This window comes from Rhododendron vialii, chromosome 3a, assembly GCF_030253575.1.
Source record: "Rhododendron vialii isolate Sample 1 chromosome 3a, ASM3025357v1".
Lineage (NCBI taxonomy): Eukaryota > Viridiplantae > Streptophyta > Magnoliopsida > Ericales > Ericaceae > Rhododendron > Rhododendron vialii.
The window spans coordinates 2,678,339-2,750,427 of record NC_080559.1 but is presented as its reverse complement, the minus strand read 5'-3'; the positions used below and the strand labels follow the sequence as shown (position 1 = coordinate 2,750,427).

The 72,089-nt window shown below is 37.8% G+C and overlaps 2 protein-coding genes and 1 long non-coding RNA gene across 3 annotated transcripts; 1 reads left to right on the top strand and 2 right to left on the bottom strand.

The window, feature by feature from the left end:
- Positions 1-39,149: 39,149 nt before the first annotated feature.
- On the top strand, positions 39,150-44,858 carry LOC131319033 (uncharacterized). The gene is made up of 3 exons (XR_009197870.1): positions 39,150-39,200; positions 39,321-39,860; positions 44,727-44,858. It is a non-coding gene; the product is annotated as an uncharacterized LOC131319033 (long non-coding RNA).
- On the bottom strand, positions 39,478-47,056 carry LOC131319032 (uncharacterized). The gene is made up of 3 exons (XM_058349132.1): positions 46,785-47,056; positions 44,727-44,816; positions 39,478-39,859 (listed from the first exon to the last, which is right to left on the bottom strand). Exons 1-3 carry the CDS (start codon positions 46,906-46,908, stop codon positions 39,660-39,662), a joined length of 414 nt encoding a protein of 137 aa, XP_058205115.1. The 5' UTR covers positions 46,909-47,056; the 3' UTR covers positions 39,478-39,659.
- A 10,059-nt stretch (positions 47,057-57,115) lies between these two features.
- On the bottom strand, positions 57,116-58,919 carry LOC131319382 (disease resistance RPP13-like protein 4). Its single transcript, XM_058349610.1, has 2 exons — positions 57,238-58,919; positions 57,116-57,143 (listed from the first exon to the last, which is right to left on the bottom strand). The coding sequence occupies exons 1-2, from the start codon at positions 58,917-58,919 to the stop codon at positions 57,116-57,118; spliced, it is 1,710 nt and encodes a 569-aa protein (XP_058205593.1).
- Positions 58,920-72,089: the final 13,170 nt, after the last annotated feature.

Genomic DNA, 72,089 nt, shown 5'->3' with positions numbered 1-72,089 from the left:
TAAAATGCTTCACATTCCCACTGAGAGGTTGTGGGCTCAATCAATCCTTCTGACTTGAGTTGTTGGAGCTCTTAAAGAGCAAGCTGGTAGTGTTCTGGGTTCATTCCATGACGGGTAGCTTTGGTGGTGTTGATGTCTTCATTTTTCTTAAAAGGAAGAGAAATGATCGAAGAAATCTGAATTTTTCCAAAGTGGGTTGGAGCATTTGGTGAGGAATTGGGAATGAGACTCAGCACAGGAAGTTTGGATTATGGCTTCTTTAATGGAGGAGAAATTTTCTATGGAAAATAGATTTGGTTGGGTGGTCCAGGGTAACATGTAATTTTTGTATTTTAAACCTTTTTTGGGTCAGAAAACTTTGCTGAGATTTTGGAGAATATCAAAGCCTAACAATAAATCTTTTCCTAGGAGATCAGAACCATAGACTTGTGTGTTTTATGGTGTATCCTGGGAAAAGTTGAATGGCAATAGGCTTACTGATCAAATGGTAATAGGTCATGGGTTTGGACCAGGGAATGAAAAATTTGTAGTAGGACAACATGAGACTCAATATCTGGAGAAAAAAGTAGGATGTCATCAATGTAGACAATGGCTGAGGATAGGATGGAAGCAAATACCCGAATCATGGCCTTTTGAAATAAAGATGGGGTTGTTTTCAATCCAAAAGGCATGACTGGCCACTGGAAGTGGTGATCTGGAATGCAAAAACCAGTTTTGGGGCGATCATCTGGATGGATGTCCAGCTGCCAAAAACCTGCTTTTAAGTCAAACTTTGAGAAAATTTGAGCTTTAGGCAAGTTTGCAAAAAGAACACTTCTCCGAGGAAGAGGGAATTTGTTATCCTGCAAAAAAAATGACTAAAAGGCTGGTAGTTGATAACCAGACGAAACTTTCCTCTTATCTGCTCGGTTCTTTTGTTCACATAAAATGCTTCACATTCCCACTGAGAGGTTGTGGGCTCAATCAATCCTTCTGACTTGAGTTGTTGGAGCTCTTAAAGAGCAAGCTGGTAGTGTTCTGGGTTCATTCCATGACGGGTAGCTTTGGTGGTGTTGATGTCTTCATTTTTCTTAAAAGGAAGAGAAATGATCGAAGAAATCTGAATTTTTCCAAAGTGGGTTGGAGCATTTGGTGAGGAATTGGGAATGAGACTCAGCACAGGAAGTTTGGATTATGGCTTCTTTAATGGAGGAGAAATTTTCTATGGAAAATAGATTTGGTTGGGTGGTCCAGGGTAACATGTAATTTTTGTATTTTAAACCTTTTTTGGGTCAGAAAACTTTGCTGAGATTTTGGAGAATATCAAAGCCTAACAATAAATCTTTTCCTAGGAGATCAGAACCATAGACTTGTGTGTTTTATGGTGTATCCTGGGAAAAGTTGAATGGCAATAGGCTTACTGATCAAATGGTAATAGGTCATGGGTTTGGACCAGGGAATGAAAAATTTGTAGTAGGACAACATGAGACTCAATATCTGGAGAAAAAAGTAGGATGTCATCAATGTAGACAATGGCTGAGGATAGGATGGAAGCAAATACCCGAATCATGGCCTTTTGAAATAAAGATGGGGTTGTTTTCAATCCAAAAGGCATGACTGGCCACTGGAAGTGGTGATCTGGAATGCAAAAACCAGTTTTGGGGCGATCATCTGGATGGATGTCCAGCTGCCAAAAACCTGCTTTTAAGTCAAACTTTGAGAAAATTTGAGCTTTAGGCAAGTTTGCAAAAAGAACACTTCTCCGAGGAAGAGGGAATTTGTTATCCTGCAAAAAAAATGACTAAAAGGCTGGTAGTTGATAACCAGACGAAACTTTCCTCTTATCTGCTCGGTTCTTTTGTTCACATAAAATGCTTCACATTCCCACTGAGAGGTTGTGGGCTCAATCAATCCTTCTGACTTGAGTTGTTGGAGCTCTTAAAGAGCAAGCTGGTAGTGTTCTGGGTTCATTCCATGACGGGTAGCTTTGGTGGTGTTGATGTCTTCATTTTTCTTAAAAGGAAGAGAAATGATCGAAGAAATCTGAATTTTTCCAAAGTGGGTTGGAGCATTTGGTGAGGAATTGGGAATGAGACTCAGCACAGGAAGTTTGGATTATGGCTTCTTTAATGGAGGAGAAATTTTCTATGGAAAATAGATTTGGTTGGGTGGTCCAGGGTAACATGTAATTTTTGTATTTTAAACCTTTTTTGGGTCAGAAAACTTTGCTGAGATTTTGGAGAATATCAAAGCCTAACAATAAATCTTTTCCTAGGAGATCAGAACCATAGACTTGTGTGTTTTATGGTGTATCCTGGGAAAAGTTGAATGGCAATAGGCTTACTGATCAAATGGTAATAGGTCATGGGTTTGGACCAGGGAATGAAAAATTTGTAGTAGGACAACATGAGACTCAATATCTGGAGAAAAAAGTAGGATGTCATCAATGTAGACAATGGCTGAGGATAGGATGGAAGCAAATACCCGAATCATGGCCTTTTGAAATAAAGATGGGGTTGTTTTCAATCCAAAAGGCATGACTGGCCACTGGAAGTGGTGATCTGGAATGCAAAAACCAGTTTTGGGGCGATCATCTGGATGGATGTCCAGCTGCCAAAAACCTGCTTTTAAGTCAAACTTTGAGAAAATTTGAGCTTTAGGCAAGTTTGCAAAAAGAACACTTCTCCGAGGAAGAGGGAATTTGTTATCCTGCAAAAAAAATGACTAAAAGGCTGGTAGTTGATAACCAGACGAAACTTTCCTCTTATCTGCTCGGTTCTTTTGTTCACATAAAATGCTTCACATTCCCACTGAGAGGTTGTGGGCTCAATCAATCCTTCTGACTTGAGTTGTTGGAGCTCTTAAAGAGCAAGCTGGTAGTGTTCTGGGTTCATTCCATGACGGGTAGCTTTGGTGGTGTTGATGTCTTCATTTTTCTTAAAAGGAAGAGAAATGATCGAAGAAATCTGAATTTTTCCAAAGTGGGTTGGAGCATTTGGTGAGGAATTGGGAATGAGACTCAGCACAGGAAGTTTGGATTATGGCTTCTTTAATGGAGGAGAAATTTTCTATGGAAAATAGATTTGGTTGGGTGGTCCAGGGTAACATGTAATTTTTGTATTTTAAACCTTTTTTGGGTCAGAAAACTTTGCTGAGATTTTGGAGAATATCAAAGCCTAACAATAAATCTTTTCCTAGGAGATCAGAACCATAGACTTGTGTGTTTTATGGTGTATCCTGGGAAAAGTTGAATGGCAATAGGCTTACTGATCAAATGGTAATAGGTCATGGGTTTGGACCAGGGAATGAAAAATTTGTAGTAGGACAACATGAGACTCAATATCTGGAGAAAAAAGTAGGATGTCATCAATGTAGACAATGGCTGAGGATAGGATGGAAGCAAATACCCGAATCATGGCCTTTTGAAATAAAGATGGGGTTGTTTTCAATCCAAAAGGCATGACTGGCCACTGGAAGTGGTGATCTGGAATGCAAAAACCAGTTTTGGGGCGATCATCTGGATGGATGTCCAGCTGCCAAAAACCTGCTTTTAAGTCAAACTTTGAGAAAATTTGAGCTTTAGGCAAGTTTGCAAAAAGAACACTTCTCCGAGGAAGAGGGAATTTGTTATCCTGCAAAAAAAATGATTAAAAGGCTGGTAGTTGATAACCAGACGAAACTTTCCTCTTATCTGCTCGGTTCTTTTGTTCACATAAAATGCTTCACATTCCCACTGAGAGGTTGTGGGCTCAATCAATCCTTCTGACTTGAGTTGTTGGAGCTCTTAAAGAGCAAGCTGGTAGTGTTCTGGGTTCATTCCATGACGGGTAGCTTTGGTGGTGTTGATGTCTTCATTTTTCTTAAAAGGAAGAGAAATGAAGAAATCTGAATTTTTCCAAAGTGGGTTGGAGCATTTGGTGAGGAATTGGGAATGAGACTCAGCACAGGAAGTTTGGATTATGGCTTCTTTAATGGAGGAGAAATTTTCTATGGAAAATAGATTTGGTTGGGTGGTCCAGGGTAACATGTAATTTTTGTATTTTAAACCTTTTTTGGGTCAGAAAACTTTGCTGAGATTTTGGAGAATATCAAAGCCTAACAATAAATCTTTTCCTAGGAGATCAGAACCATAGACTTGTGTGTTTTATGGTGTATCCTGGGAAAAGTTGAATGGCAATAGGCTTACTGATCAAATGGTAATAGGTCATGGGTTTGGACCAGGGAATGAAAAATTTGTAGTAGGACAACATGAGACTCAATATCTGGAGAAAAAAGTAGGATGTCATCAATGTAGACAATGGCTGAGGATAGGATGGAAGCAAATACCCGAATCATGGCCTTTTGAAATAAAGATGGGGTTGTTTTCAATCCAAAAGGCATGACTGACCACTGGAAGTGGTGATCTGGAATGCAAAAACCAGTTTTGGGGCGATCATCTGGATGGATGTCCAGCTGCCAAAAACCTGCTTTTAAGTCAAACTTTGAGAAAATTTGAGCTTTAGGCAAGTTTGCAAAAAGAACACTTCTCCGAGGAAGAGGGAATTTGTTATCCTGCAAAAAAAATGATTAAAAGGCTGGTAGTTGATAACCAGACGAAACTTTCCTCTTATCTGCTCGGTTCTTTTGTTCACATAAAATGCTTCACATTCCCACTGAGAGGTTGTGGGCTCAATCAATCCTTCTGACTTGAGTTGTTGGAGCTCTTAAAGAGCAAGCTGGTAGTGTTCTGGGTTCATTCCATGACGGGTAGCTTTGGTGGTGTTGATGTCTTCATTTTTCTTAAAAGGAAGAGAAATGAAGAAATCTGAATTTTTCCAAAGTGGGTTGGAGCATTTGGTGAGGAATTGGGAATGAGACTCAGCACAGGAAGTTTGGATTATGGCTTCTTTAATGGAGGAGAAATTTTCTATGGAAAATAGATTTGGTTGGGTGGTCCAGGGTAACATGTAATTTTTGTATTTTAAACCTTTTTTGGGTCAGAAAACTTTGCTGAGATTTTGGAGAATATCAAAGCCTAACAATAAATCTTTTCCTAGGAGATCAGAACCATAGACTTGTGTGTTTTATGGTGTATCCTGGGAAAAGTTGAATGGCAATAGGCTTACTGATCAAATGGTAATAGGTCATGGGTTTGGACCAGGGAATGAAAAATTTGTAGTAGGACAACATGAGACTCAATATCTGGAGAAAAAAGTAGGATGTCATCAATGTAGACAATGGCTGAGGATAGGATGGAAGCAAATACCCGAATCATGGCCTTTTGAAATAAAGATGGGGTTGTTTTCAATCCAAAAGGCATGACTGGCCACTGGAAGTGGTGATCTGGAATGCAAAAACCAGTTTTGGGGCGATCATCTGGATGGATGTCCAGCTGCCAAAAACCTGCTTTTAAGTCAAACTTTGAGAAAATTTGAGCTTTAGGCAAGTTTGCAAAAAGAACACTTCTCCGAGGAAGAGGGAATTTGTTATCCTGCAAAAAAAATGATTAAAAGGCTGGTAGTTGATAACCAGACGAAACTTTCCTCTTATCTGCTCGGTTCTTTTGTTCACATAAAATGCTTCACATTCCCACTGAGAGGTTGTGGGCTCAATCAATCCTTCTGACTTGAGTTGTTGGAGCTCTTAAAGAGCAAGCTGGTAGTGTTCTGGGTTCATTCCATGACGGGTAGCTTTGGTGGTGTTGATGTCTTCATTTTTCTTAAAAGGAAGAGAAATGAAGAAATCTGAATTTTTCCAAAGTGGGTTGGAGCATTTGGTGAGGAATTGGGAATGAGACTCAGCACAGGAAGTTTGGATTATGGCTTCTTTAATGGAGGAGAAATTTTCTATGGAAAATAGATTTGGTTGGGTGGTCCAGGGTAACATGTAATTTTTGTATTTTAAACCTTTTTTGGGTCAGAAAACTTTGCTGAGATTTTGGAGAATATCAAAGCCTAACAATAAATCTTTTCCTAGGAGATCAGAACCATAGACTTGTGTGTTTTATGGTGTATCCTGGGAAAAGTTGAATGGCAATAGGCTTACTGATCAAATGGTAATAGGTCATGGGTTTGGACCAGGGAATGAAAAATTTGTAGTAGGACAACATGAGACTCAATATCTGGAGAAAAAAGTAGGATGTCATCAATGTAGACAATGGCTGAGGATAGGATGGAAGCAAATACCCGAATCATGGCCTTTTGAAATAAAGATGGGGTTGTTTTCAATCCAAAAGGCATGACTGGCCACTGGAAGTGGTGATCTGGAATGCAAAAACCAGTTTTGGGGCGATCATCTGGATGGATGTCCAGCTGCCAAAAACCTGCTTTTAAGTCAAACTTTGAGAAAATTTGAGCTTTAGGCAAGTTTGCAAAAAGAACACTTCTCCGAGGAAGAGGGAATTTGTTATCCTGCAAAAAAAATGATTAAAAGGCTGGTAGTTGATAACCAGACGAAACTTTCCTCTTATCTGCTCGGTTCTTTTGTTCACATAAAATGCTTCACATTCCCACTGAGAGGTTGTGGGCTCAATCAATCCTTCTGACTTGAGTTGTTGGAGCTCTTAAAGAGCAAGCTGGTAGTGTTCTGGGTTCATTCCATGACGGGTAGCTTTGGTGGTGTTGATGTCTTCATTTTTCTTAAAAGGAAGAGAAATGAAGAAATCTGAATTTTTCCAAAGTGGGTTGGAGCATTTGGTGAGGAATTGGGAATGAGACTCAGCACAGGAAGTTTGGATTATGGCTTCTTTAATGGAGGAGAAATTTTCTATGGAAAATAGATTTGGTTGGGTGGTCCAGGGTAACATGTAATTTTTGTATTTTAAACCTTTTTTGGGTCAGAAAACTTTGCTGAGATTTTGGAGAATATCAAAGCCTAACAATAAATCTTTTCCTAGGAGATCAGAACCATAGACTTGTGTGTTTTATGGTGTATCCTGGGAAAAGTTGAATGGCAATAGGCTTACTGATCAAATGGTAATAGGTCATGGGTTTGGACCAGGGAATGAAAAATTTGTAGTAGGACAACATGAGACTCAATATCTGGAGAAAAAAGTAGGATGTCATCAATGTAGACAATGGCTGAGGATAGGATGGAAGCAAATACCCGAATCATGGCCTTTTGAAATAAAGATGGGGTTGTTTTCAATCCAAAAGGCATGACTGACCACTGGAAGTGGTGATCTGGAATGCAAAAACCAGTTTTGGGGCGATCATCTGGATGGATGTCCAGCTGCCAAAAACCTGCTTTTAAGTCAAACTTTGAGAAAATTTGAGCTTTAGGCAAGTTTGCAAAAAGAACACTTCTCCGAGGAAGAGGGAATTTGTTATCCTGCAAAAAAAATGATTAAAAGGCTGGTAGTTGATAACCAGACGAAACTTTCCTCTTATCTGCTCGGTTCTTTTGTTCACATAAAATGCTTCACATTCCCACTGAGAGGTTGTGGGCTCAATCAATCCTTCTGACTTGAGTTGTTGGAGCTCTTAAAGAGCAAGCTGGTAGTGTTCTGGGTTCATTCCATGACGGGTAGCTTTGGTGGTGTTGATGTCTTCATTTTTCTTAAAAGGAAGAGAAATGAAGAAATCTGAATTTTTCCAAAGTGGGTTGGAGCATTTGGTGAGGAATTGGGAATGAGACTCAGCACAGGAAGTTTGGATTATGGCTTCTTTAATGGAGGAGAAATTTTCTATGGAAAATAGATTTGGTTGGGTGGTCCAGGGTAACATGTAATTTTTGTATTTTAAACCTTTTTTGGGTCAGAAAACTTTGCTGAGATTTTGGAGAATATCAAAGCCTAACAATAAATCTTTTCCTAGGAGATCAGAACCATAGACTTGTGTGTTTTATGGTGTATCCTGGGAAAAGTTGAATGGCAATAGGCTTACTGATCAAATGGTAATAGGTCATGGGTTTGGACCAGGGAATGAAAAATTTGTAGTAGGACAACATGAGACTCAATATCTGGAGAAAAAAGTAGGATGTCATCAATGTAGACAATGGCTGAGGATAGGATGGAAGCAAATACCCGAATCATGGCCTTTTGAAATAAAGATGGGGTTGTTTTCAATCCAAAAGGCATGACTGACCACTGGAAGTGGTGATCTGGAATGCAAAAACCAGTTTTGGGGCGATCATCTGGATGGATGTCCAGCTGCCAAAAACCTGCTTTTAAGTCAAACTTTGAGAAAATTTGAGCTTTAGGCAAGTTTGCAAAAAGAACACTTCTCCGAGGAAGAGGGAATTTGTTATCCTGCAAAAAAAATGATTAAAAGGCTGGTAGTTGATAACCAGACGAAACTTTCCTCTTATCTGCTCGGTTCTTTTGTTCACATAAAATGCTTCACATTCCCACTGAGAGGTTGTGGGCTCAATCAATCCTTCTGACTTGAGTTGTTGGAGCTCTTAAAGAGCAAGCTGGTAGTGTTCTGGGTTCATTCCATGACGGGTAGCTTTGGTGGTGTTGATGTCTTCATTTTTCTTAAAAGGAAGAGAAATGAAGAAATCTGAATTTTTCCAAAGTGGGTTGGAGCATTTGGTGAGGAATTGGGAATGAGACTCAGCACAGGAAGTTTGGATTATGGCTTCTTTAATGGAGGAGAAATTTTCTATGGAAAATAGATTTGGTTGGGTGGTCCAGGGTAACATGTAATTTTTGTATTTTAAACCTTTTTTGGGTCAGAAAACTTTGCTGAGATTTTGGAGAATATCAAAGCCTAACAATAAATCTTTTCCTAGGAGATCAGAACCATAGACTTGTGTGTTTTATGGTGTATCCTGGGAAAAGTTGAATGGCAATAGGCTTACTGATCAAATGGTAATAGGTCATGGGTTTGGACCAGGGAATGAAAAATTTGTAGTAGGACAACATGAGACTCAATATCTGGAGAAAAAAGTAGGATGTCATCAATGTAGACAATGGCTGAGGATAGGATGGAAGCAAATACCCGAATCATGGCCTTTTGAAATAAAGATGGGGTTGTTTTCAATCCAAAAGGCATGACTGACCACTGGAAGTGGTGATCTGGAATGCAAAAACCAGTTTTGGGGCGATCATCTGGATGGATGTCCAGCTGCCAAAAACCTGCTTTTAAGTCAAACTTTGAGAAAATTTGAGCTTTAGGCAAGTTTGCAAAAAGAACACTTCTCCGAGGAAGAGGGAATTTGTTATCCTGCAAAAAAAATGATTAAAAGGCTGGTAGTTGATAACCAGACGAAACTTTCCTCTTATCTGCTCGGTTCTTTTGTTCACATAAAATGCTTCACATTCCCACTGAGAGGTTGTGGGCTCAATCAATCCTTCTGACTTGAGTTGTTGGAGCTCTTAAAGAGCAAGCTGGTAGTGTTCTGGGTTCATTCCATGACGGGTAGCTTTGGTGGTGTTGATGTCTTCATTTTTCTTAAAAGGAAGAGAAATGAAGAAATCTGAATTTTTCCAAAGTGGGTTGGAGCATTTGGTGAGGAATTGGGAATGAGACTCAGCACAGGAAGTTTGGATTATGGCTTCTTTAATGGAGGAGAAATTTTCTATGGAAAATAGATTTGGTTGGGTGGTCCAGGGTAACATGTAATTTTTGTATTTTAAACCTTTTTTGGGTCAGAAAACTTTGCTGAGATTTTGGAGAATATCAAAGCCTAACAATAAATCTTTTCCTAGGAGATCAGAACCATAGACTTGTGTGTTTTATGGTGTATCCTGGGAAAAGTTGAATGGCAATAGGCTTACTGATCAAATGGTAATAGGTCATGGGTTTGGACCAGGGAATGAAAAATTTGTAGTAGGACAACATGAGACTCAATATCTGGAGAAAAAAGTAGGATGTCATCAATGTAGACAATGGCTGAGGATAGGATGGAAGCAAATACCCGAATCATGGCCTTTTGAAATAAAGATGGGGTTGTTTTCAATCCAAAAGGCATGACTGACCACTGGAAGTGGTGATCTGGAATGCAAAAACCAGTTTTGGGGCGATCATCTGGATGGATGTCCAGCTGCCAAAAACCTGCTTTTAAGTCAAACTTTGAGAAAATTTGAGCTTTAGGCAAGTTTGCAAAAAGAACACTTCTCCGAGGAAGAGGGAATTTGTTATCCTGCAAAAAAAATGATTAAAAGGCTGGTAGTTGATAACCAGACGAAACTTTCCTCTTATCTGCTCGGTTCTTTTGTTCACATAAAATGCTTCACATTCCCACTGAGAGGTTGTGGGCTCAATCAATCCTTCTGACTTGAGTTGTTGGAGCTCTTAAAGAGCAAGCTGGTAGTGTTCTGGGTTCATTCCATGACGGGTAGCTTTGGTGGTGTTGATGTCTTCATTTTTCTTAAAAGGAAGAGAAATGAAGAAATCTGAATTTTTCCAAAGTGGGTTGGAGCATTTGGTGAGGAATTGGGAATGAGACTCAGCACAGGAAGTTTGGATTATGGCTTCTTTAATGGAGGAGAAATTTTCTATGGAAAATAGATTTGGTTGGGTGGTCCAGGGTAACATGTAATTTTTGTATTTTAAACCTTTTTTGGGTCAGAAAACTTTGCTGAGATTTTGGAGAATATCAAAGCCTAACAATAAATCTTTTCCTAGGAGATCAGAACCATAGACTTGTGTGTTTTATGGTGTATCCTGGGAAAAGTTGAATGGCAATAGGCTTACTGATCAAATGGTAATAGGTCATGGGTTTGGACCAGGGAATGAAAAATTTGTAGTAGGACAACATGAGACTCAATATCTGGAGAAAAAAGTAGGATGTCATCAATGTAGACAATGGCTGAGGATAGGATGGAAGCAAATACCCGAATCATGGCCTTTTGAAATAAAGATGGGGTTGTTTTCAATCCAAAAGGCATGACTGACCACTGGAAGTGGTGATCTGGAATGCAAAAACCAGTTTTGGGGCGATCATCTGGATGGATGTCCAGCTGCCAAAAACCTGCTTTTAAGTCAAACTTTGAGAAAATTTGAGCTTTAGGCAAGTTTGCAAAAAGAACACTTCTCCGAGGAAGAGGGAATTTGTTATCCTGCAAAAAAAATGATTAAAAGGCTGGTAGTTGATAACCAGACGAAACTTTCCTCTTATCTGCTCGGTTCTTTTGTTCACATAAAATGCTTCACATTCCCACTGAGAGGTTGTGGGCTCAATCAATCCTTCTGACTTGAGTTGTTGGAGCTCTTAAAGAGCAAGCTGGTAGTGTTCTGGGTTCATTCCATGACGGGTAGCTTTGGTGGTGTTGATGTCTTCATTTTTCTTAAAAGGAAGAGAAATGAAGAAATCTGAATTTTTCCAAAGTGGGTTGGAGCATTTGGTGAGGAATTGGGAATGAGACTCAGCACAGGAAGTTTGGATTATGGCTTCTTTAATGGAGGAGAAATTTTCTATGGAAAATAGATTTGGTTGGGTGGTCCAGGGTAACATGTAATTTTTGTATTTTAAACCTTTTTTGGGTCAGAAAACTTTGCTGAGATTTTGGAGAATATCAAAGCCTAACAATAAATCTTTTCCTAGGAGATCAGAACCATAGACTTGGTGTTTTATGGTGTATCCTGGGAAAAGTTGAATGGTAATAGGCTTACTGATCAAAGTGATGACAAAAGTTTCTCCATTGGCTGCTGTAAAGGGTCTGAAACACGATTGCCAAATGGACCTGGGAAGGATTGCTGGGTTGAGAATAGAGGCTGCTGCACCAGTATCAAAGAAAGCGATGACTAGTATGGGTTTCTCATATTTTTCAAGCAAGATTTTGACCTTAGCTAAAGGTTGAAGCAGCATGATGTTGGAGATCTCAATTGTTTGGACTTCATAGGGAAATGAGTCAGGATCATCAGAAAAGTCACCTGATTCTGATGAATCGTCTGAATCATCAAAGGTAAATGCTAGGACTGCTTCATCTGTTGCTTCATTGTTGATAGAAAAAAGAGATTCGACATCAGCATCTTCAAGATCATCATCACAGAAAGCCAAAGAGCTTACCATTTTGTCTCTTGCTGCCTTATTTGGACACTGTTTTGCATAGTGCTATTTCTTTCCACATATGTAGCAGCGATCAGACTTTCGCTGCCCTCTGAACTTCTTCTTTTTGAAAAATTTTCATTTTTTCCGGCGTGGGAACTTGCCAGATTTTGGAAACTTTGAAAATTTGCCAGGAGATTGGAACTTCCATTTCTGAAAGTGTTTGAACTTCCGGTATGAAGGGCGGCAAGTGCACTTCTTGTCTTTGCACTTTATGGATAAGTCTGGCCGGTCACATGCTTTGCCAAGAAGTTTTTCCTGTTCTTCAAGAGTTCTGAGGAATTTCTGGTGATTGCACAATTTTTCCAAGGCAATCAAAGAGTGCTGGTAAATACCACCAAGAGATGTTGCATTCAGCGTCAATCCTTTTGTCTGAAGTAATCTTGTTGTCTCATTTCCCAATGGTTCAGGAAGGGAATTGAGAAAGGCTTACTTGAGATTGACATCATCCATGCCATTGAGAAGATAAAATCTCTGAGACATACGATCATAATGAATCTTGAGATCTTTTCTTTTGAATGAACAACACTTCATGCTGAGATATTCCTCTCGAACAAACTCTTTTGTATTGTTGTGGTCACCAAGAAACTCAGTATGCAGAACTGAGATGAATTGATCAAGAGTTGGCAGCTGTTTAAGTTGTAGCTGTCGGTACTCACCCAGAGCTAAGTACCATTGACGGAGACGGCCAAAGAATTTCGCTATACATTTAGTAATGATGATACTAAGTGTAGCATTGGAAGAGAGCATAGCAGCAGTGCACCAAGCATGAATCTCATAAAGTTTATCCAACCATTTTGATGGGGGAATATTATCAAAGGAGAAACCTTGGGTATGGATATTGAAATGTGAGAAGGAATCAAAGGTTAGGATTTCTGGAGGTGGAGGTGTATCAAACTCAGGACCTTCTTCAATAATAGGATCATCAACATGTTCCTCTGGAGTATTTTCTGGATTCGTCATGAAAACATGAGGAATGGGCATCGAGTCAATGGATTCAGTATCCGATTCAGACTCAATGGTTGGTTGAGGAGATGGGGCTTCTGGTATAGTGGCTAAGGTATGTAGGAGAGTGGAGATTGGATTTTTGGAAGGGTTAGAAGTTGGTTGAACCATTAACTGGGGTGACTTTGAATTTGGGTCAGATGGTTTGGAAGAAGTAGAGGTAGTTGAAGTAGATGTAGATGGTGGAGACGGAAATTGTTGGAGGCTGGAGAGGTTTTATCTAGGGCTTTGGGAAAGAAAGTTTTGGTGGAGATGGTCTTTTTGGTGGAGGAAGAAAAGCTGATGAGCTTCCAAAGATATTGGACTCACCAAATCCTAAAGTAGGATTTATAGGTAAGGGTTAAGACATTTGAGAATACCCAGAAAAACATTCTTGAGAGGAAGAAGAGAACATGTCAAATGGGCTTTTTTGCTGAGAATACTGCTGAGCCTAAAGTGAGTGAAGCTAGTTTTTTAGGTGCTTCATTTCAGCATCCTTTTGAGAAAAAGCTGCTGAAAATGCTTGGTTGGCATATGCCATCTGGAGAAGTTCCTGGTGAACATTTTGAATTTTCTGCTGCAAATCTCTTATAAGAAGTTCCAAAGTTGATAACTTCTTATGGACAACATTCTCCCAATTTTGCTTGGAGTTAGCAATTCTCTGAAGAATTTTGTTCTGAGCTGGAGAATTTGCTAACTGCCAATTTATTGCTGCTTCTGCTGCTGAAATTGCTTTGGTACTACCATCAGGGAGAATGGTAGTAGAGTCGCCGATGGGTCGTCCTTTCTTGGGAATTATGAAATTCCAAAGGAGGAAAATCTGCTTCAGTCCAGGAAGAAGATGAGGTAAACATAAAGCATTCACTCGGTTGAGCAGAAGAACCATCCTCAGAGGGAGGTTGATGAGGAGGTGGAGATTTACACGGAGTGGGAGGTGACGAAAGACATACGGAACATGGACATGGATATTCAAATTCCTCATCATCTTCTAGAAGACTGTCTTCTAGATACTCATCACAGTCACGTGCATCAAAATAACAATGACATGTTTCTGGATTTTTGAAATAGAAGACTGGGAGGCCACTGGAATCAAAATATTTAATTGAAGGGCCAGGCCTAGAACCATCTACAAACATGTTAATTCTTGAGAGAAAAATGACAGGATGGGGTGGAGGATGAGGCAGAGGTTTCTTTTGGGAAAGAAACCTCCACTGTACCATTAGGTTTTGAAATGAAAGTTGGATTTGAGGATTGGACAGGTATGGGCTTGTTTTGATTTTTCTCATAAGCTGTAACCCAAGATTCTGGGAGAAGCTTGAGAAGCTCAGGACGGAAAATTTGTCGTGGAACATGGACACAGGAAGCTTGGTGAGGTGCGTTGACAGTTAGGAAAAGGGCTTCATCAGTGGAGGACGGTAAGGACATGTCAAAGGCATAGTTTTGAAGACGATAGGTCATTTAGTAGTGAAGGGTTGCTGCATATGTGGTGAAAATTTGGGAGGCACCACCAATTTGAACTTGGACCTTTAAGGCGGATAGCAGATGAGGATCTGCTAATGGTATGTTGAAATTGGGGTAGAAGGTAAAAATCACAATTCCAGCATTTAAAGTGGTTTGGACTGTAGCAATACATGCGTGCTAGTACTGGATAAACCTGGTGTCTACCAGAGCAAGTCTGGAAGTCACAGGTAAACCTTTCCTGCCATGAAAAGTAACAGCAAGTCGAATTGCACCAAAATGAAGATGGATAAATCCTTGTTATTGCCAAAGGCGAGGCAAATCAACCGGGATTTTCAAAGGTAAAAGTTGTTCAGCTTCTGTAACTGCTATGAAGCATTGATCAAACTTAGAGGCTTGAACATATTCTTTTACGGACGTTGGGCGTTTTGTGGAGAAAAGTTGGGTGACGGTCTTTTTTTACAGAAGTTTGTGGTTTGACAAAAGCATTATAGGGATTTAGAAAAGGGAGATCAGTAAGAGGAACCTTACTATCATCAGGAAGGTATTCAAACTCATACAAGTACTCAAGGTTAGAAGAAGAGGTGGAGGAATTTCTACTGGTGGAGGATAGTGAAGGGACTAAGGATGACGTAGCAGAGGAGTGGGTGGAAAAAAGATGATTCATTTCTTAAAGTAAAATTCTGGGTTCTTCTTTTTCCTCGTACAACAAGTTTTCTCTTTTTCTTTTTATTTCTTTTTTATTTCTTCAACCAATTTTGATTAATAAAATTTGTATACTAGGGTAGATAAACCGAGACACACCGCTCAATAGCCAAAAGTCTCAAGGTACTTTAACCCACCGATACAAAATTCTTTTAACCAAAATAGTTGATGAAGTTTCTGATGTGAAGGATCCTGTGAAGGCAACCACAGAGTATACGCTTCAAGTTTTTCTTTTAGAAAAGATTTGAAGTAGTTTTGGAAAAGAAGTTTCCAGAAGAGGGTTTAAACTAGAATGGAAGACATGGCTCTGATACCAAGTTTACAGACACGAAGTGGGTACAAACACTAAGTAGGTTAGGATCGTAGAGAGAACAAAACAAGAAATTATAAGAACACAAGAGACTGAAATATTCTTGCAAACACTGACTGGCTTTCTAACTTGGTCCTTTACAATAGAGGAAGCCCTCCTTTTATAGGCGTAAGGAGGAGACGCTTACATCACTGATTACCTGCACAAACAGTATAAACATATAATTGGTTTACCACCAATTATATTCGTTATAGACCAAAGTCTTCTACATACATAACTGCATACCTCTTCTCTTAACACCTGTTACTTGATCGACGGAAGAAACAATCCACATAATATTTACCTAATATAAGGAATACGCCATAAACTAACCACTCGACGGGTGAATAACCCTTAAAACTTTATTACAGTTTTAATGACGTAATCAGGTTTAAGTCACTTATACCTACTTTATTAAGGGGAACAAAGATTACCTTTCATCTCTTCAATTTTACCCTTGTCAATTGTCATCCAATCGATGGGTAAAAGAGAATCACAGTTATGGAACAAACACCTGCATGGGGTCCTCCTCCCTCGTGTAGTTGCAGTCTTGCAGTCTCACTTTTCGAGAAATTTTTCAATGCCGGGTGGGTACCACATGATATCCGTTCGGCGCATCCAGACCGTCCAAAAGTGTTTTGGATAGTCCGGATTTTAAAAAACTTTTTTCCGGAGAAAAGTAAATTTCTTTTCCTAATTTTTTTTTTAAATTAAAACCGTTCAAAACAGTTTTAAACGGTTTGGATGTATGAGCGGGCATCAAGTGAACTATACCAACCCGGCATTGAAAAACTGCTTGGAATGTGTAATGACAAGAGTAAATTGGTTTTGTTTGGTTGAGATTTTAGTTTTGGTAGTAGATGGAGAGAGAAATAGAGTAATAATTAAAGATAAGGATAATGATTGGAGGGAAATATAGAGAGATGAGAAAGTAATAATTGAAAAAATAAGATAATAATTGAAAAAAAAAATAGGGTAATGATTGAAAATAAAACTCAAACTAAAACTCAAACTAAAACACAAAAAATAATTTTGTGTGGTTGAGGGGAAATTATAAGTGTAGGGTGTACGCTGAAAAATCTGCCCCCGTCTTCTTTTTTGTTTCAGTTGTTCACGGGCCAATTGGCTTGGCTCTATGAAAGCAAGGTAGTGGTACGATGAGACATTTATTAAATTATTGCTCCCTTTTCTATTTTCTGGGTACTCTTCTGTCTCCGGCTTAAAATGGTTTTTTAAGAGCGTCTCTTAGAGCATCTTCAATTCATCCAAAATAGAGGATGGATGTAACACATTGAGGGGAAATTTTGTAATTTATTTCATTTTTTCTTCACTTTTTGTACTTTTTTGGGAGAACTTTTGAGGGACACACCGTCTTTTTTAGAGTTTGGAGGAATTTTGTACTCCAAATTTACTTTTGATCCTCCATTTTTAGAGTACCAAATTTACTTTTTGGAGGACCAAACTCTAAAAAGGACGGTGGGTCCCTCAAAAATTCTCCCAAAAAGTACAAAAAAATGAAGAAAAAATGAAATAAATTACAAAATCTCCCCTCAATGTGTCACATCCATTCTCTATTTTGGAGAAATAGAGGTGGATTGGAGATGCTCTAATCCATCTCTAAAACTTCAAATTGAAAAATAAATGTGATATATTGAAGAAATATTTTATAATTTATTCTCACTATATGGGAGAAATTTAAGAGAAACACGTCGTACTTTTTAGATATTTGGGTCTCCAAATTACCTTTGGTTCTCCAAATATGGAGACCCAAATCTAAAAAGTAAGCTGGGTCCCTCCTATATTCTTTCATAAAGTGCTAAAAGTGAAAATAAATTATAAAATCTCCTTCCAATATGTCAAATAAATTATAAAATCTCCTTCCAATATGTCACATACATTCTCCATTTTGGGGCTTTAGAGCATCCACAGTGGAATAATCAAAAGTTGTCACATCATTTTTTGATTATCCATTTAAGGGGTTGCTAAGGTTAGTAATGTAGAGGTTCACAATAGTACAATCAAAATTGAATAACCAAAACTTGTCACATCACATTTTTAACTTATAAAAATCTAAAAATTGTGATATAGAAAACAATTTTTTTAAAACAGTTTTCAAACTAATAAAAATAGGTTATTAGAAAAAGAGAAAATAATTTTTTGAAAACTTTGATTAAAAAACAGTTTTCGAGAAAAAGTTGAAAAAAAAACAGTTTTTGAATAGTAAAGTTTTTTCTTTCGAAAGAATAATTTTTGAAAAAAATGTTTTAATAAAAAAAACTGTTTTGAAATAAAACTGTTTAAAAATTTTCTTGGATTGCCAAAAAATAAAAACTGCTTTTAAAAGTATTTTTATTATAAACATGTTGAAAATGGAAGAAAAAAGGTTTTTGTGTAATGATGTATATTAGATTGAGAAAATGTGAAGACAATTAAATTTGATTATTGGCAAAAGGTTAATAGTTTTGATTATTCAATGGCCAAAATTTGATGAGTTGCTAAGATGTTTCTAAATTTGGTTATTCCAATGTGAGCTCTTTTTGAACAAATGTTGCTAACTTTATACACTTTTTTGTTTTGATTATACCACTGTGGATGCTCTTAGAGATGGATTGGAGATGCTATTTGGAGAACCAAGTATCTAAAAAGTACGAAATGTCTCTAACATTCTCTCATAAAGTATAAAATATGTCACATTCATTCTCTATTTTAAACTTTCAAATGTGGGTTGGAGATGTAATTGTGGTGTCCATTCATTCTGGAATGGGACCAATTATGCCATTGTTAATGGAAAGGGCCACTGCTCTTAATTAAAAAGCGTTGGCAAGAACAGAGGGATGAGGTGCATCCCTCAAATGATGATGATGCCATAGAGATGATGTACAGTGGCTGACCTCACCAAAGAGGTGAGGTGGAAATTTTGTACCCGTGAAAGCTATGGACCCGGTTATGATGCCTCAGTCCAGTTTCCTCTATCATTGGATCTTTCTCTTTTAATCTCCGCCAATAGTTTAATTCTGCTCGTAGTAAGTGTGATCTAACATTGTAGTAAGTGTAACCATATACTGTGGTAAATGTTATTATAGTAATAAATGGTATGTAAAGCGCTAATCATTGGTCAACAAAAATGGAAAATAGAATAAGAGGCAGTTCTCTACTTCATTCTCACAACAAACAACCAAAACGAGCAAGTAGAGTGGTAGCGTAGTCAGGGCCGGCTCATATATTTTGGAGGCCTAAAGCGAATTTTCTATACTGAGTCCTTTACAATAATGAATTTCTTTAAAAAAAATGATAAAAATACAAAAATACAAAAAATATTAAACTAAAAGGATAAAATTAAGACAATATAAATATAAAAAGATATGATTGTAAGAGTTTTTGAAGAAAATAAGATACAATTGTATTTTTATTTGGAAACATTCTAATATTAATATGTAAGTTACATTATAATAGGGCCTCAATTTTAGATCAAAATTTGGAGGCCGGAAGCGGTCACTTCTCTCGCCTCCCCCATGAGCCGGCCCTGAGCGTAGTGCATGGTAGGCACCATGTATTCCTCATATATTTGAAGTTTAAATCTCAGTAATTACAACTAACAATACTAATTTTTGGCTGAGCAAATTAAAAAAGAAACAAATTAAAAAAGAAAAACGGAGATGGATATTTGAACTATTGGTTAATGTAATCAAAACATTTGAGCAGTGAGCATCTCAATGATATCGGACATGAATTTAGGATTCTAGGGTGACAAAAGAGAAGAGCGAAACCTGGATTAAATATCCCGAACGTTCATGATCTCTTTTTTCTGAAACCATATACTCCCTTATGAAGCATCGACTATACGGTTTGCTTGTTATTTGGCTGCTTGCGGCTATATCCTTTTTCCCTTATGAAGCATCGACTCTAGCAATGTGAACCATTGCTGTTTTCTTAATAAAACTTATTTGCTTATAATAAAAAAAAATGTGAACCATTGCTTAAAACCATAGTTCTGAATACCGTTTCGGACAGGGTACCGGTTTTTCTACTGGTACGGTACGTACCGGTACCGGTCAGGTACCGGGTACCGTTTCGGATTTACCGCAACTACAATATATATAATAATTATATATAATTATAATTCAAAAAAATTTCCCATATCATACAATTCATCATAAAATATCTCTACTAGAGATTCTATAGTCCCACATTGCTTAGTTACAAAATTCTTTTCCACTTTAAATGACTTTGCACACTAGTGATCTTGTGAATGAGAACCCAATAAGAGGTCTCGCGCGCTCGGAAAAATGTGCCGTGGCCGAAGGCAATTTGAAAAAACTGATTCGGAAACCAATTAACCGGGTGCGCGTCACGGGTTATTCGTGCGCAGGGGGGGGTGCAAATCCGAGATTTAAGCCTCGCGCACGTACTATGGTTAAGCCCACGCAACTTTTTTTTTATTATAGTACGTGCGATCTTATTTGATAGATCCCGGCCGGTACGGAACGGGATTAACAACTATGCTTAAAACACGCAAGCATCTAGGATTCTAGGGTGACAAGATATATATCCGCGCACAGAAGAAGTTGAAAACAAGCTCAAATATCACGTTTAGGTTCCATCTTGGCTGTCTGAAAGCAAGCATGCAATCTTGTACTTGCTCCCTAAGAAGAGAAAACACAAAAATTTATACGATGCAAGGAAATTGGAAAACAGAATTCTTGAATCAATTATCCATTTTCAGAAGTGAAGGAGCCACAAATACTCCTTCCGTTTCATTTTCATTATCTATTATTCTGTTTGTCTTTTTTATGTCTTTTGCCTATATCTTTTAGTGTATATTCTGAAAAATATGCAATATGGATCTTATTTGATAGATCTCAATTAGTTCTATAAACAAAGTTTTCAAAACTATAAAAAAAAAAAATTATAGATTAAAAGATATAATCAATTAAAAAGTAACACGCAATTCAAAAAATGACGATAAAAATGGGACAGAGGGAGTACAATATAGGTCTCCAGATAATCATGATCATTGAAAGTAATCGATCTTTCAAACAAATTACGAAGTTCCACATAGCATTGAGCGATGTTAAATGTATAAAATACTGCAAAATTAGGACAACGGTCTGGAATCCGTGTCCAAGACATTTAGCTGAACATACGCCTAGCAAGCATTTTTGTACTGCAAAGTTTTCATGACCTATATATGCGTGGAACTCCTGTGCTGTGAGCGAAACATTGTAAGGCACTTTAATTTTAAAGACTATGTTTCCGATCATGTAAAAGAAATATACTAAGAAATTCAAATATTTCAATGTATCTCGATCCAAGTCCTCCACGGAAAGTAGATCGGGCGGACACTTAGACAATTAGTACCTGAACGGTTGCACCCAATATCCAAGTCCATGTAACGACGTAGGTTTCAAGTAAGGCAAGTTATGAAACATAGATACTGATACGAGATGCGGAATGCGATATGAATCATATGATACATTCGTAATCATTGATCTTCTTTTTTTGCTTTTTCCAGCCTGCATGTGCTTCCAATCAAGTCACCGAAAGGCAAGCCATCGACAAAAATTATTGAGCTCCACTCATTAAAAGCAGATCAATTATATCCATCCATTTCGTAAAGTATATTTGAAACAGTGGATTTGATTCTTTGGGGTCATATGAATACGATTAAACATGATTGGTTCTCTTTGGCGAAGGCCCACAAATGAAGAAACTAGACGGTCTAGTCTTTGAAAAACGATAGACCATCCATCTCCTTCGTATTTTACTTTGATTTTTCTATTTCCAAATAAAAGCAAAGCGAAAATGGACATTTGTTCTCTCTATTATCTTATTCTCATTGGTACTTGGAGGGAAGGTAGAAATCCGGGATTCAAAATATTAAAAAGTGCTGGAGAGGGATGCAAAGGAAATTGGTAAAGTCAAAATTATTTTTACTAATAACATAATTCCAGTACATAAGAGCTTTATACTCTTCACATGAAATAAGTCTTTAATGCATTACAAATCTTGAAATTAATTAAAATAGCATCCTTCAGTAAATTTTAAAGAGTTACGGTTTATCATCGAAGACTTGATATTCAACTCTCAAAAAAAATGTCCATAATCATTATTCAGTTGGTGTCCAACTTGTAATTGATTTCTTTTCAGCTGGGGTCCAGTATTCAGCTGGGGCCTTAAAGCAAATCAATTATATGTGTCCATCCATTAACAAAAGATATAAAGATGAGGGAGGCCTCAACAAAAGGACTATTTACCCCAAAAAACTAATGCTCTATTGGTTGTTGTCTTGCTTTATGTCTTTTTATTTATTTTACAAAAGTCGAAAAGTACACACCTTCTTTTGGTTTGTCCACGGGCCTACTGACATGGCCCTTTCTTTTTCTTTTTTTATCCGCACATGGCCCTTTCTGGTTTGTGTTCCAGCTAGCATAAAAAAGTAGGAGCATTGTGCTTGTTTTTCCTTTTCATGATCCGGATCGTAGGTGATCAGAATTCTTTTCTCTGATGTTCGTGTGAAGATTTTCATTCAGCCAAACTGTTTATCTGGGCAATCAGTTTCCATTCTAGATTATCAAAAAAGTACTTAAAAAATAAGAATTTATTTTTAAATTTAAAAATAATAAATTTATGAAAATAATTTTTAATTTTTTTTACAGGGTTTGATAGATGAGATCTATAAAACTATATCCATATTGTATATTTTTTAATTTCAGTATGCCTATTATTTTTAAGTTTGAAAATTGTAAATAAGTACTTATTTTTTAAGGGGTAATCCGGAACGGGGCCCTAGGTCCTGTTTCAGAAATCTTCTTAAAAAATAAGCAGTTTATTTTACATTTTCAAACTTAAAAATAATATAAATAAAAAATAAGTTTTCAATTTTTTTACACCGTTTAAAAAATCTTAATGAGACAAGATCCATATTACTATGAAAATTATTTGCTTAAATACATGATTTTTAAGATTGAAATTACCTTCTTAAAAAAAATAAGCAGCTTATTGGAGTTTTGAAATGGAGCCTTAGTGGTTTGGTATTCTGATAGTAGTCACTTTGTTGGTTTTATTGGTATTGGAGTCCAACTTCGACGTGCTCCTAGTAAAATCATCGAAAGTCAAGCCACCGACAAAAGTTCTTGAGTTCCACTCATTAAAGCACGATCATATCCATCCATTACAAATATCTAAAACAATAGATTTGATTAGGTATGACATAAAGGTTTTCCCAACAGAAATTCTATCAGTAATAACTAGAAACCCGATACTCATCCTGACCTTACGTGTAAAGTAGAGAAATAATTACACTATGGACCAACATTATTAATAGTTTTTTAAACTAATAACAGTACCTTAGAAACAATTCCCCAGAAATTCTAGATATTCACAGTTAGGACCTTCCAGGTTATTCTGTGTTTGCAATTTTATTCCGCATATATTTTACACAGTACCACGACACAAAATTGGTATCAGAGCCTACAGTACTATTTGTTAATTCAAGTAGCCATATTAGTTATCATTTATATTATTGTTTAGTTCAATATCTATCCTTGATTAGTTTAGTTTTATGATTGATGAACTTTTAAAAGCCTTTAGTCCTAGTTTGAGTGAAATCAGATCTCAACAGTCTAGACAGTACGTTCAGATTAAAACAGGTTTTCAGTTGATAGAACAGCTCAGTTGTGATTTAGATAAGAAAATTAGTTTAGATTTTAAAAAGAATATAATTACCAGAAATCAGTTTGAAGAGTTTTCGAAAAAATCTCTTGACCAAACTACTCAGATTTTAGAAAAAATTAGTAAATCACAGACTCACAAGCAATTAGAAAATTTAGATTACTTTAAAGATTTACATTCTGAAATATTAAAAAGAATAAATAAATTAGAAGAAAAACAGCTAGTTATATCAGAAAAATTGCCTTGCAAGCAGGATATAATAGATTTAACCAGTAGATTAGATACTACTCAGCCAAAAGATATTGAGACAGAAATTAGAAATCTAGTTAAGAACCTCAGAGTTGAAGTAGATAGAATAAAACAAAGCTCAGTTGAAATCAGAAAAGAAATTGACGAGAAACTCCAGAAGATGGAGATTCTTTTGGAAGAAGTAAAGAAATTATCAAATGGAGAATAGTCGTGATAGTTTATTTTACAGAATAGCATTAGAAAATTCAGGAAAAATTCAATCAGATCCTATCGGATTATCTAGTTTCAAACCAACAGGGAAAACAGACGAGATTGTAGTTAAGCAAAATAATACTATCATAGAACTTTTAATTAGTCTTAGCAATAGACTAGCAGAGACATCAGAAAAGATAGATCAGTTATCACATAGAGTAGAAAGGCTTCAAGAAGAAAACGCTCTAGAAGCTTTGACTTCTAAAATAAACCAGATCAGTATCTCTTCCTCAACAGGGCACTTAGAACCCAAAAAACCCAGTAGATCTTTACAGAACAATACCTTTTATTACAATATATTTGGTACTCCAGACCCAAACAAAGGAAAGAAATTAGAAATTCCTCAATAATGACGTCTAGCAGTAAGACCAAGGTCAGTGGAATTCCTTTATTCAATAGAGTATTTGGAAAACAGCCAATAGAAGAAAATAGAATTGAAGGGATCTTAGATCCAGAGATGCAATTGGAAAGATTTAGAAATCACAGTTTAGAAATTTTAGATCCAGAGGTTTTATACAAATCACAAAATTTCTTCAACAGAGGAGTTAGAACTTACACCAGTTACCAAGAAAAGCCAATCAGCGTAGTAACAGAAGATCAGACAGAAGTCTTAGAAATAATCACCCAGGAGAGCTTCAACAAGCTCAAAAGGTTAAGATTAGGTCTTATACACCTAGGATTAATTACCATAGGAATCAAGGGATTAGCTAGACAAGATCTAGGAACCAAAGTATTGGTCATGATCTTTGATAATAGATTTACAAATCAAGAGCAAGCCTTGATAGGAAGCATGGAATTAGACATGAACAACAACTGCCAGATTGTTTACTGCACACCAGGTTTCCAAGTAACCTTAGATGAATTTTACCAGCATATAAGAATAGGAATTAAAACAAGAGGATATCATATGATTCCCAATGCTCAGAACCTTTTAGCATGCGTAAGTTTTATAGGAAAATTAAGTAACCACAGTAGCACCAAGTACAAGCTCAGAACAGATCAATATTTGAAAGCTTTAGGAACTAGAGGAATTCAGGTAATAGAAGCCAAAAAGCGAGACTCAGAAATGTTAGCCGGACTTGAATGGAAAGTCACTAACTTAGTTCCAAAAACACAGCTTAAACCAAATAATAATAGTTTTTATACTACCAGTTCAGGAGAAGTTAATCTCAGATTCAGCGATTATACTTCTGTAGGTAGACATTTAGATGTTAGCAGTTCTATTCAGTCAGAAATAGAAACAGAACACATCTATATGGCCTATGAAAAGCCTCAGTTTACTTTAGATCAATTATTTAAATTTAGTGAATCAGACATAATCAGGTTAAAGGAACTCTTAGAACCAGTTTATAGATCAGATTTAGATTATTATGATTACCAGATCCTAGAAGGATATTATACTCAAAAACTTGAGTACGAACACCCAGAAATAGAAGATAGGTTTCAAAGACAATATTTAGTAGAAAATAATATATTTGTCTTAGAAGAAGAATTTTTAGAATATGATACCAGCAGAAAAAACAATCTTTCAGTCGAAGATATGTTTTGCCACTCAGACCATAGATCTAAATATTACCAACTACCAGTAGAAAACACAGAAAGTCATATGGTAGAAGTCAAGATGGAGACATACGATAGTACTCCACCAGTACTCCCAAATCAAGTATATGAAATGGGAAACATTCCAATTAGCAGATCCAGAATTGAGCCGTCAGCTCAAGAACTAGAATTTAGAACCTATGGAAAAAGATTACCAGCAGATAGAAATATAACCCTTATGGCACAAGCAGGCACGGGATTAATGCTAGACATTGCAGCATTTGATCCTCAGTTTCACAAAGCAGTAATAGATAGATGGGAACAAGCCTTAGTTAGAAAACTTTTAGAAATGACCAATTGGCACTCTTCAGCAGAGATGTGGTCATATTGCGAATCATTTTTAGGAGATACAGCAAAAGGAATTATAGAAGCATACAAAAGAGATTTTGAAATACAATATGCGGCTTTAATAGCCCAAGGACCAAATGTCTACAATTTCACAAGTTTAGTTAAAACCCTAATTATAGGAGCGGATCCCAATAGAGGAAACACCACCTACCAGAATGTAGCTATAAGACAATTAGAACAGCTTAAGTTGCATAAATGGAAGTATATAGTCAATTTTTGCAATGACTTTATAGCCCTTGCATCCCAGACAGGCAGAGCATTAGATCCAGAAATTAGTGACAAATTCTTCAGAAAACTTCCAGGCCCTTTAGGAGAAGAAATATGGGAGAAATGGAAAGTCACCAATGGAAATGAAAACCAACATCTAGGAATAGGCCCTAGAATTCAGTTTGTTTTTACAGTTTTAAGAGACAAGTGTACAACACTTGAAATACAGAAGGGTATAAAGAAAAACAGGTTAAATTTTTGTAGCCAAGTCATATATACTCCACAACAGTATGGATATGACCAAGAGAAAAGAAAGAAAAAGAAAAATAAATTTTATAAATATCAGAAGAAAGCTAGTAAATACCATAAGAAAATAGCACAGACAGGAAAATATAAATACCAGAAACATGGTTATTATCCCAGAAAGAGATATAGGAAAAGTCAATCCTATGAACAAGCATCCAGTAAAAGACAGTTTAAACCAAAACCTAAGAAACATTTTAGGAAGAGAGTTCAATCGACTCAGAACAGAAAATGTAAATGCTTTATATGCGACTCAGAAGAGCATTTGGCCAATAAATGCCCTAATAAAGGGAAAAATCAAAGAAGTGCGGAAAAGGCCAATCTTATGGCAGAATTAGGAGATTTTGATAATATAGAGTTTATAGAAATAAAACTAGAAGATAGTGATACTGAGTCAATATATAGTTTGATCAGTACAGAACCAGAAGAGATAAATTTCTTAGAAGAAAGTGATAGTTGCAGTAGTAGTTCAGAAGATGAGCTTCCCAGTTATCTACCAGAATATACTTTTATGATTAAAAGCAGCACAGAATGTGTACACCATTGGAAACATAATATAGGACAAGACAGTGAACCTTGCTCAGAATGCAATGGTTATCCTTTTAGATTATTTAGAAGCATCTGTGAACATTGCAAGAAAAATATTTGCAAATTTTGTCTCAAGAAAAACTATCAGATAGATAGAGATTTGATAGATTTAAGTGGTAGCATACAGCAACCAGTGTTAAACCAGAATTCTAAATTAGCACTCCAAGAAGCCAAATTAGAGGCAGCCACAATTAAGTTGGATTTGGATAGAACCAAATTTCAGTTAGAAAAGCAGGTAGGAGAGCTAGAAAAGAAAATAGAAATTTTATCTATAGAATTAGAAACCTATAGAATAGAAAATGGTAGATTAAAAAATCAATTACATGAGAAAGACCAGCCCTTAAAATCAGTCGAGGTATTAGAAGACCACTGCAACATAGTTGAGTCAGTCAACAGAATAGGAGAAAACAGTCTTATAGAGATAAATTGTGAGATCTTATTACCAGCTAAAGGGAAAAATCCAGGTAAAATCATAGAAACTAAAGCTATGGTAGATACAGGAGCCAGTAAGAGTCACATTAGTCGTGATCTTATACCAATAGAATATTTTACCAAACCAGGATATATAGCTAGAGCAGATCTTATGAATAACACCAGCATCATTTATGATACATGTCTCATGAATAGCAGCATTAGGTTTACCAACAGACTTCAACAGCAGCATACCTACCCATTACCCATGGTATGGATAGGCGATATTAATCACAGCTATAAGTTTATCTTAGGATTAAACTTTATAGATAGTATGAATGGAAGCATCACATTTAGCAAACATTTTGTGACGTTTCATAAACGTAGCCTACAGGTAGAAACACTTCATGCCCAGAATATAGAATCAGAGTTGTCAGCTAAGCGTGGTGGAACCATAGATACAACTGAAGAAAATAGGATAGTAAAAGAGAAAATAGCAGAAACATTAGGAAAAGTACCATCTCCAGACACACAGTTAGATTCATATGAAGAAACCATAGATGACACCATCGAAACAGAATTAGAATGGTTAATGGAAGAACAGCTAGAAGAACAGTTAATCCAGATAGACCATAATATAATAGATTTTTGCCAAATAGAACATTCTTTGTCAATTCTTGATCGCAAAAAGAGAAAAAGAACAGACAAAGAATTGTTAGATGAATTAATCAGATTAGCAGAAAAAACCCAGATATTAGGAGAAAATCCAATCAGACATTGGAATAAAACCAGGACCTTAGCACATTTAGAAATCATAAATCCAGATTTTAAAATCAGTACTCAGAAAATAGTATATAGCCCTTTAGATATAAAGGAATTTGAAAAACAGATTAAGGAACTATTAGATCTTAAGGTAATAACAGAAAGTATCAGTCCTCACAGAAGCGCAGCCTTTATGGTAAGAAACCATGCAGAAATTAAACGAGATAAGGCAAGAATGGTTATAAACTATAAACGCCTCAATGACAATATCCAGTTAGACAGCTATGATATACCCAGTAAAGAACAGCTTATCAATAGTATTCAAGATGCAATTATTTTTAGTAAATTTGATTGTAAGTCAGGATTTTGGCAGATTATGTTAGATCAGTCCAGCAGACCATGGACAGCATTCACATGTCCTCAAGGATGTTATGAATGGATAGTCATGCCCTTTGGCTTAAAAACAGCCCCTAGTATTTTTCAAAGAAAAATGGATAGTATATTTAAAAATTACAATTCTTTTATTCTTGTTTATATTGATGATATTCTTGTTTTCAGTAAGACACAGGATGAACATTATAGGCATCTTAGAATTGTTTTTCAATTATTCTTAGATAATGGTTTAATCATTAGTAAAAAGAAAATGGAATTAAATAAAGAATATATAGAATATTTAGGAGTAAGAATAGGAAAAGGAAAGATCCAGTTACAACCACACATTGCACAGAAGATATTAGAATTTCCTGATAAAATAGAAGATAAGAAAAAACTCCAGTCATTCTTAGGAACCTTGAATTATGCTAGACCCTATATAAAGGATCTTAGCAAAATCATAGGACCTTTGTACAGTAAAACGACCCCAACAGGCCAAAAATACTTCAACCAGCAAGATGTTGATCTTGTCAGAAAAATTAAAAAGATCTGTAGAAATCTACCAGAACTAGATTTACCATTAGAATCTGATTACATAGTAATAGAGGTAGATGCCAGTGAAAAGGGATGGGGAGCAATACTCCTCAGTAAACCCACTAAATACTCAGCAAAATCTACAGAAAAAATTTGTAGGTATTCCAGTGGAAAATATAAAGAAAAAGGAAATTTAGCCAGCATAGATTGTGAAATATTAGGAGTTATTAAAGCCATTAATAGCTTTAAATTATGGTTATTTAAACCATTTACAGTCAGAACAGATTGTGAAGCAATTGTTAAATTTCATAAGCTTATCAATGAGAAAAAGATTAGTACCCGTAGATGGCTTAATTTTGTAGATACTATAACAGGAAATGGTTATACAGTAGAATTTGAACATATCAAAGGAAAAGAGAACACCTTAGCAGATTATCTATCCAGAGAAATAAATGCTAATATTCTTGATTTCTCAGATGGCATCTTCCAGCAGTATAACCAGTTCAACCAGAACAGATCAGAAGTTTTTAACTTTTGGGAATGTAACTCTCAGAGTTTTTCCTGAACAATCCAGATCTAAATTCAGGTACCTCATCCACAATATCAGTGAGGAACAGAAGTGTCTTTTAGATAATCTCTGGGACTCTCACAAAGATGTTCCTAGATTTTTAGGTTGTCTAAACGCTTTAAATATTTTCTTTAATCAACAAAATGGGTCGAACCCAACAAAAAGATTTTCATTTTATTGTGTGGCTATAGGCCGTGTTCCAGGAATTTATTCCTATTGGCCAGAAGTTTTAAAACAGATTGATGGAATCCCTTCCTCAACATGGAAAGGTTTTCATACTTTTGCAGAAGCAAATCAATGGGCAAATCGCGCCATTGGAAATAATTTTTATATCTCAGAATCTTCCAGAAGGTTAAACACTCAAGCAGCCCTTGAGATTGCAGGTTTTGAAAATAACCAGGTCTTCAATCAACCACCTTCTAACCAGCCATTTGCTCAGCAAATAAGATTTTGTAGTCATTGCGAAACAATGACTAGAAATTTTAGACTTTTAAATAAGAAAAACCAAGATTTTGAGCAAACCAATCAACAGTTGATCAATAACCAGAGAAGGTTTGAAGAAGAAATAGCAACTCTCAAAAAGAAGTTGTTAGAATCAGAAAAGGAGCTCAAAAAGATTAGAAGCCCTTTTACCCCACTGGTAAAAGTGAGAAAGCAGTCTTCCCCACTGGAAGATGAAGAAAAGAGTGAGTGGAGTAAGGAATATGATCCAATTGAGCTTTTACAGCCAAAAGCCTTTACCTTTCTTTCAAAATTTCCTCCAGATGTTATCAACCATATTCAGCATTTAGCCAGACAAGATAGAGTTCATTTCCAGGAATTCTTATTCTCAGAGTTAATCAAAATCAACCAGAATGAAGGATGCATTCCGGGTCTCACTATTTCCTGGAAAACCCTTTATTTACAAGAAAAAGATGTTATCCCATGTCCAGAAATCAAACCAACCTGCATCCAAATACCTTTGGAAAGGATGACCTGTACTTGTCAACTCATTTACAGTATTCCCATGGCCAACATAGACATGAAGAATTTCAAACCCTTTTATCTTAATTTCAAAGATAAAATGGTAGAAATTACAGAAGCAACTCTTTTGGATTTTGGATATATTCAACAAATTATATTCCATGACCCAGAAGACACTAACAGATTTGGAAGAAAGATTGCAGCTTGTGTTCTTAATTCCATGGCAGAACAAGGTACAGCAGTAGAAGCGGTAGTGGAATCAAAATTTCCAGAATGGACGTCCACTGGACAACTCATTCCTGCCTACCACAACATTCACATCAACACCAATCCAGCCAATACAATTCTCAGACGCATCTATCACTGCGACAATGACGCCCCATGGATTTGTGAAACAAATTCCATAAGAAAACAGATCAGACATGCTATTGCCTTCTCCATTGCAGAAGGATTCCATTATGACAGTCTATATGACTACGGAAAGGCACCATTAATATGTGAAGACCTATTTCAAAAAATTAGGTCCAACGATCACATTCCAGAACTAAAATTTCATTTTGAAACAGGAAATGATAATTTAGTCAGATATTATTTGGAGCAGAAAGAACAGCAAAGAGCCATGTCAACAGGAGAAGTTTTATCCAGTCAGAAAAAGGATAGTGACTATGATTTTGATGATGAAGCCGTCCAAAATCTCAATAATGCAATGGAAGGATAGAGATGAAGTGCCGACAACATCACTATCATCAGTACCAACAGCATCATTATCATCAGTAAAAGAAATCCACCGAAAGGAGAAATCATCAACAACTTTTACTGTTTCAACCACTATCCGACAGACAGTTTCAACCACTCCTTACTATTTCAACCATCTTTCACCAGCAGCAATAATGAAGAATCTTCTTTTTCAAAAGAGAAAGTTGAAAGATGTGACGATGCGGGCCAGAGATCACGCGGCATCTACTATTCTCTTTAGAAAACCGGATCTCTTTTGTTAATAGGTTACCGGTCATTTTAACTATGAGTTGGTCTATAAATAGAGTCCAGTTTTTCATTAATAGACACGACTCTCCTAGCATTTGAACACTTGCTATCCATAAGCATTTGTTGCAATTGGTCGAGTCAATCTTCAGCAATTGAGCCTTTGTAATCAACAGTTTGCAATAATATTGTAAGTTTTTCTTCAGTTCTCTATTGTTCTTTAGGGACTCCCGAAAGGGAACACCCCTATGATTATAAACAAAATGTATACTGTATAAACCATATGCTTGTATTACCCAAAGAATTTTAATCCAGTTTTCATATCATGATACCTTAAAATTTTAAATTTTAAAGGAGAGATGACTTCAGGCCTTTAAACCGTAAAGCCTTCTTGAGTCTTGTACCCGTTTAGCCAAGGGTGGCGTTAAGGGAGTAGTATTCGGAGGTAGGTTAAGAAGGAAAATAAGAAATTTTTCTAAACAAAATTTTTAACACATAAGGAGAAAATGATAATGAAAAGAAAGATTAATCAATGGGTAATACGATATATGATTTTAACAGTATTCAAGTTGTTTTAAACAGATAATCTGGATCATGTGGTGGTAAGTACCGAGTAGGATTTACAAATATTTGATCACAAACCCTTTTACATATATGAACAAGAAAGAACTTGTCTTAATTCATATTAATAGATTACAAGAAGAAATACACCTCCAGAAGTTTTTAATAGGTACACTTTTAAAGACACCCATATATATTCACAGACCTAGATATAGTACCACACTCACCAGATTTATAAGAAAGGAACAGGATAAGCTTAGAGAATTAGAAAACCAGTTAGCAGAAGCAAAACTCCAATATCACAGAGCAAGACCATTCCAGAATTAGAACCAAAACTATAACAGTTTAAAATTGAAGGTATAAAGTGTAATTAATTAGATTTGTCTCTACCAGAATCCCTACCAGTGTCTCTACTCATAGCAGAATTGTTCAACGTAAAGAAATACTGTTAGCATGAATTGTCAAGCCATCGACAAAAGTTCTCAAGTTCCACTCATTAAAGCAAATCGATCATATCCATCCATTATACATACTATATGATACTCCCTCCGTCCCTTTTTTAGAGTTCAGTATTTTATTTTGGGCTGTCACTTAATAAGTGTCCATTTTGTAAAGTTAGTGGGTAAAAGTTGGTGTATTGTCTATTTTGTCCCTAAAAGTAGATTCTATTTTAAAAAGTTAGTGAGTAAAAATGTAATGATGATGGGTAAGTAAGGAAAGTAGAGGAAAAAGTTGATGTGAAAGGTATAATGATGATGTTTTTTTAATAAGTTGGAGTTACGAAGTAGGACATTTAAAAAGGGACGGAGGGAGTACAATGGATTTGATTAGGTGTGACAAAGTTTTTTCGTAAACAAAAACTGTTAGCATGAATTGTCAAGCCACCGACAAAAGTTCTCGAATTCCACTCATTAAAGCAAATCTATCATATCCATCCATTATACATATCTGATATAATGGATTTGATTAGGTGTGACATAAAGGTTTTTTGTAAAAAAATACTATTAGCATGAATTGTCTAGCCAAAACAAGAGTAATAAATTACTCCCTCCGTCCCAATTTGTTTGTTCAATTGTCGAAATACGTGTTTTTCAAAAATATACTTATATATTATATTTTATAATGTTTTTTTTTTATAATTTTGAAGATTTTGTATAATAAAACTAATTGAGATCTATCAAACAAGATCCATATTGCATATTAAAAACATTACAAATTGAAAATTATAGCCAATTCTTTGAGATGTCAAACGCTCTCAAAAAGTAGACAAACAAACCGGGACGGAGGGAGTATTAAATAACGTGTCAAAAATTTGATTGGGAGGGAGAGAAATGAGGGGGGCTCTGTTCGGTTTGAATTTTGAAATTTTTTTTTGAAGATAATGAGGGAAGAAAAATAAATTAAAAAAATTATTAAAAACCGTATTAAAAATTTTAAATCCCAAAACAAATAAGGCCACGCATGGGCAAAGTTTGAGTGCTCGAGGGGATATTAAAAGTGCAGGGCGTATGCTGGAAAATCTGCCCAGAGATTTCCTCCTCCCTCGTGTAGTTCCCCAATCTTGCAGTGTCACTTTCCTGTTTGGAATGTGTAATGACAAGAGTAATACTGTAATGAACAAATTAAATAGGCATCCTATCTACATGACTTATTTAGGTGTCCATCCTAGTAGGTTTGAATACTTATCTTCTCATCCTCAAATTATCATATTACCCATTATACCCCTATCTACAATATTAATGTACATACATATATACATATATATATATATATATGTTTGTACGGTTTTCAAATTCCCACAATTATAGGATATTAATATATTGATATGTATGTGATTTATACGGTTTCCAATTTCCCCATTTTTAGGGATTATGCAAATCCCAATAAAATTGTATCTCTCTCCTCCTATCTCTGCATCGAGAAACCCATATATCGCCATATATCGCCGATCAACTCTACCGTCGCCGATCAACTTCACCATCGCCCTCAACCCCACCATCGCCGTCAACCCCATAGTTGCCAATCGACACTGTCACACCTATCATCAGTTCGGATTTCTCTCTCTCTTGATCGATAACCGCCACTACCGCCGCCCGACGTATTAGCCCCCGGTCGCCGTCAACCACATCGTTGCACTGCCACGCTCCCATGCCTTCAGACCATCGCTGCCGCCTGCACAGTAGCTTTGTTTTACCATTTCACTCCGTTACGTCGGCGATATGGCGATCTGGTTCTCTCTGTGAAATGCCTTGTCATCGATCTGGTGGATGGAATACTGACAATCAGAAGGGGCAAAAACAAGTAAGGCCTTGTTTGCGGCGTCGATCTGTTATATCTCAAAGAAACTAACCATGTGGATGAACAACCACATGTTTCCCCGTTAAAATATTGTGGAAAGGTGTCCGCTGTGGAAATGGAATCACATGAGAAAGAGGATGAACAACCACAGGTTGAGTCACATCACTTCCGTCCTCTTCATCGCCGTCGTTACCGGAATATCAATTTTAGGCATTATATTTTTCGATTTTTGTCATGTTTGTGAATTGATGATGTTTTGATCGTCTATCTCGATTCAAAATTTGTCATGTTTTCTGATTTTTGTCACGTTTTTTATTTGATCATGTTTTGTTCATCTATCTCGACTTGATTGAAACCTACACTTCTCAAAACTTGTCATGTTTTTTGATTTTTGTTATTTTTTTTATTTGATCATGTTTATTTATCTACCACGATCAAAATCTACACTTCTCGAAACTTGCCATGTTTTTTGATTTTGTCATGTTTTTTAATTGATCTTGTCTTGTTCATCTACCTCGATCAACTAGTTTTGTCATGTTTTGTAAATTAATCATGTTTTATCATGTTTTCCGGCTTACACATTTGTTTTTGAAAGAGTCGAGTTTTCTTTTTAGATTTTAGGAGAATGAAAATATGAGAGAGAAGATTAGGAAAGAGAAAAAATTCAAAAGATTAGGTGAGAGAAATGTTTGAAAGAGGAGAGAGAATTGAGATAATTAGAAAAAATAAAATAAAAAAAATAGAAGAAAGATTTGAAAAATTAGGAGAAAGAAAGGGTAGTTTAGGATTTAATTGAATTTGAGGATGGAAAGATAAGTATTTAAATGCATTAGGATGAGCAGCTAAATAAGTAGGGTAAAAAGGATGGCTAATTAAGTTCCCCTACTGTAATACCTAAACAGAAACCTCCTGACCTCTTCAAAAAAAAAAAAAACAGAAACCTCCTGAGGTTTCTGAAATGCCACTAACCTCCCTTACTTTATCAGATAATATACATTTCCCCCCATCTGTCAAGTTAAGCTCTAACACCGTCAAATTTGAGGTTCAAATGACTAAAATGCCCATCTTGTCCAGTTACATGCTTCACAAAGAGAGACGCCTCTTTTGCAAGCCCATCATCACCATGGGCAGTAACATATTCAAAAATGAATCTAATTTCAAACTCTTTAAACACACTTTATACACTAACAGTATATGTTTTATTATATATATACCCATGTTTGATAATTTGTGTCTACATGCTTATATGCGTACATAATAAAATTAGGAATTAGAAAAAGGAAGAGTTGGGGAATTAGGGATGCTTTGGCATAATTCTTTTGGATTTTTTTTTTGTTTTTATTCAAATTCTTTCACCCTTGTAAATTTTGCGTCAAATTTTTTGTAAATTATTGATTTGTCTCAACGAGAGGAATCAAAGAAATAAAAATATATCATTCAAACTTACAAATTTTGAATAAACCCTAAACTAATTTGAAAAATCTGCCTACTTTGATGTATTTTTGTATTTAGAAAACTATCTAATGGTTTTTTATCATAAATTTCAATATTTTAGGTTGTTAACTTCGAGACCAACCAATAATCTAAAAAAGTTTATGCGAAACTAATGGAGAATTTTTTTTGAACAAACTAAAAAATCCACAAGGATTATTAAGGAAAAACACGCCTTTTTTTTTACAACCGTAATATTAAAAAAAACACACTCCTTTTAGCCGCTGCATTTTTGGGCCCAAAAGAGAGATTTTGGTTTTGTGTTGTGCAGAACAAAAAGGATCAGCCCCAAAACTCGATAGACCTATATGGATGTCACTAGGTCAATGGATTTTAAAGCTCCATCAAACGCATTCTAAACTTACTCAGAAATTACATCAAACAGGGGTGGAGACTCTTGCATAAGCACAAAATCAATTGATCATTTGGATGTGGGAGAAACGCATTACACCTTAATCAGCATATACATCGAAAGAAATAGGTGTACTGATCAAAGATTCATGCTAGAAGAAATCCATAACAACTTCCATCTCCATCAACAAAGCCAACCACCACTTCCTCTCCACCAAACCCACTCCCTATTTTCTTTTCTTTTTCTTTTTCCAAAACCACTGCCACAACACATGAAATCAAGAACCAGAAGTAAAACTAACACAAATTTTCCCAAAGTACTCTGATTTTTAGACATATAAAAGCAAATTCACTTTTTTCATTTGAGATGCGAGTAAAACCAAATTGGTGAAGAATATGGTCCTTGGGTACCCTTTATAACGAAATTAAAATCAAGAAACCAATTCGAAGAAATGAGAGTTATTGAATTTGACTTTGTTGAATTGGGATCATGAGACTTATTGGTGAGGGGCAACGGATGGTTACTGTAGGGAGAAGTTTTTATTCGATCGTCGATTTCAAAGTTGATCGAGAGAGGAAGATGATGCCATGATTTACAATGAGGGGCAATAGAACTTGGATGGTGTGGCGGCGCAAGTTCGGATGTGGCGATTGACGAGGGCACCAGAGATTTGGGTTTTTCGATCATGATTTTTGGCTTGATGTTGGTTTTTTTTTTTTTTGATCCGGGCTTGATGTTGGTTGTTGATGATGCTTGAGAGAGAGAGGGAGAGAGAGAACCATTCTTTTGTTGAGGGGTAACTTTGAGATTTTAACACCAAAATTCTTTGACTTTAACATATTCGGTTTAGTTTCTAACGTCTAAATAACGGAAGGGGAAAAAGTATATTATCAGATAAAGTAAGGGAGATCAATAACATTTCAGAAACCTCAGAGAAGATTTTTGTTTGCGTCAGAAACCACATAGGTGGTCAGTGAAATTTGCCCTAATAAATTTTGGGGTAAATTTTCGTAGTCATCCCTGTAGTTTTATGGTTGTCTCATTTTCGTCCCTCTAGTTTCAAAGTGCTCCAATTTCGTCCCTGTAGTTTGTTTTACATTCCAAATTGGTAAAATCGTTAACACCGTTAACGAAACTAACGGAAAAAAAAAGTGTTTCAATTTTCAATCCGTTTGAACCGGTGTAAATATCTTATTTTTCTGATCATTTTATCTTAAATAGTCATAATAGATTTTTGGTTCTAAGGCTTTTCAATGAGCACCCTAAGAGAGCCCTGAAACTAAATAAGGAGTCTTCAGGTGCTCGTTGAAAGGCCTTAGAGCCAAAAATTCATTACGATCATTTAGGATAAAATGATCAAAAAAATAAAATCTTCGCACCGGTTCAAACGGATTGAAAATTGGAAAATTTATTTTTTTCCCGTTAGTTTCGTTAACGGTGTTAACGATTTTACCAATTTGGAACGTAAAACAAACTACAGGGACGAAATTAGAGCACTTTGAAACTAGAGGGACGAAAGTGAGACAACCGTAAAACTACAGGGATGACTACGAAAATTTGCCCTAAATTTTGAGTGGTTAATAGTGTAGGGTGTACGCTGAAAAATCTGCCCACAGTACGTCTTCTTTTGGTTTCAGTTGTTGTCCACGGGCCCAATTGGCTCGGCTCTATATACTATACTCCCTCTGTTTCATAATATTTGTCCGGTTCGCAAAACGAAAACTACAAAATAATGCATTTCTTTCGAGAAAAAATTTAAATTTTCTTCATAAGTTAAAAGAACTCGTCGAGATCTAATAAATTGTTGATTTTTTTTCAACTTTTCTTACAAAAATAGTCTTATTTTTACGTCTCCGTTTTGCGGATCGAACAAATATTATGAAACGGAAAGAATAGGACAGTATGGTGGTGGTACGAAAAGACATAAATTATTACTCTCTTTTCTATTTTGTGGTTCTTCTCTCTCCAGCGTAAAATGGAATGGGACCATTTATGCAATTGTTATTATGGAAAGGGGCACTGCACTCAATTAAAAGTGTCAGGCAAAGAACGACACTTATAATTGGTCCCATTTCAAAATGAATGATTCTATTTCACAAGAGATGAGGTTGGTCCCATTCTCCAAAATGAATGATTCCATTTCACAAGAGATAAGGTTGGTCCCATTCCAAAAGGTTCCATTCCAAAATGAATGATTCTATTTCACAAGAGATGATGTTAAAAGTGTCATTGGTCCCATTCCAAAATGAATGATTCCGTTTCACAAGAAACGAGGTTAAAAGTGTCGCTTCTTGCCGGCACTTATAATTGGTCTCATTCCAAAATAAATGGTCCCATTTCACAAGAAATAAGGTGCATCCCCTAATTAATGCCCATAGAGATGATTAAAGTGGTTGACCTCACCCTTCTAGTCTACCCCGCATGGCTTCCTGTAAATCAGCTCACGACTATCTACCGAAGGAAATAATGTCAAAAACACTTTCTGTTAATACCAAAATGTTTATTTATAAGAACCTTACCCTACACATGGTAATGCGCTAGAAATTCTTACACTCAAGCACTAATAAAAATAGTTTTGATACATGGGCATCCTTTAGCGAATTATAAAGAGTTGGTATGGGCATATCCTTTAGCGAATTATAATGAGTTGGTATTACCGTTCAACATAGACTAGATATTTAACTCTCAGAAAAAGTTCGTAATCATCCATCATTGTGGGGTCCAACTTGCTACATTTTCACAATAAAGTCACCGCAAGAGTCTAAGGCGGTAAACGAGTCGAGCCGAACCGAGTCTTGTCAAGTTCAAGCTCGGCTCGAGCAGTAACGAGCCCAACCGAGCTCACAAGTTGTTCGATTTGTTTACAACCCTACGCAAGACTAGCCACCGACCAAAATCCTTTTGAGTTCCTCTCTATTTTTATGTGCTTCGTAATATAATCTATTACCTACAACAAATATGAGTTCCACACATGAAAACAAATCAATTATATCCATCGATTACACAGAACATATCTGATACAGTGGATTTGATTAGGTGTGACATGAACTTTTTTTAACGAAATGCAACTTGTAATCATAAGATTAGCATGATGGGCAAATCTTGAAGAGGTCTAACCTACGAACGAATTCACAAACGCCCCACAAATAAAATTTGAAATATTTGGATCCATCAACATGCATACTACAATAAATTCAGCCGTTTGCCGGATTCAAATCATATTATGGGGAAATCCAAGACGGGTCTGGTTCACTCCGATCCCAGTCAAATAAGGCCCGTTTGCCAGATTCAAATCATATTATGGGGAAATCCAAGATGGATCGGGTCCACCCTGATCCGAGTCAAATAAGGCCCATCAACAGGCGCTGTGCCCTAAAAATAAGGCCCTGATCTCAATTCGTAACTTCTTGCTAGCAAAGCTTCAACAGTTCATAATTTCAACATTTTCCCACAACAAACAGAAAGGGCATTGACCAAATCTTATCGATCAATCATCGATCAACAAAAGAGGAAAAAAGAAGAGGCAATTCTATATTTCATTCCCACAAGCTACCAAAAAGCACACGATGAGTGGTAATCCAGTGATAGGCACTGTGCATTTGACTGGAGCTCAAACCTCACTACAACAACGATGCTTTTGCCGAGCAAAAAACAAAACAAACTACCAAAAAGCACTGAATTTTTTTGGAAGAGATGGATAGTTAAACCGTTGGTTGACGTAAACAATACATTTGAGCATGTCGTAGATAGCAGACATGAATCTGCATCACCTCAAAGCTTGATACCAGCAAAAGAGGAGCAAAAGCTGGATTAAATATCAAACATTCATGATTTCTTGTCGCTGAAACGATATATAAAGCCTCTGTTTCACTTGTTATTTGGCTGCATCTAGAGTGAGAAGTGTTGGCATTTTCCTAATCTAGCCTTGAATTTTAGTGGAGAGAATAGCAAAAATGGGAGCAAATAATGGCTGGCCCAAAAAATGGGGGCAGCTTTCTCTTACCCTACATTCTTTACATTTCACTTTAAATACTACTAGGATTCTTACATACAAAATGGATACGGGCCTTCCCAAACACTTGGGCCCACTAAACAAAAGAAAACAAAGCAGCCCATTACAAAATAACATTTGGCCCAAACACAAACATAACACTTGACCCAATTACAAAAAAAGATAATAGCAAAGCATTAATTTTAACACTCCCTCTTAATGCTTTGTTGAAACACCCAACATTTCTCTAAAATATTGGAACTTTTCCTTTGAAAGAGCTTTGGGGAAAATGTCCGCTACTTGGTCTTCGGTTGCACAATACTTGAGTTGAATCTCTTCGTCTTCCACGGCCTCTCGAATGAAGTGATGCTTGATGGCAATGTGTTTGGTGCGGCTATGGTAGACGGGATTCTTTGTCATTGCAATTGCGGATTTGTTGTCACACAAAATTGGAGTAGCCTCTCCTTGCTTTTCACCAACATCCTCCAAAATCCTCCTTAGCCATATTGCTTGAGAAGTTGCCAATGATGCCGACCTGTACTCGGCCTCGGCGGTAGATTGCGCCACGGTTTGTTGCTTCTTAGATGCCCATGAGAAGACACCCGAGCCAAGCGAAAAAGCATATCCGGAAGTGCTCTTCATATCATCGACACATTCGGCCCAATCACTATCACAAAATCCTAGCAATTTTGTATCAACATTCTTCTCATACAAAATGCCATAATCAAGTGTACCTTGTAAGTATCTCAAGACCCTCTTAGCCACTCCAAAATGAGTTTGGCTTGCATTGTGCATGAATCGGGATAACATGCTTGTAGCATACATAATATCCGGCCTTGTAATAGTCAAATACAACAAGCTTCCAACCAAGCTTCTATAAAGAGATTCATCCACCTTTTTGCTTCCATCTTCTTTTGACAATTTCTCATTCACAATCAAGGGAGTTGCAACCGGTTTGCATTCTCTCATCTTGAACTTCTCAAGAAGAGTTCTTGCATACTTTCTTTGACAAATGAAAATATCCTCTTTACTTTGATAAATTTCAATGCCCAAGAAATAATGCAAGAGACCCAAATCACTCATTTCATACTTCTTCATCATGTCTCTTTTAAAATCCTCAATTATTTTTACATTGGTACCGGTAAAAACCAAATCATCAACATATATAGAAACAATGAGAATACCGGTGTTACCTTGCCTCTTGGTGTACAAGGTTGGCTTGCTTTTGCTTCTTTGAAATCCTTTTTCATTGAAGTAAGAGTCAATCTCACTATACCATGCCCAGGGTGCTTGTTTTAGCCCATATAAAGCCTTCTTCAACTTGTACACTTTTTGTTCCTTGCCTTTGACAATGAAGCCTTGAGGTTGATCAACAAACACTTCTTCCTCCAAGACACCATTCAAGAAGGCCGATTTCACATCAAGTTGATATAAGAACCATCCCTTCGATGCCGCTAAGGCAACAAGAGATCTAATTGTGTCATGTCGAGCCACCGGTGCAAATGTCTCTTGAAAATCAATTCCGGGTTGTTGAGAATACCCTTTTGCAACAAGTCTTGCTTTGTGCTTTTGAATGGAATCATCGGGGTTGAGCTTTGTTTTGAAAATTCACTTCACACCAATAACTTCTTTGTCTTTTGGCCTCTCCACCAACTCCCAAGTTTTGTTCTTCTCGATGACATGAATTTCCTCTTCCATAGTTTTCTTCCAAGTTTTCTCCTTAATTGCTTCTTCAAAGGTCTCCGGTTCAACAACACAAAAATTACAACTTGCATACACATCGCTAAGGCTTTTCATTCTTCTTGGAGTTGAACTTGGAGATGAGGAACTTAAGCTTGATGGAGAAGTTGGAGGAGTTTGATTTGGAGCTTCAAGATCATCACATTCTTCATCTTCTTGACTCTCCGGTTCTTCATAATTGAAAGAGACTTGGTTTTGCACCACATTCCCCTTCCAATCCCAATATGCCTTCTCATCAAAGAGAACATCTCTAGAAATAATCACATTGTTTGTGATCAAATTGAAGAGTCTATAGCCCTTTGATTGGGAGCTACAACCCACAAAGATACACTTTTGACTAGTTTCATCAAGCTTGCTCCTTTTTACTTTTGGAACATGAGCATAACAAATGGATCCAAAAACCTTCAAGTGATTTACGGATGGCTTTCTCCCACTCCAAGCTTGAAATGGAGTAATATTTTCAATGGCCTTTGTTGGACATCGATTCATCAAGTAGACCGCCGTATAGACGGCTTCACCACAAAAAGTCTTGGGCAATCTCTTTTCATGTAACATTGATTTTGACATCTCCTCAATGGTTCTATTCTTCCTCTCCGCCACTCCATTTTGTTGTGGAGTGTACCCAACTGTTAGTTGCCTTTCCATGCCAATGTCTTCACAAAATTTATGGAATTCATTTGAAGTGTACTCACCACCCCTATCACTTCTCAACACTTTCATTAGATGGCCACTTTGCCTCTCTACAAGACTTTGAAACTTTTTAAAGATTGAGAAAACATCGGATTTTTGTCTCATGAAATAAACCCATGTCATTCTAGAAAAATCATCAATAAAAATGATAAAGTACTTGTTACCTCCATGAGATGGCATATCCATAGGCCCGCACACATCGGTATGAACAAGCTCCAATGGTGCTCTAGCCCTCAACGCCTTGTCTTTTGGAAATGACTCCCGGTGATGCTTTCCAAGTGCACAACCTTCACAAACTTGCTTGACTTCATGAATAGTTGGCAAGCCATACACCATGTTCCTTTGTTGTAAGTTCTTCAAGCTTTGGAAATTCAAGTGCCCAAATCTTCTATGCCAAAGCCATGAGTCATCAAGCACATCCACCTTCAAGGCCACATTTTTGGAGTAGCGAAAAGTGAGAGGAAAGCTTCTATTTTTCTCCATCTTGACTTTTGCTACAACTTGATTTCTCCCCCCTTTGTCATAAATCTTGCAAGAGTCTCCTTCAAATTGAACGGTGTACCCATGCTCTATAAGTTGCCCAACACTCAACAAGTTTTGCTCCAAGTCCGGAACAAGTAGCACATCCGAGATATTCTTTGTACCCTTCTTTGTCTCCACGGCAATAGTACTCTTTCCTTTTGCTTGGACTAAAGCACCATTCCCCATCTTTACTTGAGAATTGGAGGAAGTATCAATCTTCACAAAGATACTCTCATCTCCGGTCATGTGGTTACTACAACCACTATCAAGGAACCACACATCATTCTTTTGCTCGGAAGCCGCTTGACAAGCATAAAACATGCACCCTCCACCTTCTTGCTCTTCGGAGTAATTAGCTTGTTGATTGCTTGTGATGCGGCAATCCTTTTTGACATGCCCAAATTTGTTGCAATTGTAACATTGTGGCTTCCCTCGAAACCAACAATCTTTATCAACATGACTACCCCTTTTACAAATTCTACACCTTGGTTGAGTGGCCTCATCATTTCCTCTTGCTTGAAAGTTGTTTCCCCTTTGAAAATTATTTTCACTTTGAAAATTGTTCCTTCCTCTTCCTCTTCCTCTATCATTTCCACCTCTTCCTCGTTCAAAATTTCCACCACTTGAAAATTGCCCTCTAGATTGATTATGACTTGAAGAAGATCCTTTCCCATGGGGCTTTGGGGTACTAACATTAAGCTTAGATTGAAAGGCACTCTCAATTGACTTTTCGGATTGCCTATTCAATCTTTGCTCAAATGTCTTAAGGGAACCCATCAATTCTTCGACACTCAAAGGGGCTAAATCTTGAGTATTTTCAATAACGGCAACAATGGAATCATACTTCTTCGGCAAATTGATCAAGATTTTTTCAACAATTTTTTGAGTAGCAACATCTTCCCCATATGTTTTCATTTGATTCACAACATCCATAAGTCTAGAAAAATAATCATTCAACAATTCACTATCCTTCATTTTCAAATTCTCATAATCTCTTCTTAAAGATTGAAGTTTGATGGTTTTTACCTTCAAATTGCCTCTATACTCATTGTAAAGAATATCCCATGCTTTCTTGGCTTTGGTTTCATTGATGATTCTAGGAAAGAGGTTGTCGGAAATACCTTGTTGAATCATGGAGAGAGCTTTTGCATTCATCCTATTATCCACCTTCAATTGTTTCTTTTGCTCATTTGACAAAGCCACCTCCACACCTTCATAATCTTCAAACCCATCTTGAACATATTCCCAAACATCATTTGACATGAGTTGGGTCTTCATCTTCACACACCAAAAATCATAGTTTTCTCCATTGAGAAGTGGAAAAGAAAGTGGTAGAGCTCCCATATTTTGATTGCTTGAACTTGCCATTGTTGTAGACTTTCTAGGGTTTTGTTTCCCCTTCAAAAAATCTTCACTCCCAAGTTGATTTGATCAACCTATGCTCTGATACCACTTATGTTGGCATTTTCCTAACCTAGCCTTGAATTTTAGTGGAGAGAATAGCAAAAATGGGGGCAAATTATGGCTGGCCCAAAAAACAGTAGCAGTAGCCGTAGGAAAGAAAACAGGGGAGGAGAAATGTAAGGCTCTGTATCTCACGAAATGGGGGCAGCTTTCTCTTACCCTACATTCCTTACATTTCACTTTAAATACTACTAGGATTCTTACATACAAAATGGATACGGGCCTTCCCAAACACTTGGGCCCACTAAACAAAAGAAAACAAAGCAGCCCATTACAAAATAACATTTGGCCCAAACACAAACATAACACTTGACCCAATTACAAAAAAAGATAATAGCAAAGCATTAATTTTAACAAGAAGATATATCCGCAGAAGAAGTTGACAATGAGCAAATAGCAGGTTCAGGTTCCATCTTCACTGTCTGAAAGCAAGCAATCTTGTATTTGCTCCCTAAGAAGAGAACACACACAAATTTATAAGATCCTAAGAAGATAACACACAAATTTATACGATTCAAGAAAATTGGAAGACAAAATTCTTGGACCATTTATCCATTTTCAGAAGTGAAGGAGCCACAAATACACGCGGTCTCTCCCGATAACCGCGATCATTGAAGGTAATCTACAAAAAAAAATTCAAAGTTCCACATAGCCTTGAGCTATGTTAAATGTACAAAATACCTGTGTCGGACACTCGACACTGGGATAAGGGTCTGTAACACATGTCGAACACATTTAGTTGTATGTACACCTAGCCTATGTTACACGGACACGGTACGTAAATCGGGTCTGGGTACATATCCAAGGGTCAGACACCTCAAATCTGAAAAATAGAGGATTCAGGGATATGTATCCAAATTTGGATACAGGTGCGGGGATTTGCTGAATATTTATATATAAATAGGAATTTTTATACTCCCTCTGTCCCTTTTTAAGTGTCCTGCTTTGTAACTCCAACTTATTAAAAAGACATCATCATTACACCTTTCACATCAACTTTTTCCTCCACTTTCCCTACTTACCCATCATCATTACACTTTTACTCACTAACTTTTCAAAATAAAATCTACTTTTAAGGACAAAATAGACAATACACCAACTTTTACCCCCCTAACTTTACAAAATGGACACTTATTAAGGAACAGCCCAAAATGAAATACTGGACACAAAAAAGGGACGGAGGGAGTATTAGTTATAAAAAATTATATATATTTCTTTGTACAATTATATCATAAAATATAAAATATATTATATGTCAAAGTTTAAAGTTGGCCAGTAATAAATAAAAAGAAAAACCTTATAACAAGTTTTGGGCCAAGACATTAAATTTAAGATGCAAAAGCCAACACTACACATTGAGTATTAGTGACCCAAGTCCACATAAGCCCAATATCTAAAAGTAAAAGAGTAGGCCCAAGCCCAAAAAGCATTAATAAATAATGAAACCCTAAAGTGGGGTCTCGGCATCCCCTCTCTCTCCTCGTCTTCTTCTTCGTGAGAACAATGCAACTTCCACCCAAAAAAGGAGAAGCAGTAGCAGTAGCTCAGAATCTCAGTTCGACAGTTCTCTCTTCTTCTTCTTTTTCCAACGTGTCCGTTTTTTTCAACAAATCCCGCACTGGATTCCGCACCTGTGTCATGGGTACTTCGCCCAAAAACGGGGATCCGTGAATCATAGCACCTAGCAAGCATTTTTGTAATGCAAGTTATCTTGACCTATGCGTGGAACTCCAATATAGTGAACGAAACATCTTAAGGCACTTTTCGAACACTCTTTATCTGACAATACAAAAATATACTAAGAAATTTGAATATTTTGGCGTATCTTGAAATCCTTAACGGAAATTAGATGAGGCGGACACTTAAACAAGTACCTGCACGCTGCATCCAATACCCAAGTCCATGGAACATAGGCCTCAATTAAGGCAACTTACGCTAGATAAATTAAGGTCTCGTGTGAGAAACAAGTCATTTACCTATGAAAAAAAAGCTGACAGAGGAGTTGGAATAACGGAAAGTCTAAGTTTACCGACCCAAAATCCCGATCAGAATTCCGAGGCCCCGCCGGGCACACTCCGACGTGTGTAGATGGTTGATCCAAACAATCTATTTTTGTGTTTGGATTGGCCAAAAATGGAGTGTTTGGATGGGCCAAAAATGGAGTGCTTGAATCGGCTACCTATACACGTCGGATGCCTTTTATTCTCGCATAGGCCCACTTGGTTTTTTTTTTTTGAATTTTTGGACGGCTCGGATCAACAGTCTGGTGGCCGAAGTGTACCAGGCGGGGCGTCGGGATTCCGATCGGAATTCCTCCCGTCGGGAACTGTAGCACCACTCTTGGAATAATGTCAACTGAAATCATCCCTAATCATCCACAAATTATAGACATGAAGTACATGTAACTGTACTGTCTTACCTAAGCCATCTCCGATTGCAATGATTGTCATTCTTTGCTTGGGCAATAATTGGCTGTGGTAAAAATGAATAGAAGTGAAGAGCGTTCCTTGGGAAGGATCTGAAACAGGCAACTCAAACAACATTTAGCCCCAAATGTTTCAGCACTTAATTGTCCATTCTCAACATCATTCAAACTTAACAAGTCGGATTTGCTAAGTGGGCTATTGCAGATGGGACGCAAGGACTCTGGGGGAAGCGATTCATTCGACTTCAGATTATATTTCTTTTGACGCCTTAGAGCAAGTACATCAAAAGAGCTAAAATACATTTTCAGCTATTTTACCTAACCAAAACCCCCAAATGAGCATTGCACTGGATTAGGTAAAGGGTTACGCAAAATGCATCCATCAATAGTGCATAGGTAAATATACCTAAGTACTATTCACCATGTATCTATTATTTTATTCATTTCTCCCTCACTCTCTCTCCTCTTCTCCCCTCCTCCTCTTACCGGTGCATAGGTTAAATTAATATTTTAATATATAATAGGTAAAATAGATAATATTGATGTAGTGTTGAAAGAAATGTGAGTAGGTAAAATAAAAAAAATGTACTGTTCATTAGCATTTTTAGCTATGTACTGGTGTACATGCTCTTAGGGATGTCAAATTACAGTTAAGGTCGTCACTCGCTGGCATCCTACTAAAATCAAATGGAGTAAGCTTTCCAGCCGTTCTTACAATAGTGTTCTCTCGAGATGCATTTTCTTCCTGAAACACAAAAAAGCTATTATGATGAAATTGCAGATTCTGTGTGCACATGGAAACAATAAAGAATGAACTTCCACAAGGGCTTTTACTTTGAAAGCCGAAGGAAAGGCATGTAATTTCAGGAAGATTCAAATCTTAAACCTTAAAACAAATTTAATGTTTTATTTCTGATGGTAAGCTCTTTATCTACACTGTAAACCTATGAGTCTAACTGTTCGACATACTACGTGCAATTTTCAAACTTAAAAATAATGTATTTATTAAAATATATTTTTTACTTTTTTTTGCACCGTTCAAAAGATCACATCGAGATCTGTCAAATAAGATCCATATTGCACAAAAAATTATTTCGATAAGTACATTATCTTTAAGCTTGAAAACTTGTACTATTCTGAAGCATTAAAATAATGTGTACTGGCACTACGGCATCACCAGACATGATTTTTCTTGCGCCTGGAAATGTCATCATGCCTCGCGGTGACCTTATAAACATTACAACAACCTAAAAACTCTGACATATACGCTGGGCTTTGGAAAAATGGATGCAAAATAGAAGAAAAGAATATGCACAAAAACGATATATACCACATTTGAATAAGAGTGGTCGTCTGAAAACCACTGAAGATCATCTCGGACCGGATAATTCTTCTGGGCGGAGATTGGGAGTGGAATCAAGAAGGGCATTTCCTTGCGCGAAGCTAACCAGTTTCTCATCTACTGGGCTAAGAAGACCTAAGCAGCACGCATCACACGGGTCTTCATGCGGCTGGTTTTGAGGTATTTCTGCAACAGCATGTGAGAATCAATGGCCTCCATGTTCATCGACACGCCCCTCTCATCACACGGGGCCTCTATGTTCATCCACACGCCCCTCTCATCACACGGGGAGTTAGTTAACTCGGGGCATTCTTCTTGGTGCAAGTAAATTAACTTGGGAAATAATATCCTTAGTACACCCCAATCTACCTTTAATTTGCTCAAGTACTTCAAATGCAGTATCTCCACGTTCCACTGCTCCTCAGCACGTTTCAGTAATTGGCCTAGATCAAACAGTTTCCCGCCTTTAATGTACAGTTTATTTAGTCCCTGTATTTCATCAGGCCTCAACCAATCACTTAGATACTCTGTAGGGAAACACTGGAGGTCTTGTTTCTGCAAGCTGGGAGGAAGTATCACAGGGCCTCGTCTGAGTAGTTCCATGCTTAGTCTGCGGCTTTCACCTAGTAAAGAGCATCCTCCCCATGATATTGTCAACTTTTGCAAGCCTCCAAATTTTTCTAAATCATCAAAGTCCCACAGTCTGCGAAAGTCTTTTACACTTACATAGATTTTAAGTTTTCTCAACTTCCGCAGTCTTGACAAATTGTGAAGAGTACACAATTGTTTGTTGTTATTGAAATCTCCAATTAAGAATCCCTTAAGGACTTTGAGGTTTGAAAGTTGAGCAAGACTCTCGGGCATGTGTTCTTAAAAGTAACACTCGGACATGTCCAAAGGTGTCAAATTATCGAGCAAACCAATATCCTCAGGAATCGCCTCAAGATTATGGCATGCTTAGAGATCTAAGATCGCCAAATTCTTGAGCTCTAAAATGGATGCGGGGAGCTCCATGATCATCGAAATTCCTCGCACTACAAGAAAAATCACATTTTACAGCGTTTGAAAAACGCTATTAAATGATATATACAGCGTTTTTCCAAACGCTGTATTAGCCAATGTTGTTAAAAGTCTTAGACATAAGACAACGTTTTTTGAACGCTATAGAATGTAAAGTTTTTATAGCGTTTTAAGAACGCTATAAAATGTAAAGTTTTTACAGCGTTTTAAAAACGCTATTGAATGTGAAGTTTCTACAGCGTCTTAGGAACACTATATTAGCCAATTTTTTGCATTTTTAAAAAAATTCAATAAATGCCAATATATTAGCATTTGCAAATAAAATCATGGTAATTTTATTTAAGAAACAAAAATAATTTATTCCATTCAACACCAACTATATCCAAATGTCAATATACAATAAAGATTCATTACATTAGCTTGGGAAACAATTTCCCAACAAAAAACTACATAAAAGAGCCCAACTAATTGGACTCATTAAAAAATAACTAATGTAATTCTATTTTCCTGAAAATGTAATCATGCACTTGGCCAACCATCTCATTCCGCAGATTTTCTTTACTTGAAGCTTGCTTCTTTGCCGAGGTTATACCCTTTCTGCTCCCAAAGTCAACCACATAAATGGGCTACTTGAAACCCTCCAAAATATGAGAAACATGCCCGTAGGTTGAAGTTGTATTAGAAGTTGTACCAGCAAAAATCATCCCCGAAAAGATGTAGCACATAGTAGAAGTCCGAAGAAAACAATTGCAAAGATATGATCTGTGACATCGGCAGCTAGTACTTCCTGAAATTATCAACATTGCAAAGATGATCTCATCAATAATAAGAGGTGGCAGTAGCCCACATTTGATCCAGTTAACACAGAAACCAAAATAATTGAGATAAACTGCTCCAAAAATCATTTCCAAAATGGAAGAAACCACAGTACTAGAATCAAGTAAGAGTATTCTGACGGATTTCTAGTCGAGTATGGGATTCCATAAAAAACTTCTCAAATGAAAAGAGAGTAAACACACACTGAACTGCTTCTCGTAAAATCATACTAGTCACCACAAAAGAAGAATCAAACTACTGGTTTTCATTGGAGACTTTCACTTCAACACTTAGCCAGAAATTTATAACAATACTAAAAATCTCATCATATTTCATATTTCATATTTCAAGGCATGACTATAATCTATCTATACTAATATATAAAAAAGAAATTTATAACAATACTAAGCAAAAGAGTAGCAAGTCCCAGCTTCTTGTGGATATAAAGCACCTAAAAGAAGCGAAATTCGAGCATTAAGTCGTTATCGATAAAAGATCGAGACCATCAGGTTCCAATGCTGGAACGGCACATGCCAAGTTCTGAGGCTCCCACTGGGGATACACATGCCAGTCCTGTAGAGAACTGACTCCTGGCCACTGCTTATCCGTTGGTGTTCCCATCATCCTTCAACAATGCATGTACAAGAGGTCAAGAGCCCGTTTGTAAATGGTAATCGGAAATGGATTCAGAATGCACTATTGTGCAAGTGCAATCTGTGGCTACTACTGTAATGAAGGTAATGCTATGAAACAAAAGCTGTAATAATGACCATTTGTGTGTCAATATCAAAGAGAAGTGAACCACCATCATCTTACTGACTCTTATATTGATGTATCTTCCATCCAAAGAATATTCAGAAAAAGTTTTATCTGATGACCTTCCGCTTCCTTTTCTACCCAAAACTTTGTAAATGAACATCAACTCCCCCTCTCCCACTCAACCTGTCCTTACAGTGCATGACGAATTACAGGGCACCAAATACTCAAAAAATATTGGGATAGATGTGAGCAGAAATCAACTCTTCTGTTATTGTTTGTGTCCCCCTAATCTCAATGTCTATGCTACTTAAGACCAAAAAACAAGTGCAACCGAAAGCAGATGCTATTGGACTTGAATTTCTTTACGAATTGCTATACATTGATTCTCATAATCCAATAAACCGCTAGCAACAATGGAAACACCCTTTGCTCCACATAACTTCAACCCACATGTTATGTACCAATCAGTTCTAGAATAACACAATAAATAGCATAGCATAGGCCCGGACCACTGGATGACTTGGATAAATAGCATAGCATAGGCCTGAACCAAATTGCTTCAGGACCATAACCAAAATCTAAGAGAAGTATAAGCCAGGACACCAGCCTGGCTGCCTACCAGGGTTTCTACTATAGGAAAGCAAGTAACTAGCCAACACTTAACAAATATACCTGAATATGTGAAGCAGCTGCTAGAACTTGGAGTCTCTAGGAAACAAAGCTTGTCTCCTTGCCATTTCATCTTCAAGGAATAATCATGGAAAGGTAACAGTGTAATATTAATTAAAGTGGAACAAAGATGCAAGGTAAACCAAAAACAGACTTCAAATGGTGAACCAAAGAAAGAAAATCAAAATCAGCTATACACTGCAGGCAACAAAGAGTCAAACACCTATCCATGTAAGGCAGTAACGACCAATAGACCACAATTTGCTGAACTTTTACATTCAAGAAGTATAACTAGCATAAATCCACTGGTAATGTTACACTAGGATTATGACAAAATCAGTTTGCTCATAAAAAAGCAAAGATGGACTAAAAACTGACTATGGGGGTAAATCCCTAGCTCTTTATTAAGTATTTGACCCCAGCTGATGTGTTGTTTGGGCTTTAGGGTAAACGGTGACGGACACTCAGTATACATTATACAGTAATGTGAAAGCTACAAGAGAAAGTCAAAAATCAATGAGAATTTGGTGCATTTGGTGAATGGACCATAACCAAAAAAAAAAAAAAACAACAGATTAGTTGAAGATGAATATGGTGCATGGACCAGTCAACTTTTTTCAATTCCTTCGCATAATTGTATTACCAAAAACCAAATTAAATGATTAAGGTGACTATCGCAATATATAGTAAAATAAATAAGAAGCCATGGCCTTACAATTGTATCGGCATCCATGCTTTAGAGCAACCCGCTTATTGCTGGAAATCCCAGAAATGCAGCAGAAGATAATTTTGCTTCCTATTTTGTTTATAAAGATCTCCAATTTCACTGATGAATCTAGTGTTGAAGTGGATACTACCAGCGAAAGAAGTGGATACAACTCTTGGTTGAGGTGTGACTATTGGTGAGTTGCCTCAACCAGGGGGACCATTGTGGGCAGATACATGGATTTAAACTAATCTAGTTTCTACTTATTGAACATTGCTATCTCGAACTCTTTCGGCTTTTGGCTGACACAACTCAGCGGTTGTTTTTGCTACCTTTGCACCATAAGAGGGGAAAGAGAGGGAAAGAGCACAGTTTGCACATCAAACGGCTGAGAGTAATTTCAGTGGGAGGCTCAAAAAATCTTCTTGGTCCCTAATATCGGCAGAGAGAGACTGACTTGATGAGAGGTGAGGCCAACTGCCCCACAAAGAAGACTAATCTCAACAATGAAAACAAAACAGTATATAGTGAAAAAAAAACAATTGCACTGTTAGGCTTTGGGATTTCATCTTCCTTTTGGGGTGTTTTTGTTGGTTAGTGACAACATGGACCACAATGGTTAAGATAATGGTATTATTCGACAAATATGTAGCCAGTAACTAACATTGAATGCTCTAAAACATTGCATTTCAGTAGTTCATCTCAATATCAAGCAAACTAACCCATTTTCAGCATTTAATGTCAAACTCCGAGACTTAAGTCTATAGTTCTAGCTCTCTTTACAATTTTAGCAGTCAGCTCATTTCAGTTCAGCAACTATGGTCTATTAAGCAACAAATATCATATTCCAGCTCTTTATCTTAACAAAAATACTATTTTCCAGCACTCAATAGCAAATTCACTTCCTACATGTAATTCATAATTCAGGATTGCAGTATCAGCACACCACAACAACAAATATGAGTTGAATAAATTTGACTTAGTCTATTGAGGTCAGAGTATCCAACCTTGACATAAACAAATGAAAAAAAAAAAAACCCGAAGTCTATCCTTCCTATACACCTCAATCACCCACAAAGTTGCATAAATCTAATTTTTCAACATAACCATGCAAACACAAAACTCCAATGAACCTCGTTCTTGACACTACATTTGCGATTGTAACTATTTTCAGGTCTTTCATGAAGAACGTTAGACCGGGCCAACAAAAACTTCGCGTAAAGAATGCAAATCTACAGTAATGAATGTCAGAATAAAGAATGCAATTCTGTACAAGGCTCCTACCTATAAAGAGTAATAGTATGAGAGACCTAGTAGGTAGGACACGTTAGCCCTACTTTTTCTTCATATGGAGATGCTGAACCAAACCCCAAACTAGTATAGGCTAATATTTGAAGTTTGCATAATGACAATTTGCATCGCTAAATTATTTCACAAATGTAATCTAAAATAATGCTACTAACCTCCCTACAACTAAATTCAAAGTGCTCGTTTCTCAACACATGTCCACTACAACCCAATATCCCAAATTGATCTGTTCTAGACTTGCATAGGTGGGAAAGAGGAAGGGAACATCAAGGTCCATCACCAAAGGCAACTTACATGATGGTGGAGAGGTCAATGTTATTCAGCAAGGTGGGGAAAAAGAGTTCTCTACAAGAACAAAATCCATTTAATTGATTGACCCACTAAGCTTCGATCTTTTTTGGATTATACAACTAAAATTAAGAGCACAAAGGTATGTCACATTTGGGAAGAACACAGGACTACATCCACTAAAAGACAGCCATTTTCTTCTATTTACGCAATTATTGATTGGTGGGTCTCTAGTAAAGGATTCATTAGATCTTATTAGAGATACAAACTGTGAGCAAAAACAATCTCTATTGATTTTGGTTCTGGATTTTGATGATAGTATAAAGTGCTCTGGTTCAACAATGGCGTTAATCTTTGTTGTAGTGCCGCCATCTGATTCCATCAATTTATAACGGATGGAGCTAACGAAAGGCGTTAATCTTTTTTTTTTCCCCCTTTTTTACTTCCAAAAATTAGAGTTTAAATTAAATTTAAAAAGGTGGTATCCACTTATTGCTTATTATCTATACAGCCAAACTTACCTGAAAACTTGATAAAAAGTAAAACTAGCATATTAGATAACACACTCTTTGGCAAGTTTGGTACTTGTTCCCAATTGAGCATAACTACTAGGTGTCATTTATCTAAAGTTCACAAAGTTACGATTTTACAAGTGCACAAATTCTAGCTGATTATTTCCCCTCTCACTAGTAAACTTCTTATTTGCTGGACATCAAAGTGGCATAAAAGAAGGGCTGATAAAAGTTTATATTCTGAGAATTAGACTCTCTAACATCTATTTAACCTTTTTGGCTCAATAGGTAGGATAATCAACCTATAGGGCAAGAAAAAATGGGAATGCAAGGCAATTTTTTAACTATGTTAATCTCTAGATGGTCATTCTTCAGAAAATTTACTAATTTGTTATAGAGTGAGAGAATCCATTATATAGCCCGAAATATGAATCAATAAGAAAAAGCACCAAATAAGGAACCAATGAGATAAAGCCCCAATTACTTATCAAAAACCAAAACTTAAAGCCCCAATTATCACCGCCATTCCTAAGGATACAAGACATAGTAGCTATCAGCAGCTCCTTTCACTCACACTAATTCTACGAATAGGAACATCGAGGTTATATAAACAAGAAAGAAAACCATAATAAACAGATACAACAGCGTAGTATACCTGTCGGCTCTCATGATTTCCTCTTAGAATAGTAATTAGTTGGGGATAGCGCACTTTCAGGCCCATTAGAAGCTGAACACATGAACTGATCAAATATCAAAACAGTTACACCACATTAAACAGCAGGATGCGAATTCAATTGAAAAAGTTTCCTAAGTAACTCTCACTCAGAAACACAGAGATCATTATTTGTTCTTATCTGTAATGCAGCCTATTAATTTCCTAGGTCGGGCAGTAAGCCTATCACAATTGCTATCCTCACGATATGTAGGAAAAGAAAGAATCATGCACTTACCGTTACGGTTTCAACTGAATAATAGCCACGATACGACCATATGAAGGGACAATAATAAAGCATTACCTAAGACCCTTACTACTCAAAACATACCATATAAGAGTAAAGAAAAAGCTTGATCAAGTGTTTATGCAATTATACTAAACTTGTTCATAAAAGCTTGATCAAAAGCAAATGAAGTAAATGAGGATGTGAGATAGCCACACGTACTTTTTATCATTTCTCAAATTTTCTCCTCAAGAACAAAGAATGCGGCTGTCTCATATCCTCATAATGTTGGGCCTAACATGCATCCTCTTGAGTTACAATGGAGATGGAATTAGCGCCATTTTCAAAATTTCCAAGCTTAATTAAACCACTCAAAGATTAAGCATTATCAAAAGTATCTATGTTGAAACATGTATGGCAACAGAGTGCTTGTACAAGAATAATACCTTCCCTCCAATTCGAAAAAGCTCAGCAAGATCATGGAATTGCCCATGAATATCACCAATATTTGGTACAGGGGTTTTGACGGGCTACATGGAGAAGGGAAAAATAAAAAACTACTTAGAATGGACATAAAGTGAGCCCGTATGTAAACTCACATGTTATAGACCATTAAAATGCAGATGCAGACACCAAAACAAAGCCCCCCTAACCTGCCCCCTCAAACCCCAAAAGTAAAACAGAGAAAATGGGAGATACAAAGAATAATTGAAGCGAACCCCACTAACCTGCCTTAAACTATTTTTGAAGCTATTTTCGAAATCAAGGGTTTCACTATTTTTGAAGCTTGGCTTCTGAAACTCGGTCCCTATTGAGTTGATTTGAAGGCTGTTGGACTTGATTCGAGCCTATTCACGTCCTAATCTTCTTGTTTTCAGTACGAAATCAAGTGGGTCACATAGTTTAAACCCTAGATATAGTCCTACCAGGTTTTTCGAGATCTAATCTGCTCTTGACAAGGGTTTTCGAAAGTAGATCTACTCCTACCGCACAGTAGGGTGTGAGACCTGTTTGGACCAGATTTTTGCAAAATAAAGAAGGAACAAACCTTTGAGTGGAACGTAGAACGAAATCAGGACTTCGTCCTGATTGGGCGGCCCTTCTGGATGTGCTTCATGAGGTCGGTCGAGAATCCCGCTATCTTGTTGCGGAGGAGCTTCGACGGGATAATGGCCACTTCCTCGAGGATCTTTTTGGGGGCTTGATATATATCCTCAAGGTCGGCTACACTGGGGTCTTCCGACTTCATTGCGGAGAGAGAGAGAGAGAGAGAGAGAGAGTCTTGAAACGAGAAGATGCAGAGTGGGGAAGAGGAATGGAGAAAGAGGAGTGGGTCGGATAAATTGGGTGGAAGCGGATAAAAAAAAAATTGGGTGGAACGCTATAATATAATTAATGAAACGCTGTAGTTTCACTTCGGCTTCTCTCCGTGTCTTTCAAAAGCAAGAACGCTATTATTGTCCCTCTACAATAGCATTTATAAAAAAATGCTGTTAAATTATGCTATAAAAACCTCTATTTGTTGTAGTGTCGAAGGCTAAGAAACGTTAAGCTCATCAGATCCTTCAGTCCATGGAGAATTAATGTGTACTGGCACTACGGCATGACCAGAAAGAAGAATGCACAAAAACGATAAATACCACATTTGAATAAGAGTGGTCATCCGAAAACCATTGAAGATCATCTCGGACCGGATAATTCTTCTGGGTCGTTGAGATTGGGAGTGGAATCAGGAACGGTATTTCCACCAGCAATTATCCAATCATTATTAGCCTCCATGAGGCTGGTTTTGAGGTATTTCCGCCCCAACATATGAGAATCAATGGCGCCCTCCATGTTCATCCACACGCCCCTCTCATCGCAGGGGAAGTTAGTTAACTCGGGGCATTCTTCTTGGTGCAAGTAAATTAACTTTGGAAATAATCTCCTCAATTCGCTCCAATCTATCTTTAATTTGCTCAAGTACTTCAAACGCAATATCTCCACGTTACACTGCTGCTCAGCATGTTTCAGAATTTGGCCTAGATCACATAGTTGCCCTCCTCTAATGTAGAGTTTCTTTAGTCCCTTTAATTTGGCAGGCCTTAACCAATCGGTTAGACGCTCCGTAGGGAAACACTGAAGGTCTAGTTTCTTCAATCTGGAAGGAAGTATCACATGGCCTCGTCTGCGTAGTTCCATGCGTGCTGCTTTTTGACTTTGTGAAGAGCATCCTCCCCATAATATTGTCAACTTTTGCAAGCCTTTAAAATTGTCTAAATCATCAAAGTCCCACAGTCTGCAAAAGTCTTTCACACTTACGTAGATGTTAAGTTTTCTCAACTTCCGCAGTCCTGACAAATCGTGAAGAGTACACGATTGTTTGTTGTTGTTGAAATCTCCAATTAAGAATCCCTTAAGGACTTTGAGGTTTGATAGTTGAAGAAGACTCTTGGGCATGTGTTCTAAAAAGTAACACTCGGACATGTCCAAGTGTGTCAAATTATCGAGCAAGCCGATATCCTCAGGAATCACCTCAAGATTATGGCATGCTTGGAGATCTAAGATCGCCAAATTCTTGAGCTCTAAAATGGATGCGGGGAGCTCCGTGATCATTGAAATTCCTCGAAGGCTAAGAAACGTTAAGTTCTTCAGATCCTTCAGTCCGTGGAGAATTTTGGCATCTGCTAGTTCAATGTGGTGCGTAGCCGAACTCTGCCATCTTCCGAGACAAAGACATCTGATATTCTCGGTATTATCAAATATTTCGGACTCCCAATTAATAACGGCTTCACCAACGTTGATCAGACATGCGTGCCCCAATATATGACCCCGATCATTTTCTAGATCCAAACCAAGATTATCATTTTGAAGATCCAAATCAAGATTATCCTTTGAAGTAAATCCACTTGCTTTAGCTGCTTCGTATAAAGCAGAACGAACAGAAATGCTCATTCTGCAACTGTCTGGCGCCAAGGAGCAATTTTGGTAGATAGGTTGGATGAAGCCCTTCTCAACAAACTCATTCAGGATTGTATTGCCATAATCATCCTTATCAAAGATCATTTTGACATAATTGGAAGCGGACAACCAGGTATATCCTAGGCCTAGGCCTATCCACAGGTAAATCATCGTCGTTCTCTTTATAATTGCCGCTGGTGGGAACTTGAAGAAACATAACAAACAACGCTGCCATGGCAAGGAGAGATCATGGAAAGCTTCCAATAGGCCATCAAAATCACCGGTGTGCGTATCCTCTGGCTCCTTGTAAAAGAAGTGCGACATTCCATCCTCGGCCTCATTTATATTAGGCCACCGGTTACGACGTGGGTTGGAATCGGCAGAACGGATTTTCCCATGCGAAGGGATCTGGAACTTCAGCTTCATGACGTCCTTCCGGAGTTCGTCAAAGTCTCTCTGACTGCCGCCTAATTTTTGTAGCTCCTCAAATTTCTCATGGGCCTGGTTGATTTTCACATTCATGTGGTCCATGTACTTCTTTGCCTCAGCAAAGGCCGAATCCGCGGCGAGGAGATCATTACGAATCATTTTAGAAGAGAGGGAAAGAGCTCTACCGTGGTCGTCATTTTTGTTGGTGGTTGCTGTACTGCTGGAAGCTGCTGCTTTGTGGTGGTTGTTCTCAAGCGGTTTGGGTTTGGAGACGCAAAACTTGGCCTTGAAGTTTGCTACGAAAGATCGTTTTGAGGAGTTGGATTTGGTTTTGGTAGAATTGTTGACGGTTGGAGTTTCAGCAGGTGATGGTGGAGGGGCTTCACAGCTAGTACTGGCCATGCTCTTTGAGAGAGAGAGAGAGAGAGAGAGGAGAGAGAGAGAGAGATGGAAAATTTGAGGAGAAAATCAAGCAGATGGTTAAGGCGCAACCTTCTTACTTGGGCGAAAGTTCAATGGCCCTAAACCTAGACTCAGACCTTGAGTCTTCCCACCTGCCCCAAGTCAGTCTTCACCGAAATTGTCACGATGTTTTCTTTATATTCCATTTTCACCAAAGTTTGGCCCACCGAAGTTGAAATTTTGTTAGGCCAAAGGTTTCTATGAACACCCCTTGATTTTGATGATAACAAAATATATTTTATGAATAGAGAAATATAATTAATATTGTGATACTTGGTACTCATTTGAATTAACATTTATTTTGTAGGATTTGGTTGAAGGACACATGGAAAGATTGTTACACCAAATCACTATCTTCAGTAGTCAAGATAATTGAAAGAAGGAAGATTAAGGACAAATCTTCTTAAGTTAGTTGGCTAGAGAATTATTTAATAAAGAATTGTTGTAAGGTCTATTATAGGATTTTGTAACATATCCAATCCACTTCATATTTTCAAAACATCTCTAGTCCAGCCCATTATTATTTTTAAAGTCTCAAGTCCACTTCATTTTTTGACAAGACAAAATTGTTCCTTCATCAAACTTTACACAACAACCACCACTACTGCCGCCGCCACCACCACCTCCGCCATCACCACCACCATGCCACAACAACCACCACACCACCACCACCACAGCCACCAACACGTCCCCACGACCACCTCAACCATCACGCTGCCACCACCACAATGCCGCAATCTCCACCACAATTACTACCACCACGCTGCCACCACAACCATAACCACCACCACCACTCAACCACTACCACCATGACGCAACCACCACCGTTCCACCACCACCACCATGCCCCCACCACCACATCCACCACCACCACCACCACCTCCACCACCACCACCACAACCACGCCCCCACCACCACCTCAACCACTACGTCACCGCCGCTGCCGCCACCATCACGCCACCACCACTCCACCACCACCACCACCTCCACCACGATGCCACCACCACCACAACGCCGCAACCACCACCACTCCACCACCACTATGCCCCCAACCCTACCACCACCACGCCCTCACCACCACCTCAACCACCACGCCGCCACCACCATCACCACATTGCCGCAATCTCCATTATAATTACCACCACCACTCCACCACCACCACCACAACCCTGCCCCCACCACCCCCACGACGATGCCACCACCTCCACCACCACGACGCCCCCCCCACCACCACCACGACGACGCCGCTACCACCACCACAACGGTGTCACCTCCTCCACCGCCTCTACCACCACCACAACGCTGCCACCACCACCACTCAACCACCACCGCCACGCCCCCACCACCATCTCCACCACCACCACGGCTCCACCACTCCCACCACCTCTATCACCATCATGCCCCCACCACCACCTTAACCATCACGTCGCCGCCACCACCACCACAATGGCGCAACCTTCACCACAATTACCACCACCACAACCACCACCTCCTCCACCACCACCACCACCACGACCACAATGACCACCACCACGCCACCACCACAATGACCAAATGCACTATACATACTTTTCGTTATATATTTAGACTGCAAATTTACACTTTTAGACTGCAAATTATTAAATGAACACTAACGCCCATGACAATTTAGACTGTAAATTTGCACTTTTAGACTGCAAATAAAGGCACTTTCATAAACTTTGTAGTCTAAAAGTGTAAATTTACAGTCTACATAAAAATTTAGATTGCAAATTATTAAATGAAAACTAAAGCCAATGAGAATTTAGACTGCAAATTTTCACTTTTAGACTGCAAATTTGTTAAATGAACACCAACCCCAGAAAAAATTTAGATTGCAAATAAAGACACTTTCGTAAACTTTGCAGTCTAAAAGTGCAAATTTGCAGTCTACACAAAAATTTAGATTGCAAATTATTAAACGAACACTAACGCTAATGACACAAAAATTTAGACTGTAAATTATTAAATAAGCACTAACGCTAATGAGAATTTAGACAGCAAATTTATACTTTTAGATTGCAAATTTGTTGATTGAACACCAATGCCAGAAAAAATTTAGACTGCAAATTTATACTTTTAGACTGCAAATAAAGGCACTTTCATAAACTTTGCAGTCTAAAAGTGCAAATTTGCAGTCTACACACAAATTTAGACTGCAAATTATTAAATGAGCATTAAGGCCAATGAAATTTTAGACTGCAAAGAGAAAATTTAGACTGCAAGTTTACACTTTTAGAATACAAATAAAGGCACTTTCGTAAACTTTGTAGTCTAAAAGTGTAAATTTGCAGTCTACACAAAATTTTAGATTGCAAATTATTAGATGAACGTAACGCCAATGAGAATTTAGACTGCTAATTTGCACTTTTAGACTGCAAATTTGTTAAATGAACACCAATGCCAGAAAAAATTTAAACTGCAAATAAAGGCACTTTCGTAAACTTTGCAATCTAAAAGTGCAAATTTGCAGTCTAGACAAAAATTTAGACTGCGAATTATTAAATGAACACTAACACCAATGAAAATTTAGACAGCAAATTTACACTTTTAGATTGCAAATTTGTTGAATGAACACCAATGCCAGAAAAAATTTAGACTGCAAATTTGCACTTTTAGACCGCAAATTTGTTAATTGAACACCAATGGCTGAGAAAATTTAGACTGCAAATTTATAGTACTTTTAGATTGCAAATAAATACATTTTCATATACTTTGCAGTCTGAAAGTGCAAATTTGTAATGTACCTACAAATTTAGACAGTAAATTATTAAATAAACACTAACACCAATGAAAATTTAAACTGCAAATTTGCACTTTTAGACTGCAAATTATTTTCTTGAAACACTAATGCCAATGAGACATCAGAAAAGCAAGTGTGACCCAGAAGGAAGGTGAATTACCAAAGAAGAAGTGGTGGTGGTGGAGTGATGGCGGCGGCGTGGTGGTGGTGTTGGTGATGGTGGAGTAGTGGTGGTGGTTGTGGTGGCGGTTGTGGTGGTGATGGTGGTGGTGGTGGTGGCGGCGTGGTGGTGGTGGAGTGGTGGTGGTTGTGGTGGCGGCGTGGTGGTTGTCATTTCGGTGGTGGTGATAGAGTGATGGCGGCGGCGGCGGCGGCGGTTGTGATGGAGTGGTGGTGGTGGTGGTTGTGGTGATCGCTTGGTGGTGGTGGTAATTGCGGTGGAGGTGGTGGCATTGTGGTAGTGGTGGTGGTTATGGTGGCGTGGTGGTGGAGTGATAGCGGTGGCAGCGGCTTGGTGGTGGTAGTAATTGTGGTGGAGGTGGCGGCGTTGTGGTGGTTGTGGTTATGGCTGCGTGGTGGTGGAGTGATAGCGGTCGCGATGGTGGTGGTGGTGGCGGCGGCGGTAGAGGTTTCCCATTTATTATTCATGAGCGGTAGGCTGGTAGCATTATTTGGATGTGGAGTTGAGCCATGTTTTTGTGGCACTTGGCTTGCCACGTAGAATGACAAGTTTCATGGAAGGGCCACTGCAACAACAGAGAAGGGGTGGGTAGGGAGAAATCGTCAAATTCAACATCCTACCTAATTGCGTTGGCACCTATAAATAACGATAATTATATGCCACTCAAAGACCCAGAACGGCAACAAAGTTGGCAAGGTGTGGTTGTGCTCATTTTTGTTGAGAAAGTAAATTAATATAGAAATATAACCTAGTTATCATTAGTGTGTAAAAAACATCCAACCATGGCATGCCTTTATATGTACTAATGGATGTCCGTACCTAAAAGCACGTCAGAATACAACGTAGTCTCAATTTAAATAAATTATTTATTTTATACGACTTCTATATGTGATAAATGTAATCTCCACAAAGCGTCAATTATCATTTTGAGATGTTTTCCTATTTGATCATTAAAGACATCATTTACATACATAGAGATCCATCGCCTAAAAAGTGAGGATGGATCGAAAGAGATAGATTATGAATAGAATATTCTCTGTATCTCTTAAGAAAAGAAATGATCCGATGGCTAAAATTAAACATGAAGTAATCTAACAGTTGTAGAGGTTGTTTTCATTTATATGCCTAGACATTTTCAAGATTCGGTTATCCTCTATTGATTTCAAGCTTATTTACCGCAAAAAAAAGATAAGAAAACCATAAGGAGTACATATTCTAGGTAGCAATAGTTTATTTGCGAAATAATCTAAGTCAGAGAGAGGAAGAACCAAAAAATAAATACCTACAAGATAAAGAAGCTATGAGAGAAACCTACCTTGCTTGGGGAGCTGGCTCCACTTAGGAGCAACTTACTGCCAATACTTAACTCTCTCTGAACTGATTTTATGATCTTATCAACTAGCTAAGCACTTAAGCTTCCACTAAACCTAACTAACTAAGCTGTTTCTCATCTACTGGACAAATGTTAGAATCATCATATGATCTAAGGTTGGACTTGGACAAGAGCCCGACATAGAACTTGAGTCGATCATGCTGATGGTTTTGAGGTATTTCCGTAACTGCATGTGAGATTCAATGGCCTCCATGTTCATCCACACGTCCCTCTCATCACACGAGAAGTTAGTTAAGTCGGGGCATTCTTCTTGGTGCAAGTAAACTAACTTGGGAAATAATATCCTTAGTTCGCTCTAATCTATCTTTAATTTGCTCAAGTACTTCAAACGCAATATCTCCACATTCCAGTGCTCCCCTTGGCGTTTCTGAATTTGGTCTAGATCACACAGTAGCCCTCCTTTAATGTAGAGTTTCTTTAGTCCCTTTATTTTGGCAGGCCTCAACCAATTGGTTAGACTTGTCATAAGGAAGCACTGCAGGTCTAGTTTCTGCAACCAGGGAGGAAGTGTCAGAGAGCCCGGTTTGAGTATTTCCATGCTTGCTTCTTCTTCACTTTGTCTGCTGCTTTCACCTTGTAAAGACCATCTTCCCCATGATATTGTCAACTTTTGCAAGCAAATAAATTTTTTTAAATCATCAAAATCTCACATTCTGCAAAAGTCTTTCACCCTTATGTAGAAGTTAAGTTTTCTCAATTTCCACAGTATTGACAAATCTTGCAGAGTGCATGATTGTTTGTTGTTTTAGAAATCTCCAATAATGAATCCCTCAAGGACTTTGAGGTGTGATAGTTGAGCAAGACTCTTGGGCATGTATTCTAGAAAGTAACACTCGGACATGTCCAAGTCTATCAACCACTGGAGCAAACTGATATTCTTAGGAATCGCCTCAACTACTAGTTCAAAGTGGTGCCTAGCTGAGCTCTGCCACCTTCCGAGATAAAGACTTATGTAACGCTTATGCCAGATATTATCAAATAATTCAAGCTTCCAGTTAATAATAGCTTCACCAACATTGATCAGACATCGGTCCCTGAATTTATGGTCCCAACCATTTTCAAGATCCAAATCATTGGAAGTAAATCCGCCATCTTCAGCTGCTTTGTATAAAGCAGAACGCTCAATCTGCAACTGTCTGGCACCAAGGAGCAATTTTGGTAGACAGGCTGGATGAAGCCTCTTTCAATAAGCTGATCAAAGATCTGCCATAATCCTCGTTTTTATCGTGTCCATGCAAGAAGGAAGTACATAGTTGACCTATCCACAGGTAAATCATTGTAGTTCTCTTAATAATTGCCGCCGGTGGGAACTTGAAGAAGCATAACAAACATTCCCGTGATTTCCGGCGGAGGTCATGGAAAGCCTTCAATAGGCCATCAGAATCACCACCATACGTAAACTGTGGCTCCATGTAGAGGAAGTGCGTCATTCCATCCTCGGCCCCGTTTTATGTTAGGCCACCGATTACGACGTGGGTTGGAATCAGCAGAATGGATTTTCTCATGTGAAGGGATATGGAACTTCATCTTCATTACGTCCTTTTGGAGTTCGTCAAAGTCTCTCATACTGCCGCCTAATGTTTGTAAGTCCTCAAATTTCTCATGGGCCTGGTTGATTTTCAGACTCATGTGGTCCATGTGCTTCGTTGCCTCTGCAAAGGCCGAATCCACGAGGAGGAGATCATTACGGATCATTTTAGAAGAGAGGGAAAGAGCTTCACCGCGGTCTGTCATTTTTGTTGGTGGTTTCACTGCTGGAAGCAGCATTGTGGTGGCTGTTGTCAACCGGTTTGGGTTTTAAGACAAATTACTTGGCCTTGAAATTGGCTACCAAATTTCGTATTGAGCAGTACTTGGATTTGGCTTTGGTAGAATTGTTGATGGTTGGAGTTTCAGTAGGGTGATCAGGGAGGGGCTTCACTGCTAGTACTGGCCATGTTCTTTGAAAGAGAGAGTTGGAAAATTTGACGAGGAAATCAAGCAGAGGTTAATTTAGGGGCAACCCTCTTCCTTTGGGGGTGGTGAAGTGTGTTTTGGAATTTGGGTGTGAAATGTGAATGGCTTTCTAAGGTGAGAGGTAAACGATGTCCATTCATTCTGGAATGGTATGCTGGTAGCAGTATTTATTGCACTTGCTACGCAGAATGAGAGGCACTGTGCGTGATTCTTGCTGGTGTTTGGAAGAGTTTTGGGTTTAGGGTATGTGTTGGCTCTTTTTGGGCTAGGTCCATGTGGTTTTTTAGGTTTATCTTTTGGGGCCTGGCCTTTTGGGTGTTGGTGGGCTTTGTCCCATCATTTTATTTTCTTTTTCATCCAACCCTTGGTTGGATTCCCCTCCCCCTCTCCCCCCACTTGATATACCATTTGTCAAGTGTTCTTAATAAAATTTTGTTGCCTATAAAAAAAATGAGAGGTTAGGTTAGGGAAGGGCGGGCCACTGCACTCAATTTGAAGTGTCGGCAAGAACAGAGAAGGGGTTGGGTGAAATTGACAAATTTAATATCCTAACTAATTGTGTTGGCAAGAGTTATATATGAATAGAGGTGTCAAATGGGCCGGGTCGGCACGGGCACGGCACGTTTGAAGGCGGCACAGCACGGCACAGGCACGGATTTAATCCTGGCACGGCACGATCGTAGTGGGCACGCGGCACGACACGGGCACGAAAGTGAGCGGGAACGACACGGGCACGACACGGAAATTGGCCTGGCACGACACGGGCACGGCACGGAAGTGGAATGGGGCACGAGTAACGGCACAGCACGACACGGTTTTAGACAGGCACGACACGACATGGCACGGGCACGGGGCACGGCACGGACACGAAAATGAGGGGGCACGGAACGGGCACGGCACAGAAGTTGGTCTGGCACGGCACGACACGGAAGTAGGATGGGGCACGAGTCACGACATGGTTCTAACCAGGCACGGCACGGGCACGGGTACTAGCACGAAAGTAGAACGGGATTTTAGTCGGGCACGGCACGGCACAGGCACGACACAACACGGTGTCGGTTCTCGTCGTCGGGCATGGCACGTCACTAGGCATGGAAAAACCCAAAAAAAAATGTTATTAAATAAACAAAGGATTTTAGATTATAGTTTACTTTATTTGTATGTATTTTTTGATGATCCAATAATTTATTAATCTTTTCCTTTTATTTAAGTAAAATAAGCTTTTAAAATATTTTATATGATTAAAAAATTTTGAATCAAATTTCAAACATGATAATAATAAAATATACCAATTACTACACATATACTAATATACATTATGTTTTATCTAATAAAGATTTTTAAAAAATACATAGAAAAAAAGAAGAAAAAAAACTACTATAAAAAAAATGGTTTTAAAAAAATAATCTCTATGGGGTTCGAACCAAAGTTCTTGGGGACTTGACAGTTGACACACATCTCAAACCACCAAGGCCAACAATTTTTTTGTGCTTATAATTAGAACAAGTAATATATATTACATAATTGATAATTCTATTCTATAAAAACGAGCCTCTTGTACGCTAGCCACACGATTGCGACAAAAGTATGATGATCCATACCGTTCATTTTGTTGTTCTTGGTGTTTTAATCACTCTCGTAAATTTTCGGGTCTATCGGGTTTTGGAAGCCCTTTCATCGGGACGTAGATTTAATAATAGAATTTTTTTTGTTATGTGCGATTAAGTATATAACGATAACCAATTTACTTCATTTTTTGCACGAATAATGTAATCACTCCCACATAAAAGGTAGACGGTTCCGATTTTCAAAAAACAACTCGGACGACCCTCAAGTGGTGTATTATAGGACTTTAACACGTTTAGAAGCACCGAATGTGTTCTTATCACGTAGTTTCCGACATCCGATTATTACCTATTCAGGGGAGAATGATAAATTATATAAGATCTTAAATTGTAACAGTTTAGATCGAACATTTGAAAAAATGAGTCTGCAGCTACCTTTCAAATTTATACATCGAACTTATCTGGTTCTAAACTAATATATTCCGTTATTGTCCAATGTACGCTAGCCACACGATTGCGACACAAGTATGACAATCCATACCGTTCATTTCATTGTTCTTGGTGTTTTAATCACTTTCGCAAATTTTCGGGTCTATCGGGTTTTGGAAGCCCTTTCATCGGAACGTAGATTTATTAATAGAATTTTTTTTGTTATGTGCGATCAAATATATAACGATTACCAATTTACTTCATTTTTTGTACGAATGATATAATCACTCCCACATAAAAGCTAAACGGTTCCGATTTTCAAAAAACAACTCGGGCGGGCCTCAAGTGGTGCATTATAGGACTTTACGAGAATTTTTCCTTATTGAGTGCATATGGATTATGGTGCGACTGTTGCACATGATCACACACTAGTATAAATAGAAAGAGATGAGAGGCGAAAGCCCTAGCAGCTGTAGTGACCCGTAATTTTGGACCGTGTTTTTTTTTCAAAGAAGTATTGTAATTATTAGTAAAGGCGTGACACGTGGAAATACGAATAGTGTCGTGGTTATATGATTAGAGGGTTGATGTGAAGGAATTATTAGTGTAGGGGTGAAAGTACAATAAGTGAATATGGATATATACGTTGGAATTGGAACGCGGGAAATCATTTTTCTTTCCCTTTTCTTTCTTTTTTTTTTCTTTCTTCTTTCTCGTCTCTCTCTGCTCCTCCTCCGAAAACACCCCCTCCACTTCTCTCCTCGATTTCATCTACTTAAGGCGTGATTCCGAACAAAGCCCAAGACTTAAAGTTGTTATACGGAGTGCGGGCTTCCTATCCATCTGAGAAAAATCATGAACCTCGTGGGGCTACGGTTGACTTGGTCAAAGGGTCGGGTTTTGCTCAAAACCATTGAGGTAGGGATTTCTTACTCTTGTTATGCGTTTATACGGTGTTTATGTATCTAGATTGTGCCTTGTTTCGTTGTTTGAGCTTGTTTCTTCCATTTCCGAGAATCTGCAGAACAGGGTCTTCGTTTTTGGGGTTTTACCCCTTCTTAAGCTCAAAATTTAATTTTGGTTCCTTCGTATGAAATAGATTAGACTTAAAGCCCGTTCTAATGCCGCTGGAATCACTCAAAACCGTTGAGAATTGAATTAATGGTGGATTTTAGAAGTTTGGTCACGAATCTGTCTCGGTTTCTGCTCGTTTTTGGTTTGCGCCCAATTTCAAATGGCTGTAACTTTCTTGTCTGATATCCGATTCATGCAAACTTTATATCGATTTCGAGGTCTTGAAGTCAGCTTTGTATTGCCACTGGAATCGCCTTAAAACTCTAAGTACACCGAAAGTTATGATCGTTTGAGTGGAGGTGTGTCAATCTGTCACGTTTATGCGTGACAGATTCGTATTGCTTCGATAAATGCCTGTTTAACCATCCTTAGAGTGCAGATTTGACTAGGGTTCCTTCATACCTTTTAAGCTTCGTTCACTCACGCAACTTTTGGGACTAGAATCATTCAAAAGTATTAAGAACTCAATTTATAGTGATTTTTAGAAGATTGCCCTGTAATCTGGAAATCTGGGCAGCGTACAGAGCTTCGTTTTTCATCGTTTGCTATGGTTAAACGATGCTATTGGTTATGGGTCCTTATGGGTTCAAAAGATTGGTAAGTTGGTGAACTTTTGGCGTTAGAATCATTGAAAAATATTGGGTATGAAATTTTTAATGAATTGTCGAACGCTGATTGCTCTCTAGGACAGTTTTGGTCCGTTGATTCTCGTTCGTCTGTTTTGATCTGGAAGATGGGATCTGTACTTCTCATACTCCTCGAAGCCGTTAAGATGGAATCTGTACTCCTCATACCAAAGCCGGTAAGATGGGACAAAGCCCTTCTCTTCTGTATGTTTCTTTTTTTCCTTCTTTTTTTTAATTTTTTTTTATTTTACCGAATTGTTGGTTTGATCTGTTTTAACAGTTGGGTTTTTTTTTGGGTGTGATTGCAGTACTCGATGTGTGCATATGGGATAGTGTACTTGAATAGCTTTTGTAGCTGTTTTCGATCCAGCAAGTGCCCTTCCAACATTCCAGAATCCATTCTCTCTCTCGCTCTCTCGCTCTCGGAAGGTGAACAGTGAGTCATTGACTACCCAATCTCTAGTACTTTATGTGTTAGTAGCTCGTATTTAACTTGGTGGATACCTCTAACCTGGTTTTATGCCAAACCTGAGGTGTAACAAAGCCAGGCTAAATATTGAGTTTGTTTTTAGTTAGTATAGTTAGTTTTATTTGATTGCATTGCTTAGCCGAGGTGGTGGCATAACCCGTCGCATATTCTGTTTGTTGAGTTGAGGTGGCGGCCTAGCCCCTCCAGTCTGTTAGTTTGTTAGTCTGTTAGCTGTTTATTTGATTGCATTGTACGAGCGTTAATTTTTTGCACTATAAGAAACATGTGGACTGGAAGGCAACCGAAAATTGAAATTGATGATCTATTCACTTGTCGTGGACTTCAATACTGGTGTACCTTGATGAAAATACATTTGTGAGAGCATGTGTTTTCTATTGGGATGCACCTTGCACGTAGGACACTGGATAATCATTACTCATTAGGATCGAAATATTGAATACTACGATATACAACTAAGAACATTAAAGGCACCGACGCACTGGAATGTGTGTTTTTTGGAAAGATTTATTTTTAGACGAAAATCATTTGCCGGTTGGTGATGTGTATACGAAAATTGATGGCACAACATGGCACGATTAAGGGCAGGCACGACACGAATAGACAAAAAAGGCACGGCACAACCCGACCCGACAAAAAAAGCACGACACGACACAACCTGACAAAAAAAGGCACGACATGATACGACACGACAAAAAAAGGCACGGCACGGCACGACACAACCCGACAAAAAAGGCACGGCACGACACGACCCGACAAAAAAAGGCACGACACGATGCGGCACGATTAATTAATCGGGCACGGCACGACACGACACGATTTTATAAAGGCACGGCCCGACACGGCCCGACAAAGCAAAATGGCCCACCACGGCACGACAAAGCAAAATGGCCCACCACGGCATGACACGGGCACGGTACGGCACGGCACGCCATGGCACGATGAAGTAAACGGGCACGATACGGCACGACACGAAGCACGGGTTGGCACGGAGGAAAATGGCACGGCACGGCACGACAGGCACGTTTGACACCTCTATATATGAACAGGGAAAGCACATCCCAGCTATATGACTATATCTAGCTATATTGATGCCTAAGAATCCCGACAATTATATGGCACCCGAAGACCCAAAACGGAAACAACGTTGGCAAGGTGGTGTTGTGCTCATTTTTGTTGAGAAAGTAAATTGATAAACAAACTAGTTATCATTAGTGAGAAAAAAAAAAAAAAAAACGTGCCTTTGTATATACCCCCTCAGTCCCAATTTTGTTTATCCATTTTTTAGAATCCAACTTTTTAAAGGAACATAGTGATTATACCTTGAGGTCATGGGTTCGAATCACAGAAATAGCCTCTCTGCTTGCAGGGATAAGATTGCGTACATCAACCCTTTCACAGACCACACAATAGCGGGAGCCTTATGTACTAGGTTTGCCCTTTTCAATGATTACACCTAAAAGCATTTAACTTTCCAACATTTACCCTTTCAACTTTTTTAAAAAGTTACTTTATTAGAAAAAAGCAAGGGCAAGAAGGATATTTAGTTCATTAAAATGTCAAATGAACAAACATTTTGGGACATGGAAAAATATAAAAGTATACAAACAAATTGAGATGGAGGGAGCGTGTGTGTATATATACACACACATGTCTATACTATGAAACGTGAATAATTATAAGTCTACATAGGAAACAAAATTAAAAAAAAATGTAGAATGTATGGTAGCATATTATACGTGGTAATTTTACTACTTAGCAATCTTGATGCCAGAAATCCAAAGGAGGCTTGAAAGAAGTACTTCGCAGAAGTCTGTGGGCTTGCCTATTGGTGGTACCGTGGTAGGTAGCTTTTCTATTATCTTTCCTGCTGATTTGCTCTTAGTTTTGGTGTTGTATACTCGTTCTTATCATCCCCAAAAAAAAAAAAAAAAAGGTCACAAACCATAGTTGCTCATACACACAAAAAATGAACGTGCCTAGCTAGATGTATAACTTCTCGTTGTTGGGGTCTACATGATTTTTCTTTTGAAAAGATAGGAAAGACCGACCCATGTTTTTCGAGGAAGAGAAAAACATGTAGAGAGCAAAAAAGTTGCTGTGCAAAAACAGGGGAAGAAGAAGAACAAGACATGTGCAATGAGTTGGGCTTAAACTCCATTGCCCCATCAGACACCAAATTAAAGGATTTAATAAATAAGGTCACTAATTTGGAACTTAATTTGGAAGCCATATTTTGACCCGGACTTTTGCGGGATGCCTCTAACAAATGGGAACTTGGTGAGTCGATCCACGGTTACGTCTTACTTTTACTGCTATCTTGTGAGTTACTTGACATATTGCTCGATGTAAAAACAGATCGTGGGTTTGTATATGTCTTTCGTTAACTCTTTTAGTAAAATTTTCACAGCCTATACAAAAGGATGTCCTAACCATTATTATTATTTTTTTATTTTGTTGTGGTTTCTCTTCAGGCACACACAGACGTACTTAGTACTAATGGTTTAGATGCAATTGTGACACGGTAATCAATACATAGGTGTGCTTGAACATTTAGGAGGACTACGAGAGCAAAGAAAATTAACGGCCTTGGTACATAGTGAAGTAGCAGTATGGAAATTGTTAGCTCCAAAAAATG

Coding starts and splice junctions, on each gene's coding strand:
- LOC131319382 (XM_058349610.1), bottom strand. CDS start 58,919: ATGGCCAGTACTAGCTGTGAAGCCCCTCCACCATCACCTGCTGAAACT. Junction 57,144..57,237: donor ACGGAGCGTCTAACCGATTG/GTTAAGGCCTGC, acceptor CATGCTGAGCAG/CAGTGTAACGTGGAGATATT.
- LOC131319032 (XM_058349132.1), bottom strand. CDS start 46,908: ATGTTGTTTGAGTTGCCTGTTTCAGATCCTTCCCAAGGAACGCTCTTC. Junction 44,817..46,784: donor TGCAATCGGAGATGGCTTAG/GTAAGACAGTAC, acceptor TTCTCTTCTTAG/GGAGCAAATACAAGATTGCT. Junction 39,860..44,726: donor AACTTCTTCTGCGGATATAT/CTTCTTGTTAAA, acceptor AAAATGCCAACA/CTTCTCACTCTAGATGCAGC.